The following is a 72,089-nucleotide window of genomic DNA, read 5'->3' on the forward strand; positions in this document are numbered from 1 at the left end:
ATGCAAGCTGCTAACAGTGGCTGTCAGTTTCGTGTTGACTACTGGTATCGCAGCAGCACTGGCTATTACATGACTGCGATTTCCAGTGCATACTGCTAACAGAGCCATAAAGCGTGCTCTGACTACTGTTATTTCAACATGGGGCCCGTCAAACTCGACGATGGCTGCCTGAATGAGCATTTTGGGCCTGAATAAGCTAATGATGCTTTATATTTATTCTCTTATTCTCATTACTTGTGTGAGCCAGATAACCAAAATAAACAATGCAACCACATGAATGTGCTTTGGCATGCAAGCTGCTAACAGTGGCTGTCAGTTTCGTGTTGACTACTGATATCGCAGCAGCACTGGCTATGACATGACTGCAATTTCCAGTGCATACTGCTAACAGAGCCATAAAGCGTGCTCTGACTACTGTTATTTCAACATGAGGCCCGTCAAACTCGGTGGCTGCCTGGATGAGCATTTTGGGCCTGAATAAGCTAATGATGCTTTATATTTATTCTCTTATTCTCATTACTTGTGTGAGCCAGATAACCAAAATAAACAATGCAACCACATGAATGTGCTTTGGCGTGCAAGCTGCTAACAGTGGCTATCAGTTTTGTGTTGACTACTGGTATCGCAGCAGCACTGGATATGACATGACTGCGATTTCCAGTGCATACTGCTAACAGTGCCATAAAGCGTGCTCTGACTAATGTTATTTCAACATGGGGCCCGTCAAACTCGATGATGGCTGTCTGAATGAGCATTTTGGGCCTCAATAAGCTAATGATGCTTTATATTTATTCTCATTACTTATGTGTGCCAGATAACCGAAATAAACAATGCAACCACATGAATGTGCTTCGGCGTGCAAGCTGCTAACAGTGGCTGTCAGTTTCGTGTTGACTACTGGTATCGCAGCAGCACTGGCTATGACATGACTGCGATTTCCAGTGCATACTGCTAACAGTGCCATAAAGCGTGCTCTGACTACTGTTATTTCAACATGGGGCCCGTCAAACTCAACGATGGCTGCCTGAATGAGCATTTTGGGCCTCAATAAGCTTATGATGCTTTATATTTATTCTCTTATTCTCATTACTTGTGTGAGCCAGATAGCCAAAATAAACAATGCAACCACATGAATGTGCTTTGGCATGCAAGCTGCTAACAGTGGCTGTCAGTTTCGTGTTGACTACTGGTATCGCAGCAGCACTGGCTATGACATGACTGCGATTTCCAGTGCATACTGCTAACAGAGCCATAAAGCGTGCTCTGACTACTGTTATTTCAACATGGGGCCCGTCAAACTCGATGATGGCTGCCTGAATGAGCATTTTGGGCCTGAATAAGCTAATGATGCTTTATATTTATTCTCTTATTCTCATTACTTGTGTGAGCCAGATAACCAAAATAAACAATGCAACCACATGAATGTGCTTTGGCATGCAAGCTGCTAACAGTGGCTGTCAGTTTCGTGTTGACTACTGATATCGCAGCAGCACTGGCTATGACATGACTGCAATTTCCAGTGCATACTGCTAACAGAGCCATAAAGCGTGCTCTGACTACTGTTATTTCAACATGAGGCCCGTCAAACTCGGTGGCTGCCTGGATGAGCATTTTTGGCCTGAATAAGCTAATGATGCTTTATATTTATTCTCTTATTCTCATTACTTGTGTGAGCCAGATAACCAAAATAAACAATGCAACCACATGAATGTGCTTTGGCGTGCAAGCTGCTAACAGTGGCTATCAGTTTTGTGTTGACTACTGGTATCGCAGCAGCACTGGATATGACATGACTGCGATTTCCAGTGCATACTGCTAACAGTGCCATAAAGCGTGCTCTGACTACTGTTATTTCAACATGGGGCCCGCCAAACTCGACGATGGCTGCCTGAATGAGCATTTTGGGCCTCAATAAGCTAATGATGCTTTATATTTATTCTCTTATTCTCATTACTTGTGTGAGCCAGATAACCAAAATAAACAATGCAACCACATGAATGTGCTTTGGCATGCAAGCTGCTAACAGTGGCTGTCAGTTTCGTGTTGACTACTGGTATCGCAGCAGCACTGGCTATGACATGACTGCGATTTCCAGTGCATACTGCTAACAGTGCCATAAAGCGTGCTCTGACTACTGTTATTTCAACATGGGGCCCGTCAAACTCGACGATGGCTGCCTGAATGAGCATTTTGGGCCTCAATAAGCTAATGATGCTTTTTATTTATTCTCATTACTTGTGTGTGCCAGATAACCGAAATAAACAATGCAACCACATGAATGTGCTTCGGCGTGCAAGCTGCTAACAGTGGCTGTCAGTTTCGTGTTGACTACTGGTATCGCAGCAGCACTGACTATGACATGACTGCGATTTCCAGTGCATACTGCTAACAGTGCCATAAAGCGTGCTCTGACTACTGTTATTTCAACATGGGGCCCGTCAAACTCGACGATGGCTGCCTGAATGAGCATTTTGGGCCTCAATAAGCTAATGATGCTTTATATTTATTCTCATTACTTGTGTGTGCCAGATAACCGAAATAAACAATGCAACCACATGAATGTGCTTCAGCGTGCAAGCTGCTAACAGTGGCTGTCAGTTTCGTGTTGACTACTGGTATCGCAGCAGCACTGGATATGACATGACTGCGATTTCCAGTGCATACTGCTAACAGTGCCATAAAGCGTGGTCTGACTACTGTTATTTCAACATGGGGCCCGTCAAACTCGACGATGGCTGCCTGAATGAGCATTTTGGGCCTCAATAAGCTAATGATGCTTTATATTTATTCTCTTATTCCCATTACTTGTGTGAGCCAGATAACCAAAATAAACAATGCAACCACATGAATGTGCTTTGGCATGCAAGCTGCTAACAGTGGCTGTCAGTTTCATGTTGACTACTGGTATCGCAGCAGCACTGGCTATGACATGACTGCGATTTCCAGTGCATACTGCTAACAGAGCCATAAAGCGTGCTCTGACTACTGTTATTTCAACATTAGGCCCGTCAAACTCGATGATGGCTGTCTGAATGAGCATTTTGGGCCTCAATAAGCTAATGATGCTTTATATTTATTCTCTTATGCTCATTACTTGTGTGAGCCAGATAAACAAAATAAACAATGCAACCACATGAATGTGCTTTGGCATGCAAGCTGCTAACAGTGGCTGTCAGTTTCATGTTGACTACTGGTATCGCAGCAGCACTGGCTATGACATGACTGCGATTTCCAGTGCATACTGCTAACAGAGCCATAAAGCGTGCTCTGACTACTGTTATTTCAACATTAGGCCCGTCAAACTCGACGATGGCTGCCTGAATGAGCATTTTGGGCCTCAATAAGCTAATGATGCTTTATATTTATTCTCTTATTCTCATTAATTGTGTGAGCCAGATAGCCAAAATAAACAATGCAACCACATGAATGTGCTTTGGCATGCAAGCTGCTAACAGTGGCTGTCAGTTTCGTGTTGACTACTGGTATCGCAGCAGCACTGGATATGACATGACTGCGATTTCCAGTGCATACTGCTAACAGTGCCATAAAGCGTGCTCTGACTACTGTTATTTCAACATGGGGCCCGTCAAACTCGACGATGGCTGCCTGAATGAGCATTTTGGGCCTCAATAAGCTAATGATGCTTTATATTTATTCTCTTATTCCCATTACTTGTGTGAGCCAGATAACCAAAATAAACAATGCAAACACATGAATGTGCTTTGGCATGCAAGCTGCTAACAGTGGCTGTCAGTTTCGTGTTGACTACTGGTATCGCAGCAGCACTGTCTATGACATGACTGCGATTTCCAGTGCATACTGCTAACAGAGCCATAAAGCGTGCTCTGACTACTGTTATTTCAACATTAGGCCCGTCAAACTCGACGATGGCTGCCTGAATGAGCATTTTGGGCCTCAATAAGCTAATGATGCTTTATATTTATTCTCTTATTCTCATTACTTGTGTGAGCCAGATAACCAAAATAAACAATGCAACCACATGAATGTGCTTTGGCATGCAAGCTGCTAACAGTGGCTGTCAGTTTCGTGTTGACTACTGGTATCGCAGCAGCACTGGCTATGACATGACTGCGATTTCCAGTGCATACTGCTAACAGTGCCATAAAGCGTGCTCTGACTACTGTTATTTCAACATGGGGCCCGTCAAACTCGAAGATGGCTGCCTGAATGAGCATTTTGGGCCTCAATAAGCTAATGATGCTTTATATTTATTCTCATTACTTGTGTGTGCCAGATAACCGAAATAAACAATGCAACCACATGAATGTGCTTCGGCGTGCAAGCTGCTAACAGTGGCTGTCAGTTTCGTGTTGACTACTGGTATCGCAGCAGCACTGGATATGACATGACTGCGATTTCCAGTGCATACTGCTAACAGTGCCATAAAGCGTGCTCTGACTACTGTTATTTCAACATGGGGCCCGTCAAACTCGACGATGGATGCCTGAATGAGCATTTTGGGCCTCAATGAGCTAATGATGCTTTATATTTATTCTCTTATTCCCATTACTTGTGTGAGCCAGATAACCAAAATAAACAATGCAACCACATGAATGTGCTTTGGCATGCAAGCTGCTAACAGTGGCTGTCAGTTTCGTGTTGACTACTGGTATCGCAGCAGCACTGGCTATGACATGACATCGATTTCCAGTGCATACTGCTAACAGAGCCATAAAGCGTGCTCTGACTACTGTTATTTCAACATTAGGCCCGTCAAACTCGACGATGGCTGCCTGAATGAGCATTTTGGGCCTCAATAAGCTAATGATGCTTTATATTTATTCTCTTATTCTCATTACTTGTGTGAGCCAGATAACCAAAATAAACAATGCAACCACATGAATGTGCTTTGGCATGCAAGCTGCTAACAGTGGCTGTCAGTTTCGTGTTGACTACTGGTATCGCAGCAGCACTGGCTATGACATGACTGCGATTTCCAGTGCATACTGCTAACAGAGCCATAAAGCGTGCTCTGACTACTGTTATTTCAACATTAGGCCCGTCAAAGTCGACGATGGCTGCCTGAATGAGCATTTTGGGCCTCAATAAGCTAATGATGCTTTATATTTATTCTCTTATTCTCATTACTTGTGTGAGCCAGATAACCAAAATAAACAATGCAACCACATGAATGTGTTTTGGCATGCAAGCTGCTAACAGTGGCTGTCAGTTTCGTGTTGACTACTGGTATCGCAGCAGCACTGGCTATGACATGACTGCGATTTCCAGTGCATAAAGCTAACAGTGCCATAAAGCGTGCTCTGACTACTGTTATTTCAACAAGGGGCCCGTCAAACTCGACGATGGCTGCCTGAATGAGCATTTTGGGCCTCAATAAGCTAATGATGCTTTATATTTATTCTCATTACTTGTGTGTGCCAGATAACCGAAATAAACAATGCAACCACATGAATGTGCTTCGGCGTGCAAGCTGCTAACAGTGGCTGTCAGTTTCGTGTTGACTACTGGTATCGCAGCAGCACTGTCTATGACATGACTGCGATTTCTATTGCATACTGCTAACAGAGCCATAAAGCGTGCTCTGGCTACTGTTATTTCAACATTAGGCCCGTCAAACTCGACGATGGCTGCCTGAATGAGCATTTTGGGCCTCAATAAGCTAATGATGCTTTATATTTATTCTCTTATTCTCATTACTTGTGTGAGCCAGATAACCAAAATAAACAATGCAACCACATGAATGTGCTTTGGCATGCAAGCTGCTAACAGTTGCTGTCAGTTTCGTGTTGACTACTGGTATCGCAGCAGCACTGGCTATGACATGACTGCGATTTCCAGTGCATACTGCTAACAGTGCCATAAAGCGTGCTCTGACTACTGTTATTTCAACATGGGGCCCGTCAAACTCGACGATGGCTGCCTGAATGAGCATTTTGGGCCTCAATAAGCTAATGATGCTTTATATTTATTCTCTTATTCTCATTACTTGTGTGAGCCAGATAACCAAAATAAACAATGCAACCACATGAATGTGTTTTGGCATGCAAGCTGCTAACAGTGGCTGTCAGTTTCGTGTTGACTACTGGTATCGCAGCAGCACTGGCTATGACATGACTGCGATTTCCAGTGCATACTGCTAACAGTGCCATAAAGCGTGCTCTGACTACTGTTATTTCAACAAGGGGCCCGTCAAACTCGACGATGGCTGCCTGAATGAGCATTTTGGGCCTCAATAAGCTAATGATGCTTTATATTTATTCTCATTACTTGTGTGTGCCAGATAACCGAAATAAACAATGCAACCACATGAATGTGCTTCGGCGTGCAAGCTGCTAACAGTGGCTGTCAGTTTCGTGTTGACTACTGGTATCGCAGCAGCACTGTCTATGACATGACTGCGATTTCTATTGCATACTGCTAACAGAGCCATAAAGCGTGCTCTGGCTACTGTTATTTCAACATTAGGCCCGTCAAACTCGACGATGGCTGCCTGAATGAGCATTTTGGGCCTCAATAAGCTAATGATGCTTTATATTTATTCTCTTATTCTCATTACTTGTGTGAGCCAGATAACCAAAATAAACAATGCAACCACATGAATGTGCTTTGGCATGCAAGCTGCTAACAGTGGCTGTCAGTTTCGTGTTGACTACTGGTATCGTGCAGCACTGGCTATGACATGACTGCGATTTCCAGTGCATACTGCTAACAGTGCCATAAAGCGTGCTCTGACTACTGTTATTTCAACATGGGGCCCGTCAAACTCGACGATGGCTGCCTGAATGAGCATTTTGGGCCTCAATAAGCTAATGATGCTTTATATTTATTCTCATTACTTGTGTGTGCCAGATAACCGAAATAAACAATGCAACCACATGAATGTGCTTCGGCGTGCAAGCTGCTAACAGTGGCTGTCAGTTTCGTGTTGACTACTGGTATCGCAGCAGCACTGGATATGACATGACTGCGATTTCCAGTGCATACTGCTAACAGTGCCATAAAGCGTGCTCTGACTACTGTTATTTCAACATGGGGCCCGTCAAACTCGACGATGGATGCCTGAATGAGCATTTTGGGCCTCAATAAGCTAATGATGCTTTATATTTATTCTCTTATTCCCATTACTTGTGCGAGCCAGATAACCAAAATAAACAATGCAACCACATGAATGTGCTTTGGCATGCAAGCTGCTAACAGTGGCTGTCAGTTTCGTGTTGACTACTGGTATCGCAGCAGCACTGGCTATGACATGACATCGATTTCCAGTGCATACTGCTAACAGAGCCATAAAGCGTGCTCTGACTACTGTTATTTCAACATTAGGCCCGTCAAACTCGACGATGGCTGCCTGAATGAGCATTTTGGGCCTCAATAAGCTAATGATGCTTTATATTTATTCTCTTATTCTCATTACTTGTGTGAGCCAGATAACCAAAATAAACAATGCAACCACATGAATGTGCTTTGGCATGCAAGCTGCTAACAGTGGCTGTCAGTTTCGTGTTGACTACTGGTATCGCAGCAGCACTGTCTATGACATGACTGCGATTTCCAGTGCATACTGCTAACAGAGCCATAAAGCGTGCTCTGACTACTGTTATTTCAACAAGGGGCCCGTCAAACTCGACGATGGCTGCCTGAATGAGCATTTTGGGCCTCAATAAGCTAATGATGCTTTATATTTATTCTCTTATTCTCATTACTTGTGTGAGCCAGATAACCAAAATAAACAATGCAACCACATGAATGTGCTTTGGCATGCAAGCTGCTAACAGTGGCTGTCAGTTTCGTGTTGACTACTGGTATCGCAGCAGCACTGGCTATGACATGACTGCGATTTCCAGTGCATACTGCTAACAGTGCCATAAAGCGTGCTCTGACTACTGTTATTTCAACAAGGGGCCCGTCAAACTCGACGATGGCTGCCTGAATGAGCATTTTGGGCCTCAATAAGCTAATGATGCTTTATATTTATTCTCATTACTTGTGTGTGCCAGATAACCGAAATAAACAATGCAACCACATGAATGTGCTTCGGCGTGCAAGCTGCTAACAGTGGCTGTCAATTTCGTGTTGACTACTGGTATCGCAGCAGCACTGGCTATGACATGACTGCGATTTCCAGTGCATACTGCTAACAGTGCCATAAAGCGTGCTCTGACTACTGTTATTTCAACATGGGGCCCGTCAAACTCGACCATGGCTGCCTGAATGAGCATTTTGGGCCTCAATAAGCTAATGATGCTTTATATTTATTCTCTTATTCTCATTACTTGTGTGAGCCAGATAACCAAAATAAACAATGCAACCACATGAATGTGCTTTGGCATGCAAGCTGCTAACAGTGGCTGTCAGTTTCGTGTTGACTACTGGTATCGCAGCAGCACTGGCTATGACATGACTGCGATTTCTAGTGCATACTGCTAACAGAGCCATAAAGCGTGCTCTGACTACTGTTATTTCAACATGGGGCCCGTCAAACTCGACGATGGCTGTCTGAATGAGCATTTTGGGCCTCAATAAGCTAATGATGCTTTATATTTATTCTCTTATTCTCATTACTTGTGTGAGCCAGATAACCGAAATAAACAATGCAACCATATGAATGTGCTTCGGCGTGCAAGCTGCTAACAGTGGCTGTCAGTTTCGTGTTGACTACTGGTACCGCAGCAGCACTGGCTATGACATGACTGCGATTTCCAGTGCATACTGCTAACAGTGCCATAAAGCGTGCTCTGACTACTGTTATTTCAACATGGGGCCCATCAAACTCGACGATGGCTGCCTGAATGAGCATTTTGGGCCTCAATAAGCTAATGATGCTTTATATTTATTCTCTTATTCTCATTACTTGTGTGAGCCAGATAGCCAAAATAAACAATGCAACCACATGAATGTGCTTTGGCATGCAAGCTGCTAACAGTGGCTGTCAGTTTCGTGTTGACTACTGGTATCGCAGCAGCACTGGCTATGACATGACTGCGATTTCCAGTGCATACTGCTAACAGAGCCATAAAGCGTGCTCTGACTACTGTTATTTCAACATGGGGCCCGTCAAACTCGACGATGGCTGCCTGAATGAGCATTTTGGGCCTGAATAAGCTAATGATGCTTTATATTTATTCTCTTATTCTCATTACTTGTGTGAGCCAGATAACCAAAATAAACAATGCAACCACATGAATGTGCTTTGGCATGCAAGCTGCTAACAGTGGCTGTCAGTTTCGTGTTGACTACTGATATCGCAGCAGCACTGGCTATGACATGACTGCAATTTCCAGTGCATACTGCTAACAGAGCCATAAAGTGTGCTCTGACTACTGTTATTTCAACATTAGGCCCGTCAAAGTCGACGATGGCTGCCTGAATGAGCATTTTGGGCCTCAATAAGCTAATGATGCTTTATATTTATTCTCTTATTCTCATTACTTGTGTGAGCCAGATAACCAAAATAAACAATGCAACCACATGAATGTGCTTTGGCATGCAAGCTGCTAACAGTGGCTGTCAGTTTCCTGTTGACTATTGGTATCGCAGCAGCACTGGCTATGACATGACTGCGATTTCCAGTGCATACTGCTAACAGTGCCATAAAGCGTGCTCTGACTACTGTTATTTCAACAAGGGGCCCGTCAAACTCGACGATGGCTGCCTGAATGAGCATTTTGGGCCTCAATAAGCTAATGATGCTTTATATTTATTCTCATTACTTGTGTGTGCCAGATAACCGAAATAAACAATGCAACCACATGAATGTGCTTCGGCGTGCAAGCTGCTAACAGTGGCTGTCAGTTTCGTGTTGGCTACTGGTATCGCAGCAGCACTGGCTATGACATGACTGCGATTTCCAGTGCATACTGCTAACATTGCCATAAAGCGTGCTCTGACTACTGTTATTTCAACATGGGGCCCGTCAAACTCGACGATGGCGGCCTGAATGAGCATTTTGGGCCTCAATAAGCTAATGATGCTTTATATTTATTCTCTTATTCCCATTACTTGTGTGAGCCAGATAACCAAAATAAACAATGCAACCACATGAATGTGCTTTGGCATGCAAGCTGCTAACAGTGGCTGTCAGTTTCGTGTTGACTACTGGTATCGCAGCAGCACTGGCTATGACATGACTGCGATTTCCAGTGCATACTGCTAACAGAGCCATAAAGCGTGCTCTGACTACTGTTATTTCAACATTAGGCCCGTCAAACTCGACGATGGCTGCCTGAATGAGCATTTTGGGCCTCAATAAGCTAATGATGCTTTATATTTATTCTCTAATTCTCATTACTTGTGTGAGCCAGATAACCAAAATAAACAATGCAACCACATGAATGTGCTTTGGCGTGCAAGCTGCTAACAGTGGCTGTCAGTTTCGTGTTGACTACTGGTTTCGCAGCAGCACTGGCTATGACATGGCTGCGATTTCCAGTGCATACTGCTAACAGTGCCATAAAGCGTGCTCTGACTACTGTTAATTCAACATGGGGCCCGTCAAACTCGACGATGGCTGCCTGAATGAGCATTTTGGGCCTCAATAAGCTAATGATGCTTTATATTTATTCTCATTACTTGTGTGTGCCAGATAACCGAAATAAACAATGCAACCACATGAATGTGCTTCGGCGTGCAAGCTGCTAACAGTGGCTGTCAGTTTCGTGTTGACTACTGGTATCGCAGCAGCACTGGCTATGACATGACTGCGATTTCCAGTGCATACTGCTAACAGTGCCATAAAGCGTGCTCTGACTACTGTTATTTCAACATGGGGCCCGTCAAACTCGACCATGGCTGCCTGAATGAGCATTTTGGGCCTGAATAAGCTAATGATGCTTTATATTTATTCTCTTATGCTCATTACTTGTGTGAGCCAGATAAACAAAATAAACAATGCAACCACATGAATGTGCTTTGGCGTGCAAGCTGCTAACAGTGGCTATCAGTTTTGTGTTGACTACTGGTATCGCAGCAGCACTGGATATGACATGACTGCGATTTCCAGGGCATACTGCTAACAGTGCCATAAAGCGTGCTCTGACTACTGTTATTTCAACAAGGGGCCCGTCAAACTCAATGATGGCTGTCTGAATGAGCATTTTGGGCCTCAATAAGCTAATGATGCTTTATATTTATTCTCTTATTCTCATTACTTGTGTGAGCCAGATAACCGAAATAAACAATGCAACCATATGAATGTGCTTCGGCGTGCAAGCTGCTAACAGTGGCTGTCAGTTTCGTGTTGACTACTGGTACCGCAGCAGCACTGGCTATGACATGACTGCGATTTCCAGTGCATACTGCTAACAGTGCCATAAAGCGTGCTCTGACTACTGTTATTTCAACATGGGGCCCATCAAACGCGACGATGGCTGCCTGAATGAGCATTTTGGGCCTCAATAAGCTAATGATGCTTTATATTTATTCTCTTATTCTCATTACTTGTGTGAGCCAGATAGCCAAAATAAACAATGCAACCACATGAATGTGCTTTGGCATGCAAGCTGCTAACAGTGGCTGTCAGTTTCGTGTTGACTACTGGTATCGCAGCAGCACTGGCTATGACATGACTGCGATTTCCAGTGCATACTGCTAACAGAGCCATAAAGCGTGCTCTGACTACTGTTATTTCAACATGGGGCCCGTCAAACTCGACGATGGCTGCCTGAATGAGCATTTTGGGCCTGAATAAGCTAATGATGCTTTATATTTATTCTCTTATTCTCATTACTTGTGTGAGCCAGATAACCAAAATAAACAATGCAACCACATGAATGTGCTTTGGCATGCAAGCTGCTAACAGTGGCTGTCAGTTTCGTGTTGACTACTGATATCGCAGCAGCACTGGCTATGACATGACTGCAATTTCCAGTGCATACTGCTAACAGAGCCATAAAGTGTGCTCTGACTACTGTTATTTCAACATTAGGCCCGTCAAAGGACGATGGCTGCCTGAATGAGCATTTTGGGCCTCAATAAGCTAATGATGCTTTATATTTATTCTCTTATTCTCATTACTTGTGTGAGCCAGATAACCAAAATAAACAATGCAACCACATGAATGTGCTTTGGCATGCAAGCTGCTAACAGTGGCTGTCAGTTTCGTGTTGACTACTGGTATCGCAGCAGCACTGGCTATGACATGACTGCGATTTCCAGTGCATACTGCTAACAGTGCCATAAAGCGTGCTCTGACTACTGTTATTTCAACAAGGGGCCCGTCAAACTCGACGATGGCTGCCTGAATGAGCATTTTGGGCCTCAATAAGCTAATGATGCTTTATATTTATTATCATTACTTGTGTGTGCCAGATAACCGAAATAAACAATGCAACCACATGAATGTGCTTCGGCGTGCAAGCTGCTAACAGTGGCTGTCAGTTTCGTGTTGGCTACTGGTATCGCAGCAGCACTGGCTATGACATGACTGCGATTTCCAGTGCATACTGCTAACATTGCCATAAAGCGTGCTCTGACTACTGTTATTTCAACATTAGGCCCGTCAAACTCGACGATGGCTGCCTGAATGAGCATTTTGGGCCTCAATAAGCTAATGATGCTTTATATTTATTCTCTAATTCTCATTACTTGTGTGAGCCAGATAACCAAAATAAACAATGCAACCACATGAATGTGCTTTGGCGTGCAAGCTGCTAACAGTGGCTGTCAGTTTCGTGTTGACTACTGGTTTCGCAGCAGCACTGGCTATGACATGGCTGCGATTTCCAGTGTATACTGCTAACAGTGCCATAAAGCGTGCTCTGACTACTGTTATTTCAACATGGGGCCCGTCAAACTCGACGATGGCTGCCTGAATGAGCATTTTGGGCCTCAATAAGCTAATGATGCTTTATATTTATTCTAATTACTTGTGTGTGCCAGATAACCGAAATAAACAATGCAACCACATGAATGTGCTTCGGCGTGCAAGCTGCTAACAGTGGCTGTCAGTTTCGTGTTGACTACTGGTATCGCAGCAGCACTGGTTATGACATGACTGCGATTTCCAGTGCATACTGCTAACAGAGCCATAAAGCGTGCTCTGACTACTGTTATTTCAACATGGGGCCCGTCAAACTCGACGATGGCTGCCTGAATGAGCATTTTGGACTTGAATAAGCTAATGATGCTTTATATTTATTCTCTTATTCTCATTACTTGTGTGAGCCAGATAACCAAAATAAACAATGCAACCACATGAATGTGCTTTGGCATGCAAGCTGCTAACAGTGGCTGTCAGTTTCGTTTTGACTACTGATATCGCAGCAGCACTGGCTATGACATGACTGCAATTTCCAGTGCATACTGCTAACAGAGCCATAAAGCGTGCTCTGACTACTGTTATTTCAACATGAGGCCCGTCAAACTCGGTGGCTGCCTGAATGAGCATTTTGGGCCTGAATAAGCTAATGATGCTTTATATTTATTCTCTTATTCTCATTACTTGTGTGAGCCAGATAACCAAAATAAACAATGCAACCACATGAATGTGCTTTGGCGTGCAAGCTGCTAACAGTGGCTATCAGTTTTGTGTTGACTACTGGTATCGCAGCAGCACTGGATATGACATGACTGCGATTTCCAGTGCATACTGCTAACAGTGCCATAAAGCGTGCTCTGACTAATGTTATTTCAACATGGGGCCCGTCAAACTCGATGATGGCAGTCTGAATGAGCATTTTGGGCCTCAATAAGCTAATGATGCTTTATATTTATTCTCATTACTTGTGTGTGCCAGATAACCGAAATAAACAATGCAACCACATGAATGTGCTTCGGCGTGCAAGCTGCTAACAGTGGCTGTCAGTTTCGTGTTGGCTACTGGTATCGCAGCAGCACTGGCTATGACATGACTGCGATTTCCAGTGCATGCTTCTAACAGTGCCATAATGCGTGCTCTGACTACTGTTATTTCAACATGGGGCCCGTCAAACTCGATGATGGCTGCCTGAATGAGCATTTTGGGCCTCAATAAGCTAATGATGCTTTATATTTATTCTTTTACTCTCATTACTTGTGTGAGCCAGATAACCGAAATAAACAATGCAACCATATGAATGTGCTTCGGCGTGCAAGCTGCTAACAGTGGCTTTCAGTTTCGTGTTGACTACTGGTATCGCAGCAGCACTGGCTATGACATGACTGCGATTTCCAGTGCATACTGCTAACAGTGCCATAAAGCGTGCTCTGACTACTGTTATTTCAACATGGGGCCCGTCAAACTCGACGATGGCTGCCTGAATGAGCATTTTGGGCCTCAATAAGCTAATGATGCTTTATATTTATTCTCTTATTCTCATTACTTGTGTGAGCCAGATGGCGAAAATAAACAATGCAACCACATGAATGTGCTTTGGAATGCAAGCTGCTAACAGTGGCTGTCAGTTTCGTGTTGACTACTGGTATCGCAGCAGCACTGGCTATGACATGACTGCGATTTCCAGTGCATACTGCTAACAGAGCCATAAAGCGTGCTCTGACTACTGTTATTTCAACATGGGGCCCGTCAAACTCGACGATGGCTGCCTGAATGAGCATTTTGGGCTTGAATAAGGTAATGATGCTTTATATTTATTCTCCTATTCTCATTACTTGTGTGAGCCAGATAACCAAAATAAACAATGCAACCACATGAATGTGCTTTGGCATGCAAGCTGCTAACAGTGGCTGTCAGTTTCGTGTTGACTACTGATATCGCAGCAGCACTGGCTATGACATGACTGCAATTTCCAGTGCATACGAACAGAGCCATAAAGCATGCTCTGACTACTGTTATTTCAACATGAGGCCCGTCAAACTCGGTGGCTGCCTGAATGAGCATTTTGGGCCTGAATAAGCTAATGATGCTTTATATTTATTCTCATTACTTGTGTGTGCCAGATAACCGAAATAAACAATGCAACCACATGACTGTGCTTCGGCGTGCAAGCTGCTAACAGTGGCTGTCAGTTTCGTGTTGGCTACTGGTATCGCAGCAGCACTGGCTATGACATGACTGCGATTTCCAGTGCATACTGCTAACAGAGCCATAAAGCGTGCTCTGACTACTGTTATTTCAACATGGGGCCCGTCAAACTCGGTGGCTGCCTGAATGAGCATTTTGGGCCTCAATAAGCTAATGATGCTTTATATTTATTCTCTTATTCTCATTACTTGTGTGAGCCAGATAACCAAAATAAACAATGCAACCACATGAATGTGCTTTGGCATACAAGCTGCTAACAGTGGCTGTCAGTTTCGTGTTGACTACTGATATCGCAGCAGCACTGGCTATGACATGACTGCGATTTCCAGTGCATACTGCTAACAGTGCCATAAAGCGTGCTCTGACTACGGTTATTTCAACATGGGGCCCGTCAAACTCGACGATGGCTGCCTGAATGAGCATTTTGGGCCTCAATAAGCTAATGATGCTTTATATTTATTCTCTTATTCTCATTACTTGTGTGAGCCAGATAGCGAAAATAAACAATGCAACCACATGAATGTGGTTTGGTATGCAAGCTGCTAACAGTGGCTGTCAGTTTCGTGTTGACTACTGGTATCGCAGCAGCACTGGCTATGACATGACTGCGATTTCCAGTGCATACTGCTAACAGAGCCATAAAGCGTGCTCTGACTACTGTTATTTCAACATGGGGCCCGTCAAACTCGACGATGGCTGCCTGAATGAGCATTTTGGGCTTGAATAAGCTAATGATGCTTTATATTTATTCTCTTATTCTCATTACTTGTGTGAGCCAGATAACCAAAATAAACAATGCAACCACATGAATGTGCTTTGGCATGCAAGCTGCTAACAGTGGCTGTCAGTTTCGTGTTGACTACTGATATCGCAGCAGCACTGGCTATGACATGACTGCAATTTCCAGTGCATACTGCTAACAGAGCCATAAAGCGTGCTCTGACTACTGTTATTTCAACATGAGGCCCGTCAAACTCGACGATGGCTGCCTGAATGAGCATTTTGGGCCTGAATAAGCTAATGATGCTTTATTTTTATTCTCTTATTCTCATTACTTGTGTGAGCCAGATAACCAAAATAAACAATGCAACCACATGAATGTGCTTTGGCGTGCAAGCTGCTAACAGTGGCTATCAGTTTTGTGTTGACTACTGGTATCGCAGCAGCACTGGATATGACATGACTGCGATTTCCAGTGCATACTGCTAACAGTGCCATAAAGCGTGCTCTGACTAATGTTATTTCAACATGGGGCCCGTCAAACTCGATGATGGCTCTCTGAATGAGCATTTTGGGCCTCAATAAGCTAATGATGCTTTATATTTATTCTCATTACTTGTGTGTGCCAGATAACCGAAATAAACAATGCAACCACATGAATGTGCTTCGGCGTGCAAGCTGCTAACAGTGGCTGTCAGTTTCGTGTTGGCTACTGGTATCACAGCAGCGCTGGCTATGACATGACTGCGATTTCCAGTGCATACTGCTAACAGAGCCATAAAGCGTGCTCTGACTACTGTTATTTCAACATGGGGCCCGTCAAACTCGACGATGGCTGCCTGAATGAGCATTTTGGGCCTCAATAAGCTAATGATGCTTTATATTTATTCTCTTATTCTCATTACTTGTGTGAGCCAGATAACCAAAATAAACAATGCAACCACATGAATGTGCTTTGGCGTGCAAGCTGCTAACAGTGGCTGTCAGTTTCGTGTTGACTACTGGTATCGCAGCAGCACTGGCTATGACATGACTGCGATTTTCAGTGCAGACTGCTAACAGAGATATAAAGCGTGCCTTGAATACAGTTATTTCAACATGGGGCACGTCAAACTAGATGGTGGCTGCTTGAATGAGCATTTTGAACCCGCCAAAGATAATCAGAGTTAACAGTTGTGTTTCAATTCAGATATACCAGCATTTAAACATGTTTCTATGCCACTTCTTAAATTGAGCACAATGTGTGCTGGACGTTGCTTATCAGAATTGAGCTTCTATTATAAGAAATACGCCATAAATAGAACTGCTTATTTATTTCAGAGGTCACGGAATGGATTGTCGTCTGTTGCGAACCAATGGGAAAAATTTTGGTAGCCCTAATAAAGGCTGTTCTTTCGTTAAAAGAAGCCGTTATGCTTCGTCGAGTGGCTCAATGCCAGACAGCTCGCAGTCGGAGCCGCTTTCTTCAGTGTCATCTTCACCCAGCTTTGTGATGATGGGTTGAATGTGCTCACTCCCAGACGTGTCAAGTCTGAACTTTGCCTCCAAGTCCATCACATGCTGAATGCTCTTCGCCCAGTCTTCCGCCGCTACGTGCTTGATTTTCTCCCTCAAGATGGCGTCGACCGTGGACACCTTGAAGTGTCTGTTGTCCGCAGCGATGCCATTTTTGACCTTGGCCCAAACAAGCTCAATGGGATTAAATTCGCAGTGGTACGGCGGGAGCCTGAGTACAACGCAACCGGCGCTTACAGCTGCATTGTCTACAATTTAGCTCAGAAAGCGTGACTTTACAGATGCCACCAGCTCAAGCAGCTGCTTCTTCATCATCCTTTCAGCGTTGGTGATCTTCTTGCTTGTGAGCCACTCCTGTATCTTCTCCTTCTTCCAGGCTGTCGTTGGCAATTTCTCTTCTCGCCGGCTATGGTAAGGTGCATTGTCTAAAACAATGACGCTACCAGCTGGCAACTTCTGCAGAACGCCATTAAACCAGCCTTCAAAGCGATTGCCGTCCATTTCCTCGAGTCTCCCCGGAGCATTCGAAGAGAGCGGTCTTGGTCGCTCGCCTCTCCGTCCGGTCGGCGCCCGTTCTCGCCGGTCCTCCGAGGAGAGCGCATGCTCCTTGCCTCTCCTCCCGAGACGCGTTCGTTTTTAACGAACTCGACTCGCCTCGGCCGCGCCCGGCCCACCCTCCTGCCAGCCCTTTGGATTCTGGACAGGAATACATCCAAGCAGCCGTCGACGAAGCCATCCTCGCTGCGGATGTGCGTGACGATCAGGCGCTGACCTTTCCCAGAAGGTTGTTTTAGACCCGTCGTTAGGCCATTTGCTCGAGCGAACAGGCGTCCGCGCTTCTGCACCACGGTGTCGGTCCACACGATCTACCGAGTGTGTCCCGCCGTCACCCATGTCTCGTCCAGGTAGATCTTTCGGCCTTCCGCTCGGTAGCGCTCCACGTCACGGAGGTAGCGATTCCGCCAATCGGTGATGTCATTTCGGTCGATAAGCAGCGAGTTGCGGCTTCTCTTTTCGTGCTTGATGCCGATCTCGGCAAACAGGCGACGCGCAGTACACCGCCTTAGTGATGGGAGTTCCATACGTTCCGAGAACTCAGTAGTGATCTTCTCGACCGTCGGTATCTCGTTGCGGCGAAAGAAATCGTGCACACATGACCTCAGCGCGCACAACGTGAAGCTGTCAAACTTCGCGCTGCGTCTTCTCTTCTCCGCATTGCGTGGGCGCTTTCGGGACGGCGTCGTCAGTTTGCCACCCGAAAAATGCGAAGCTTTAACTTCCTTCCTCACCCTGAACACAGTCCTTTCGCTGACACCGAGCATGTCAGCGACAAACTTGCTCGTCTCCTCTACGCTGCGTTCAGGCTCCCTGTTACGCCAAAACGTGTAGCAGTGGAAGATCATGTTGCGTGAATCGCTGTTCAGGATGCGGCCGCTCTTGCTCTTGCCGAGGCTCCTTGGTGGTGTGATCATCGATGCGACACAAGGCTCGTTCGGCAACAAAGGCTCGCGTTCCGATGTCACCTCGCTGGGCTCCATGGCGGGAAAGAGGTACGGAATGCCGTGCGCGAACGTGCGTGAACTCACGTGATTGTATAGGTTCGCAACCGCAAAAAAAAAAGAAACAAGTAGCAATTGAAAAATAAGCCTCACACATTAAAAAAATAAGCTTGTGAAAACACACAAAAAGTACATATGAATCCTATGCTATTGAGCCAGACTGTTTTGTAATTACACGCCCGGTGCCGTCGATCTCGCTCCGTAGCAGACGAAGCACAGCGTTGTAGAAGGCACGAAGTTATTTTTCTCTCGCGATCCGGCATGTGCTGAAGCATTTGCATCATGATAGTTTTACTAAACCACTCATCAAGATACACAAATCTTATTTATACAGAGAAATACGCGTTTTAGAAGCAGTCACAATTTTTTGAGCGGGACTATTTCTTTAGTCGCGGAGGCAATTGGCTGCTGCGCTTCGGTCATCTGGGCGGGGCCTCTCCTGTCTTCTAAAGTTGTACCCGACTATAGTATCTAGCGACGCAATACTAAAACGTACTGCATGCCAGATTTCATTTTAAAAAATTAATGCATGAGAACTTATATTGGCCATTCCCCACATTTAGTTGTGGTGTGTGTGTGTGTGTGTGTGTGTGTGTGTGTGTGTGTGTGTGTGTGTGTGTGTGTGTGTGTGTGTGTGTGTGTGTGTGTGTGTGTGTGTGTGTGTGTGTGTGTGTGTGTGTGTGTGTGTGTGTGTGTGTGTGTGCGCGCGCGCTTGTTTGTTTGTTGTTTGTTTATTGGTTTGCTAGTTTGTTGGCTTGGGAGGCTGCCAACCTGCCCACCGGATTTCTAGCAAAACGCCCACCATGACATGTAGTAGTAGCTCAATTAATGACTGGCCGCCGCGGTGGCTCAGTAGTTATGGTGCTCGGCTGCTGACCCGATCGAAAGACGCGGGTGCGATCCTGGTCGCGGCGGTCGCAATATAATGGAGGTGAAATACTAGAAGCCCGTGTACTGCGCGGTGTCAGTGCACTTTAAATAACCCCCGGCAGTTGTTGAAGTCTGCCTCCATCGAAGGAGGGTCCGTAGCGATTCGAGCACAGCTGGAGAAGGAAATAAAGGGCAGAGAGATGGAAAGCAGCTAGCGGCCTGTTTTACACATCGTTTGAGACAAAGGGAACTGCATACACGCAGAATGAACATTAAAAAAAATAGTGCACACTAGAAACACCATTAATAACCGGGAGGCGGAAAGAGAAAGGAAGAAAAAAATGATTCTGCATAAGGCTTGATGTTGTTTTGGATTTGGGTAAGCTGGAAGTTTTCTTTACTCGTGAATGTTACCGGTGGGATGCTTTGCAATGTGTTTCCCATTTTTAGTAGAAAGCCTTGGAGCTGAGTGGCTGATTCGTGGTGTGAGATCACGGGTTTGCCTTTTTATTCCAGCCTTTGAGTAGTGCTGCCGATGTTCAATTTTTCTCCGTCTGAAGTTTTAGAAAACAGGTTAATGATTCTCGCTAAAAATCACGGTAAAATTTTCTAGACGATATAGAAAAAATGTTTCGACCGCCACTGACAAGAATAAAAAATGATTGCCTGCTTTGGATTCATGCAGTCCCTACCTTCTGGCGTGGTGAAGTCTCAGATTCCTTGTCAGTACTGGTGCGGGACCTGATACCCCCCGGACTTTAAGCACTGACGTTGATCGAATTATCCGGAGTCCTCCAGTTCCTTTTAAAGGTCCCTTCTTGATCTAGGTGATGAACTCTTTCTACTTTACAGAATGGAGTTTCTTAGGTTCTTTAATCTGTCGGCAGATGGCAGGAACTTTCCAGATCATCCATAATCAAGGGAAAAGGTTTAAACAAGGAACAAAAACGTTTTGATTTACATTATGAAGTCCGAATCCCACTTGGAAATTTCGATGAACTTTCCATGGCGCCGGTCGGCCTTGTGTTCGCGAGGAATGCCGCACCAGTGAAGTGACTTAGCCTAAGAGGGACGCCCGATGGGGACTCGGCGACGCCTGTATTGTGATCAGCGCGTCGCCAACAAAGGGACCCCCCGTCCCTGCCTCTCTTTCGTGCAGCGGATGCTCTTTGTGCCGTCATGGGAATAACCCGTCTTGAAGAAGCTTATACCCCTGTTACACGGGCAGGGTTAACCGCGGTTAAGGAAACCACGGTTAAGCGGAACCAGTCCTTTGACTGGTCCCCTGTTTTTGGGCGCAATAAAAGAGTTTACCTACCTACCGCTGTTACACGGTGAAGGAAACTGCGGTTACGCAGCTAACCGCGGTTATCGCTAACCGAGATTGGCAACCTCGGTTATCGTCATTAACCGAGCAGATGGCGGCGCCCACAGAGACAGCATGCAGGCCGGCCTCCGATGCGTGACGTACGAATTGGCCTCCGCCAACAACGGAGAGCCTGATACGAATCTGGGAGAACCATCTGCCCCATCTTCGTGGGAACGTGAGGAACGCCAAAATTTATGCCGCCATCACAGCCCAATTGAACGCGGGACTACCTGCCGACGAGGGACCCTACAGAACAAAACAAGTTCGGATGAAAATTGACAACCTGAATAAAAAGTACCTTTAAGTACAAATGCTATATTCTGTCGCCCGTGTATAATATTATGCGGTTCGCTGTTGCACAGCCGCGTCGAGACGGCTGCGCTCAGTGTGAATGACGCGACTACTCGGAAGGCATGTAGGGCTAGTGTACACACGGCGCTGCGGCCCCATTACCGAGCAGTTCACTAGTTGTTCCTACAAAAGTTATTTACATCTAAAAACACCTCTAGTCATGCGTTCGGCTGGCATGAAATGGTACTCGCACCACTGCTATCGGTGGTGACGAATTACGAGGTTTCCTGTATGCACTAATTGCTTTTATTGAATGAGAACTGCAGATTTTTTTTTTTGCGACGCTGTTGATAGACTCGCGGTGGGTTAATTAAATTAGCACGCGTCCTCTGTGCATTGTCTGACCGCTTTGTTTTCGGTAAACCACCTTTCTAAAGAAGTTTCATTACGATTTAATTATGCATCGTTCAGTATATACATAACAGTGCAGTGTAAATACATTTTCAGTTTGGTGTTTTCGTTACAGTTTCATAGCATTATCCTGAGTTGCTGCTACACACTATTATGTCCTGTAATTATGAAGCATAATTTTACATCAGCACTGTCAGACATTTTACGCAATGCTTAATAGATTGCTTGGAAATGTAAATAGTGCTCTCTTTGTTTAGGAAACTGAGGCGTGATGGCACAACCGCCGGCTCACAAGGAATTGGATGGGAGTACTACCGAATGCTCCACAAATTTTTGGGAACCCTGGCAACTAATGACGATACCTTGGTTGAAGAAAGTATTGAGGTAGTATGTATTTTTGAAGTTGCAAAGTGTTCACGTCTGAAACTTAATTCAATGACATAAATACGTGTAAATGAAAAATATTCGTAAAATTATTTTTATAAGATGCGTTGGCTATGTTAGAATAAAGCTATGAAGGAATACATAAAAGGAGTGTGGACTAAAAAGAAAATTTGTGACAACCATAAATTGTGTACTGCACCACTGCACTCGTAGGATTTTCCTCACCATCACTGCGCTTAAATCTCAGTACATGACTTGTTAAAGTGGTAAGACAAGCTAGTTGGTCTTGGTACGTAGAATGCATATATTTTTCAGCCGAAATACACAGGACCCGGAAGAAAGAAGGTAGACGCAGGACGAACGCTGACTTCAACTGATGCACTTTTGCTGATTTATGTTTTGTATGTCCGACCAATTTTAGAATTTGGATCGGTGCTGTTTTCTGGTACAGCAGCTTACAAAATTCGCCCGCTCCTTCTTTTGGAGCGGGAAGCGCTTTGGTTGTGCCTTGGACTCCCCAAATTTGTGGCCAATAGTGTGCTTTATCTTGAACCCCGTATTCCTCCTTTATTATCTAGATTTCAATTCCTAACTGTTCAGACGTGCCTAAGGATATAGGAATCATATTTACATCGGTCCTTGTCTCTTTTTTGTTGCCAGCCGACTTCCTTTTTTGGAGCCCACTGGCCTAGATTTCATACCCCGCACGTAGTTCTGGTACAAAATTTACTTGATCCTTTAAATGTTCTTTTGTATAACATGCTTCCAACAAAAAACAGTGGGTCCTCTGTAGAAATTGTCTATGATGACATTTTCCTGAAAAATGCTAAGTATTTACCACCCCGCATTTTAAATGGATTATTAGAAGACCATTTACAAAACCTACCTATTAGCTTAACGATAGCTACTGACAAGCAGCTGTGACAAGTTCTGGTACGGCTTCGGTCATCCAATGTAAGAAGCCTTTGTTTGCCTATGCATGAGATGTGTTACGGTCATGGACATGTCCCTCTTGCGTTGGTTACAAATTTGGATTATTGCAATGTAAACAAGGTTTCGTTCGATGCTTTACAGGTGCCAGAGGTGGCAGCTGTTGTTGAAGGGTCTGAGGTGTTGGCTACTTGGGAGGATGCTGGTGAAATTGATGCCAGCCCGAATGATGTCATTGAGCAGCAGGAAAACAGGCTCTACAGCATGCCAGCTCACACAAGTACCAGCATCACCGCAGTTAACCGATGCTCCAGAGATGAGGACAACGTTGCCGCTGCAGATGTCACAACTACCCCCAGCAGCGGAAGGAAACGGGCTGGCAACTCCACAATACAGGAGCTGCTGAGGATACGCGAGGGAATGCAAGATATACGCAGGATCAAGCGACCGTGAAGCGCATTCTTCCCTTGACGACTGTCTCCTTTTTTTTCTGTAAAGAACTTCGAGTGATCGTCTCGTCGGCATACGTTTGTCTCGCATGCACGTGTGCGAAAGAGAAAACAGATGACATGCAATGTTAGGAATGCAATAACTGCTGTGCCATTGGTGCGGTGGGAAATGGTGGTCGTGTATGTACTGTTTGCGAGTTTCGCTGCAACATCTCCTTTCCCCAATGTTTTTCCAGTCGAGGGAATTGCAGAGCTCTTCCTTAACTTTCCCTGACCAATTTTTAATCAAAAATTCTTTCCCCAATATGTGATTAGTTGGCAGAAACATTATTTTCCTTCCTTAACCACTTATTGGTGAGGAGTGTCACTTGTTACCTTATTGGTTGCCGTCCGCGATAAGGGCGGAGACAAAGGGTTTAAAAGTAAGCGCACCGGATTGAACGGGGGCTGAATTCGTCTGATCAACGGTTTAGTCTTGTAAATAGTTTTCTTCTTGCTTTGTTTCTTCTCGTTTTATTAATGTTGTGAATAAATAGCTAACCTTGTCCTTTCTTCGAGTAACGTGAATGTTTGCGAGTCAGAACCACCGGGTCCTCAAGAAACCCCGATTTCATCATCAACAAGGTGTTTCCTCTCATAGCCACCTGAAGGGGATTGCAACTGGCGCAGTCTGAAGGGGAAACTCAACCCCACTCTTCGCACAAACAGCTCGTTAAACGGCCTTGGGCAATGCACTCTGCAATGCATTCTGGAAGTCACAAATGGTGTCGGCGGTTAACGCTCGGAACAGCACCGACCATCCCACGGCATTGCTCTTTCCCAGTATTAGGAATGGCCGCCAGCTGGTATTAGGATTGGCGCCAGCATGTCTGGAGGATTGCCACCAAGACAGAATCTCTCGCCAGGTGTCTGCGGGGTGCATTTACCGCGCTCACCCGGTCGTTGCTGCGTGGGCAAGCGGGGAGCAGGGTTCTCCGAAAATCCCTTTAAGGAGTCGCTGCCACGGGCCGCGAAGTGGTTCCGGCTGTCTTCCGATTTTCCCCGACTAACCCTGGCCTCACGGGCGCAGCACCAGCTTGGGAACGGATCGCCACAGTGGCTTGTCTGCAGGCTTCGCCGGCCATCGCTAACGGCAGAACCACTGGGGATTATCTCCCGACGGGGCTGCTCCTCGGTTTCTTCGAAGTTCACCGACCGGCGGAGAGCAGGCCGACCACCTGACGTCGACAGCCCGACGGGGTCCTGGCCGCACACCCCTCTCCCTCGGGCTCCACTTATGCCAGGGGCGTGTCCATGTGTGCGGAGGTGTCTGTGTGTGATAGCGAAAGTTTTGTCCACACCCACCACGGCGAGGGCGTCCCCTACCTGGGGAATCTAGGGAAGACGCAGTGTATAAAACTGGACTGCAGATGCAGTTGAAGCAGCTCACTTCAGAACTCAAAAGCTTGTAAATATGTAAAATAAACCAAGTCTTCTTCCTCCACTAACGAATCCTTCACTCAGCGGCACTCCTGTCCTGGACGGAGCGGGCGTCATCTTGACCGAGGTTGTGTCGAGAAGCGACCCCGATCCCCACCTTCAACAACTGGTTGGCAGCGCTTGGGATGGACCCGGTGACATCGTTTTGCATATACGGGTGAGCGCTTTGTCTTTGCTCTATGATTAACCAGGCTTTAAACTCTGGGTAAAAAGTTTGAATTGCTGGTAATCGGGTGTCTGTAGCGCAGTGTAGTTTGCACAGAACCATAGAACATTAGCGAGTGGGCAAAGCCACCATTTGGGGCAACGATCATGAACTTCAAGAAGGTTGATAGGGAAGAGCTGTTGCTGGTGTGTGATGAGTTGGATGTGGAAGTGGAGGAAGGAATGAGGAGAGGGGCAATCATAAAAGCAATAAATAATAGCGATGTGGACGAAGAAGTGATGCAAACTGCATGGGAAATGGCAAAGAAAGAGCTAGAACGGCGATGAAAGAAAGCAGAGGATGAAAAAAAGAAAGCAGAGGATGAAAGAAAAGAAAATCAAGCCGCAGATCAGATACAACTGAAAATGATGGAGCTCCAACTCGAAAGCCAGCGTCTGGCAGCCCAAAACGGGGGAGCAAGCATTATTGACAGATTAAACAGGGTAGAGTCTCACCGTACAGACAGTTGGATGTATCCCTACAAGATGGAAAATGAACATACATTCGCAGACACCATGTTCGGTTTCCGCCCGCAGAGGTCCGCTCAAGATGTTCTGCTTCAACTCGACCGAGAAATTCTCAACCCTGTCGAATATCCCTTCAACGATAAGGCAGTACTCGCCCTTTACTTGAAGGGGGCTTTCGACAATGTCACACACGAAATCATCCTGCAACATCTCTCCCAAACGAACTGTGGACATAACACGTTTCAGTACATCAAGCAATTTCTCTCGGATCGACGAAGTTTCATCCGAATACAAGACGAAGAACTCGGCCCATATAAACTGGGAACGAGAGGAACCCCACAGGGTGCGGTCCTCTCGCCCTTACTTTTCAATCTGGCCATGATGAAACTCCCGGCTCAGCTGGCGAAGGTCGAAGGCATCCAGCATGCGCTGTACGCCGACGACATACCCACCTGGGCCAAACACGGATCGGTTGGAGACATTGAGGCCAACCTGCAGCAAGCGGCGGAGATCGCGGACGCTTACGCCCGCCGCTGCGGCCTTCAGTGCTCACCGTCCAAATCCGAATTTGTGCACATTCGCCCGTCGCTTCAGTGCGCCACCAAAATGGAACTATCTCTGGCCAGCGGCCCGATACCCGAACACGATGAGATTAGAGTACTTGGTCTCCTTATCCACAAACATCGACGGGCTGATACCACACTAGCAAAACTGCGCAAGGTGATGGACCAGGTGGGCCGGATGGTCCGCCGGGTTTCCAACAAACGCGGGGGGTTACGGTGTAGAGACGCTTTGCGGCTGGCGCATGCATTCGTGACCAGTCGAGTCTTCTACTCGACTCCTTACCTCCCCCTGCGCAAGTTTGATGAGAACGCCCTGGAAGTGATTCTCAGAAAGACGTACAAGCGTGCCCTCGATCTCCCGATCACCACATCGAACCAGCGTCTCATGGGCCTGGGGATGGTTAACACATTCGCGGAGCTCCGGGAGGCGCACTTGACAAATCAATACACAAGGCTTTCAAAAACGCCGTCGGGTCACCGCCTATTAGCCCGACTACACATCCACCACCCAACACTTACGGAAGAGCGCGTTCGCATTCCTGAAATCTGGAGATACGCCCTGCACGTACGCCCTCTTCCGGCCAACATTACACGTGACGACCACAGTGGCAGGCGCCTTGCGCGGGCGGAGGCACTGGCCCGTCACTATGGGAACAAACATGGCATCTTCTACGTGGACGCCTCAGGCCCTCACCGTGGGGGGGGGGGGGGGGGGTACACGGCCGCAATCGTCCACCAAAAAATCGTGGTGAATGGCCTAACGTTCCGAGCTCAAGGCATAACACATGCGGAAGAAGTTGCCATCGCGTTAGCCGCCGCAGACCAGGAGTCGCGAGTGATCGTCACCGACTCGAGAGGGGCCTGCAGAAATATTAAACAGGGGTACATTCCTCTCTTTGCGCATCGCATCCTTCAAAACAGTAACTACCTCGGGGCCTCCGCGTCTCGAACGATTGTATGGGCTCCAGCTCATATGGGCCTCGAAGGCAATGAAACGGCAGACGCCGCCGCCCGCGCGCTTACTCTCCGGGCAACGCCTTCAGACATTTTGGATACGGATCCCGAACCCAATCCGGCCCCCACTTTTCGAGAAATTACTGAATTATTCCAATTCGGCCATGCAATTTATCACAAGCCTTGTAAGGGCCTCACAAAGGTGGAGGAACGCACACTCCTCTGCCTTTACACCAAAACGCTGCTGTGCCCGGCAGTTTTAAAACACTTTGATCCTGCCTGTACAAGAGAATGCCCACACTGTGCGGAGAAGTCTTCGGACATCTTTCACATGGTGTGGGCATGCCAGTCAACCCCGAACCTCGCCCCCAAACCCAACCCCACCCGGGAGTACTGGGAGGCAGCCCTGCTCGGCTGCTCGGACCTGGCAAGCCAGAAGGCCCTGGTCCACCGAGCCCGAGTCGCGGCGGTCGCCAATGGGCTCCTGTAATGAGGAGCCCACCTAGCGATTGCGAGAGGTTGCTCCGGCTACCTCAAGCTTCCTCCCTGAAATAAAGTTTTTCACACACACACACCTACAAGATGGGCGAAGACATCGGTCTGTATCTAATCGACTATGAAAGGGCGTGTCAAAAGAGAAAAATCGCAGAAAATTTGTGGTCACAACGCCTGCTAGGTCTTTCACCATGGGAGGCAGCTAATGTGATCGCCAGGCTCAGCGAACATGATGCGGAAAATTATGAAAAGGTGAAATCTGCTCTACTGAAGAAATACCGCCTTTCAGATGAGGCATTTCGGCAGCGTTTTAGGGAGGCAACAAAAAAAAAGCAATGAGGAATATGCGGAGTTTGCGTACACATTGAAAAGCAACCTTGTAGAGTGGCTTAAGGGGGCAGGCGTGTACGAAAGCAGGGACAAGGTAGTTGAGTGCGTCTGTCTGGAGCAGTTTTTCCGCAGCATTCCACCGTCCGTAAAACTATGGGTGCTGGACAAAGAAAAGGTAGAGACAGTAGAGCGAGCAGCTCAACTCGCAGAAGGATTCTCGACGCGGAGAAAGGCGACTGCGGAGGAAGGCCAGTCAGAAAGAGGAACTACCTCAAGAAAGTATTTTTCTTCTAGACGGCCGGCTCTAAATGGAAACGTGGGGCATGGTGTAACACAAAAAAATGTCACCGAAAAGGCTCCAGAGAAGAGCGGCAGTCAAACGAAGGACGAATGGGTAGAAAAGGCGGGGAAAAAGGAGTTCGAGGCCAGGCAACCGTTGCGGTGTTATAACTGCCAAGAAACAGGGCACATCGCTGCAAGATGTAGAAACCAGCGATTGGTGTTCTCGTACGTAAACGGTAGTGATGAAAGCCTAGAACTGCTTCGCCCCTACCTTCATGAGTTAGAGGTAAATGACAAGCCTTTTATGGTGCTCAGGGACAGTGCGGCTACGATGGATGTAGTGCACCCATCCTATGTTACGTCTGAGGATTTCACGGGAGGAGTAACGTGGATTAAACAGGTGTTGGAGGAGCACAGTGTTTGCTTGCCTATGGCAAGTGTTGAAATTTCAGGTCCGTTTGGAAAACTGGTGACGGAGGCAGCCGTCTCGAAAACAGTTCCGCTGGAATATCCTTATCTGTTCTCAAACCGGTCTGACCGGCGGTTGCGTGAGCGAGGGAAGATATTTGGAGAAGGAAAAGTGCAGGCACTAACGCGCTCTAAAACCCGCCAGCTCGCCGCTCAGTTAACACAGGACCTGGGACAGGGAGAAGCAGAAATCGGAGCAGAACCTGAAATCATGGAGCCAAACCTAGTGGCTGAACAAGTTGTCGCTAGATCAGGCGACATCGACGCAGCTGCGGCGCCAAGCGAACCGCAGGAAATAGAGTCCGTCGGAGCGTCAATATTGGCCCCGATTTCGCGCAGTTTTGAGCGGCTATTGGAAATAGACAGGGATATGCTGAAAGCAGAGCAAAAGAATGACCCTAGTTTGAGGCGCCTGCATGCTACCGCGGAGAAGGGCATATCGAGGCGTAACATCACGTTACTCGAAAAAGGCGAACTGCTGTACAGGCACTACAGAGATCGCAAAGGCAAGACGTTTTGATCAGCTGGTGATTCCGGAAAAATAGCGGGCGGACCTTCTGAGATTGTGTCATGGGAACAGCTGGTCGGGACACTTGGGGGTCAAGAAAACGAAAGAGCGACTTTTAATGGAGTACTACTGGCCAGGGTGCTTCAAAGACGGGGAGCGGTACGTGAAGTCGTGTGACGCATGTCAACGAGTCGGGAAATCAGAAAACAAAATGGAAGGCTCCCCTGAAATTGGTTCCACTGATCACAGAGCCTTTTCGGCGGTTAGTGATTGACACGGTAGGACCCGTACCGCAGTCTAAATCGGGATACAAATATCTCCTTACCATGCTGTGTCCAGCAAAGACATTCCCCGAAGCAGTCAACCTCAAAGAACTAAGCTCTACAGAGATAGTGGACGCTTTGCTCAGCACCTTTGCACGAATCGCTTTTCCCGCGGAGATTCAGGCGGATCAGGGAACCGTGTTCACCAGCGCCTTAACCACCACCTTTTTGAAGAGGTGCGGTATAAAGTTAATACACAGTTCGGTATATCATCCCCAGTCGAACAGTGTCGAGAAAATGCGCTCCGTGCTCAAAAGGGTTCTGCGCGCGTTGTGCTATGAACGGAAAAAAGACTGGGAGAGCTGTTTGCCGGCAACGCTGTTGGCGCTCAGAACAGTTCCCCATGAAGCGACCGGATTCACCCGGCTGAACTTGTGTATGGGAGAGCCCTACGTTCTCCTCTCCGGATTTTGCGAGAATTCTGGGAGGGAACAGGAGAAAGCCAAACTGTCGTGAGTTACGTGTTAGAATTGCTCGACTGACTAAGTTCTACGCGTACCCTAGTAGAAGAAAACTTGAAAGCGGCACAGCAGGTGGCAAAAGTCTATTACGATCGAAACGCAAGGCAACGAACATTTCAGACGGGCGATAAGGTTATGATTTTGCGACCTTCCAGGAAAAACAAAATGGAAGTGCAGTGGGAGGGTCCGGTGGAACTTCAGCACAGGCTGTCAGAAACAAACTACATCCTGAAAAAACCCGCAAGAGAAATGAGGTTACCATCTACCACTGCAATTTGATGAAACCTTATGTAGGCATGGAGGAGGTGGTAAATATGATGTTAAACGCACCCGAGGAAGTACAGGCTGATCTACCTGAGTTAGCAACAGACCGCGATGCGGATTGCAGCGTCCAAGACATTCTTGCGCGCTCTGCGAGGGCTGATGTTCTGAAAGAGGAGCAGGTAGATGAACTTAAGGGTCTTTTGGGGGAATTCAAAGCGATGTTTAGCAGTCGGCCAGGGAAAACTGACCTGATCACTCACGAGATCGAGCTGACCTCCTCAGAACCAATCAGGTGAAAAGCTTATCGAGTGTCACCACGTCAATGGCAGATATTGGAGGCGGAGATTAAGCGAATGCTCGAAATCGGGGTAATCGAACCACCTGAAAGTGATTACATTTCCCCTATGGTTCTCTTCGAAGTGCCAGGTAAAGAGCCTCGTCCATGCGTGGACTATCGAAAACTGAATGCAATCACCAGAGACCAGCTATATCCGATCACAAATATTGAAGAGAGAGTGGAGCGGGTAAGTGGGGCACAGTTCATCTCTACGTTAGATTTGGTGAAGGAATATTGGCAGGTCCCTCTCTCAGACGCCTCGGGCCGTTGGGATCTGTTGGGATAAGCCTGGTGGATCAGGGGCACAGGCTGGGTGCTTTCGCGTCGTGTGGAGCCTTGTTGCTGGGGCCGAACCGGCCGCTGTTTGCCATTGTGGGAGGTTTGGGGGTTGTTTTGGAGCTCGCAGAAGATAACCGGTCATCCCATTCCCAAGACCAGTCCATCTCTCATAAGCAAGGGATTGCTACCACTGGCCGAACGAGATTTTCCTGGCCGCGGAGGGGTTATTAGGAATGGCCGCCAGCTGGTATTAGGATTGGCGCCAGCATGTCTCGAGGATTGCCACCAAGACAGAATCTCTCGCCCGGTGTCTGCGGGGTGCATTTACCGCGCTCACCCGGTCATTGCTGCGTGGGACAAGCGGGGAGCAGGGTTCTGCGAAAATCCCTTTAAGGAGTCGCTGCCACAGGCCGCGAAGTGATTCCGGCTGTCTTCCGATTTTCCCCGATGTCTCCACCAACCCGACTACCCCTGGCCTCACGGGCGCAGCACCAGCGTGGGAACGGATCGCCACAGTGGCTTGTCTGCAGGCTTCGCCGGCCATCGCTAATGGCAGAACCACTGGGGATTATCTCCCGACGGGGCTGCGCCTCGGTTTCTTCGAAGTTCACCGACCGGCGGAGAGCGGGCCGACCACCTGACGTCTCCTGCCAGCCCGACGGGGTCCTGGCCGCATACCCCTTTCCCTCAAGCTCAACTTATGCCAGGGGCGTGTCCATGTGTGCGGAGGTGTCTGTGTGTGATAGTGAAAGTTTTGTCCACACCCACCACGGCGAGGGCGTCCCCTACCTGGGGAATCTATAGAAGACGCAGTGTATAAAACTGGACTGCAGATGCAGTTGAAGCAGCTCACTTCAGAACTCAAAAGCTTGTAAATATGTAAAATAAACCAAGTCTTCTTCCTCCACTAACGAATCCTTCACTCAGCGGCACTCCTGTCCTGAACGGAGCGGCGGTCATCTTGACCGAGGTTGTGTCGAGAAGCGACCCCGGTCTCCACCTTCAACACCAGGTAGCACCGAACATTAGAATAGTGTTATAAAAATGTGATGTAATGTTGCATTAGCTTTAAATATTAACATATAACGTTTTGCGTTATATATAAAACGCTACTTTAACGCTCCAAACAAACATTGTTTTAATATATTCCTAGAAACGTTGTTATAATGCTGGAGTCATAACTATATAGAACAACGTTACAAATTTAGAGCACTGATTTCCGGAACATTTTCCACGGTGTTTTTACTGTAAAGTTGTTTTTTAACTAGCAGTACTTTTGCAACCACATCTCCTAGATAGTACTCGCTATGGATTGCATGCACAGCCGCTTTGTTTGTCAGAAAAGTTTGGTTATTTCCCATTCGCCACTATCATTCATGGGGAATCCCTCAGTAATGGGTATAAAAGCTTGACTACATGCCCCCGTTGCATGATTCTTGCAAAGCGTTGTAAGTTGTTTGCCAGCACAACTGGCAGGCCTGCATGCTTGTGCAGGGATGCTTCACAATTTTCGAGAATGTTACATTTATGTTGTTCACGTGTTTCATTAATGTCCGGGAAAGATTATTTTAACGTTATTTAGCTACGTTAAATAACGTTAAAAAAAGAACATTGAACTAACATTTGGCCAAAATAAAAATGTAAAATTATCGTAGTGTTTTGGTGTTACCTGGGTTCTTGCAAGCGTTGATGGCCACGAGTCACAAGCGTTTGCGGGTCGGTAGGCTGGAAACGCTGATTGGTAAAAAAATGTGACGTCACGCTTGTAACGTCATAGTCACGTGACTTTTAATGACGTCATGTCCGGTTGGGGACATACATTTTCGCAAGATTTTTCTCGGAATTCCCCACGTTTTGACAACGCGCGCGGGATAAAAAAAGCGCATCTTGCACGTGTGCACGTGTCCCTAGTTAAGCTAACTGCGCCGCTGATTCCGCATTGACTATTCCTGCCGAAGAGGATTCAGGGAAGTCTGCCCTGTCTGCGATTTATTTGTTTACTCGTTTTGGCCAGCGGCACGCGAGTACATGCATCTATAATTCTTATCTGTTCCGCGAATCCGCCACCGTCTGTTTCTGTACTAGCCGCCGCTCTGCCTTGAGGGACGCCTATTCTACACTCCTGGTCCTTGTTTTTCCTTTTTTTATTTCTCTTTTTTTTCTGCTCGCTCTCCGCGGCTGCTCGGTGGACAGGGGGCGACAGCGCGTTTATCTTTTTCTTTTTATTTCTCTTGCTCCTTTAAATTCAAAACGATCTCCTTCGAGCAAACAAACAGATCACACAAGAGACAAACAGCGAGCGGCCAGATCCTCTCTTCGAGGAAAAGGAGGAGGGTGGTCAAAGAAACAGACGAAAAAAAAAGAGGGGGGAAGAGAAAGCAGAGGTTAGAGACAGCGGGGGCGGAGAGGGGTGAGTTGTCCGCAAGAAAAAAAAAGGGGGGGGGGCGCCGACAAGAATTATTATTGGGGGAAGCTTCTTTCGGCGGAAGCGAGAGGTTCGAACACGAGGAAAGAAAATATCAACCATGAAAACAGCAAGAAAAGAACAAAGAAACGGAAAACAACACAGCGTGCATATGCCTCAGAGCTCGATGCGCTCCCCGCGGGAGCGGCTGTTAACACTTAGAATGTAAGTTACGGTGGCGGTGCGGCCGGCCAAACGCCCCGCAGAAACCCGATCCCGCAGCCGGGCGCCGCAAAGCGCAAATGTCTCCGCGCTGCCTCGCCTCAGAAGGGCGCCTCCACCCCGCGTTCTGTATGCGGAGACAAAAAGAGGGCTTCTTCCTAGAAACTGAGAGAGAGAGGAGAGTAACAGAAAGAAAATGGGGAAGGAAGGCGCGAAATCACCCAAGTGTCTGTTATTGCAATGGGTTACTGTCCTATATGGAGCATCACGCTCTACTATCTGCAAAGGAGGAAAAAGTTATGAAAAATAAAAATATATAAAAAGTTGAGGGGGGAATAGGCAATATGCTTTGCTGTCACAACTCTTTTCTCTGGTCATGAGCAAGAAAGACTGGCAGGGTGAGGAGAAGGGCGGCATGTGGAAGCAAGCAGGCAAATTGGCATGACCTCAGGCGATGCAGTCGGGGTGCTGTGAATTCCAGTAGGGCTAGGACTCTGACCTCTGAAGTGTGAAGATCGAGAGTACCAGGGTTCTCATTCATACCGGCCTGCACAGTAGTAAACTTATAAAGTATTATTCTGTTTGCTCACGCTCACGGGTATTTTGGAAGCCGCTCTGTAGCAGCGTAACTTTTAGTTTGTGGAACTCGGTGACCTTCCTGGGAAAGGTGTTTCGACACGGGGAGGAGAAGATTATATATATATATATATATATATATATATATATATATATATATATATATATATATATATATATATATATATATATATATATATATGCAAAGTTGAGAAACGCTTCATTTAGACAGATTTATTTTGAGTCTACGTTTCGGACAGAGCCTGTCCTTTCTCAACCCTGAAGTTACAGCGATCTTCCTTCCCTTCTTAAGGAGTTGGAATTGGCACACATGTCCGCCGCATGAACAGAGCAACAAGCAATCGGCTTCTGTAAAGAAGATGAGCACAAAAGAAAAAATACTAGAAAAGGGAGAAAGAGAAATAAAGAGAACAAGAAAAACGCGCTGTCACCCCCTGTCCGCCGAGCAGCAGCGGGGAGCGGACAGGAATTTTCGAAGTCGCAATTCTTCGCAAGATCGCGTAACTGAGCAATATAAACCTCTGACAGATCTAGGCTCACTAGGGTTCTGTAAACATATCTTGAACCACGGTGGCGTTCCGTCGTGGCTGAGAACAGACGGTCGCAAGTGCTGAGCGCGGTTAGAAACGCATCTTCGCCTTTCGTAACTTCATTTAATTGAGGTCCCTCCTCCTTCGTTTTAAAATTGCGCCCGTGGCGGGAGGCGTTCCACAACGACGCTGACCATCGACGCCGCGCGAATGCAGAAGCATAGCTTTGTGCCGGGATGCAGCAAACTCAGGCGCCAGACGCCTCTAAGTAGGAAGAAAACAGTGCCTTCCACTGGTTCCATGGTATTGGTGGCTGGCCCGGGGATTCTAGGAATATACGAGGGGGCGTAAGATGGCGTGAAACTCATACTAAAGGTTTATATCGTCGGCACGTTGTTGTATTGTAGATGCAAGATCGAACGACACACCGGAGCGAGCGATGTCATGCCGACGCCAAGTTTCCGCCGACCCCCCCTTACTTTTCCTGCGTCACGTATACGTGGTGTCAAGCAACATGCATGTGACTGAAACTGAAACTCTGAAGAAGCGGAACTGAAAGTAAGAGAACCAAAACTGAAAATAAGTGGAGAGAAACTGAAACTGCCGCATAGTTCATTACCTGATGGACACAACAGTATCACGTATTACTTAAGGTGTTCATAAAACCGCTGTTTGTTCTTCTATAAGATTAGTAGCATTAGTATATGTTTTCTATTAGAGACACCAAGGTAATGAACATGATTTACCAACTTAAGTAGTGTTGGATCTGGTGTAACACGAATAATTTCTATGCATGCATTTCTGTATACGTCAGAAATCAAATTGTGAAGCAAGCCTTGAAACTGCCTGTGCATTTCTCATAAAAAAAGGAAATTATGGTATTGCTTTCATAGCATGTGTGTCATCTATATCAGATGTGATTGTAATCGTGAGCTATAACATGAAACGACCCATGCTGGCTGCCATCAAAAATCACTTTTTTAATTATTCAACAAACCTCACAGCTCATTTCTGTCACGAAAGGAATGAAATGCTTCATTTATATCTCATTCCTTTGGTACAGTCATGGTTCAATATGCAATGTAAAATTTGATTTAGGAAGATTTTTGTTACTTGTTGCACGGTTTTTTCCTGAAATTCAGCACATCCACTGGTGTTGCCTTCCCGAGTGGTTTTCTTTCTTTTTAACTGAATACAGGTGAGTTACCACCGGATTCTTGGCCGATCGCCCAGTGTGGGTATGTTTCATCTTTTGATAGGCTAACAAGATCAACATTCGTCTTTCACTTCCACTCATACATGTGCTGCACTATACTTGTTCTTCTACATTGTATTGATTCCATCCACATTGATGTCAGAGTTTAAATACACATCCTCAGTGCTTGCAGATCTTTACTATGTGCCCAGTTTTCGTTATTGCGAAAATGATGACACGATAAGTATTGAAGAAGGTAATATAGTTCACCACTTCAGTTCGCAAAAGGACTATGAGAGAGAAAGGCCAAAGCACTCACAGCCAAACAGTTGCTACTTTTCTAGCCGGCAGCAGACCACGTGGTGCAGGTCAGAGGGGCCAGGTGAAATGCTGTGATGACGTGGTATCGCTCTCCGCTGGAATCCCGGAAGTCAATCAGTTGCCCACGTGTGGTAACGCAGATGACCGGAAACACAGAATTGTACGTAACTCTGATGCAAGTAAACCGGCGGCAAAGAGCGGAGAAAAGTGATTAGTGCGATTAAAGCTGTTTTCGCCGCTGCTGCTAAGTGAGGGTAGAGGGGGAACAGATTCTCCTTTTCTAGCCGGAGCAGACCACGAGGTGCATTTCAGAGGGGCCAGTTGATATGCTTTAATGACGTGGTATCGCTCTCCGCTGGAATCCCGGCAGTCAATCGGTTGTCCAGCTGTGGTAACGCAGATGACCGGAAGCTCATCCTGGTACGTAGCTCTGATGCAAGTAAACCTGCGGCAAAGAGCGCAGCAAAGTGTTTTGTGCGATGGAAGCAGTTTTCGCCGCTGCTGCTAAGTGAGGGTAGACGGGGAACAGATGCTCCTTTTCTTGCTGGCAGCAGATCACGTGGGGCAGGTCACAGGGGCCAGTCGATATGCTGTAATGACGTTGTATCGCTGTCCGTTGGAATCCCGGCAGTCAATCAGTTGCCCACGTATGGTAACGGAGATGACCGGAAGCTCAGCCTGGTACGTAGCTCTGATGCAGTAAACCAGCGGCAAATTGCGCAGAAAAGTGATTTGTGCGATGGAAGCAGTTTTCGCCGCTGCTGCTAAGTGAGGGTAGACGGGGAACAGATGCTCCTTTTCTTGCTGGCAGCAGATCACGTGGGGCAGGTCACAGGGGCCAGTCGATATGCTGTAATGACAAGGTATCGCTGTCCGCTGGAATCCCGGCAGTCAATCAGTTGTCCAAGTGTGGTAACGCAGATGACCGGAAGCTCAGCCTTGTACGTAGCTCTGATGCAAGTAAACCTGCGGCAAAGAGCGCAGCAAAGTGAGTAGTGCGATGAAAGTTGTTTTCGCCGCTGCTGCTAAGTGAGGGTAGACGGGGAACAGATGCTTCTTTTCTTGCTGGCAGCAGATCAGGTGGGGCACGTCACAGGGGCCAGTCGATATGCTGAAATGACATGGTATCGCTGTCCGCTGGAATCCCGGCAGTCAGTCAGTTGTCCAAGTGTGGTAACGCAGATGACCGGAAGCTCAGCCTTGTACGTAGCTCTGATGCAAGTAAACCTGCGGCAAAGAGCGCAGCAAAGTGAGTAGTGCGATGAAAGTTGTTTTCGCCGCTGCTGCTAAGTGAGGGTAGACGGGGAACAGATGCTTCTTTTCTTGCTGGCAGCAGATCAGGTGGGGCACGTCACAGGGGCCAGTCGATATGCTGAAATGACATGGTATCGCTGTCCGCTGGAATCCCGGCAGTCAGTCAGTTGTCCAAGTGTGGTAACGCAGATGACCGGAAGCTCAGCCTTGTACGTAGCTCTGATGCAAGTAAACCTGCGGCAAAGAGCGCAGCAAAGTGAGTAGTGCGATGAAAGTTGTTTTCGCCGCTGCTGCTAAGTGAGGGTAGACGGGGAACAGATGCTTCTTTTCTTGCTGGCAGCAGATCAGGTGGGGCACGTCACAGGGGCCAGTCGATATGCTGAAATGACATGGTATCGCTGTCCGCTGGAATCCCGGCAGTCAATCGGTTGTCCAGCTGTGGTAACGCAGATGACCGGAAGCTCATCCTGGTACGTAGCTCTGATGCAAGTAAACCTGCGGCAAAGAGCGCAGCAAAGTGTTTTGTGCGATGGAAGCAGTTTTCGCCGCTGCTGCTAAGTGAGGGTAGACGGGGAACAGATGCTCCTTTTCTTGCTGGCAGCAGATCACGTGGGGCAGGTCACAGGGGCCAATCGATATGCTGTAATGACGTTGTATCGCTGTCCGTTGGAATCCCGGCAGTCAATCAGTTGCCCACGTATGGTAACGGAGATGACAGGAAGCACAGCCTGGTATGTAGCTCTGATGCAAGTAAACCTGCGGCAAAGAGCGCAGCAAAGTGAGTAGTGCGATGAAAGTTGTTTTCGCCGCTGCTGCTAAGTGAGGGTAGACGGGGAACAGATGCTTCTTTTCTTGCTGGCAGCAGATCAGGTGGGGCACGTCACAGGGGCCAGTCGATATGCTGAAATGACATGGTATCGCTGTCCGCTGGAATCCCGGCAGTCAGTCAGTTGTCCAAGTGTGGTAACGCAGATGACCGGAAGCTCAGCCTTGTACGTAGCTCTGATGCAAGTAAACCTGCGGCAAAGAGCGCAGCAAAGTGAGTAGTGCGATGAAAGTTGTTTTCGCCGCTGCTGCTAAGTGAGGGTAGACGGGGAACAGATGCTTCTTTTCTTGCTGGCAGCAGATCAGGTGGGGCACGTCACAGGGGCCAGTCGATATGCTGAAATGACATGGTATCGCTGTCCGCTGGAATCCCGGCAGTCAGTCAGTTGTCCAAGTGTGGTAACGCAGATGACCGGAAGCTCAGCCTTGTACGTAGCTCTGATGCAAGTAAACCTGCGGCAAAGAGCGCAGCAAAGTGAGTAGTGCGATGAAAGTTGTTTTCGCCGCTGCTGCTAAGTGAGGGTAGACGGGGAACAGATGCTTCTTTTCTTGCTGGCAGCAGATCAGGTGGGGCACGTCACAGGGGCCAGTCGATATGCTGAAATGACATGGTATCGCTGTCCGCTGGAATCCCGGCAGTCAGTCAGTTGTCCAAGTGTGGTAACGCAGATGACCGGAAGCTCAGCCTTGTGCGTAGCTCTGATGCAAGTAAACCTGCGGCAAAGAGCGCAGCAAAGTGAGTAGTGCGATGAAAGTTGTTTTCGCCGCTGCTGCTAAGTGAGGGTAGACGGGGAACAGATGCTTCTTTTCTTGCTGGCAGCAGATCAGGTGGGGCACGTCACAGGGGCCAGTCGATATGCTGAAATGACATGGTATCGCTGTCCGCTGGAATCCCGGCAGTCAGTCAGTTGTCCAAGTGTGGTAACGCAGATGACCGGAAGCTCAGCCTTGTACGTAGCTCTGATGCAAGTAAACCTGCGGCAAAGAGCGCAGCAAAGTGAGTAGTGCGATGAAAGTTGTTTTCGCCGCTGCTGCTAAGTGAGGGTAGACGGGGAACAGATGCTTCTTTTCTTGCTGGCAGCAGATCAGGTGGGGCACGTCACAGGGGCCAGTCGATATGCTGAAATGACATGGTATCGCTGTCCGCTGGAATCCCGGCAGTCAGTCAGTTGTCCAAGTGTGGTAACGCAGATGACCGGAAGCTCAGCCTTGTACGTAGCTCTGATGCAAGTAAACCTGCGGCAAAGAGCGCAGCAAAGTGAGTAGTGCGATGAAAGTTGTTTTCGCCGCTGCTGCTAAGTGAGGGTAGACGGGGAACAGATGCTTCTTTTCTTGCTGGCAGCAGATCAGGTGGGGCACGTCACAGGGGCCAGTCGATATGCTGAAATGACATGGTATCGCTGTCCGCTGGAATCCCGGCAGTCAGTCAGTTGTCCAAGTGTGGTAACGCAGATGACCGGAAGCTCAGCCTTGTACGTAGCTCTGATGCAAGTAAACCTGCGGCAAAGAGCGCAGCAAAGTGAGTAGTGCGATGAAAGTTGTTTTCGCCGCTGCTGCTAAGTGAGGGTAGACGGGGAACAGATGCTTCTTTTCTTGCTGGCAGCAGATCAGGTGGGGCACGTCACAGGGGCCAGTCGATATGCTGAAATGACATGGTATCGCTGTCCGCTGGAATCCCGGCAGTCAGTCAGTTGTCCAAGTGTGGTAACGCAGATGACCGGAAGCTCAGCCTTGTACGTAGCTCTGATGCAAGTAAACCTGCGGCAAAGAGCGCAGCAAAGTGAGTAGTGCGATGAAAGTTGTTTTCGCCGCTGCTGCTAAGTGAGGGTAGACGGGGAACAGATGCTTCTTTTCTTGCTGGCAGCAGATCAGGTGGGGCACGTCACAGGGGCCAGTCGATATGCTGAAATGACATGGTATCGCTGTCCGCTGGAATCCCGGCAGTCAGTCAGTTGTCCAAGTGTGGTAACGCAGATGACCGGAAGCTCAGCCTTGTACGTAGCTCTGATGCAAGTAAACCTGCGGCAAAGAGCGCAGCAAAGTGAGTAGTGCGATGAAAGTTGTTTTCGCCGCTGCTGCTAAGTGAGGGTAGACGGGGAACAGATGCTTCTTTTCTTGCTGGCAGCAGATCAGGTGGGGCACGTCACAGGGGCCAGTCGATATGCTGAAATGACATGGTATCGCTGTCCGCTGGAATCCCGGCAGTCAGTCAGTTGTCCAAGTGTGGTAACGCAGATGACCGGAAGCTCAGCCTTGTACGTAGCTCTGATGCAAGTAAACCTGCGGCAAAGAGCGCAGCAAAGTGAGTAGTGCGATGAAAGTTGTTTTCGCCGCTGCTGCTAAGTGAGGGTAGACGGGGAACAGATGCTTCTTTTCTTGCTGGCAGCAGATCAGGTGGGGCACGTCACAGGGGCCAGTCTATATGCTGAAATGACATGGTATCGCTCTCCGCTGAAATACCGGCAGTCAGTCAGTTGTCCAAGTGTTGTAACGCAGATGACCGGAAGCATAACCTGGTACATTCAATTCAATGCATTTATTTCAACTCGAGGTTGAAGGCCCCCAGGCGTAAAAGCTGTTCTACTACAGCTTGAAAGGTGCCTGGGGGCCCATACAAGGCAGCAATGGTTACAAACTAAATTACATTGTAAGTACATATCTTCAAACAATCATTCGAACAACTATACAGTACAATTATTAACAAAACAAACGTTGTTAATGAGAATTTCAGGTGATCGGCGTTCGGCCTCAATTCTTCCTGAACATCAGAAAACATAGCGGAATTGACTTACAATAAAAAGTTAGCATGATTATTGTAGACAGGTTGTTTAGTGGGTTACAAAATACTGTCGCAGTTGTTTTTTACTGTAGGTCTCGAAATATACATCCTTCTTTTCATAATCGTTCAGAAGAAATGGAAGTAGGTACTGTAGGGACTGACAGAGATAATCGGTACGGCGGTGTGGTACAAACCATCTGTCACAACTGCGTGCACGACCATCGCTTTTTTGTTTACGTAAACTTGCGGTGTTCTTTAAAAACGTTTGAAGGGCATTATTTGCGTAAAAGAAAGTGTGCAGTAAACGAAATTCTAGATAATGTTTTGCTTTTATTATTTTATACCTCTCAAACAATTCTTCTGTCGGATGGTAGTACGATACATTAGCAATATTACGAAGAGTTTTTTCTGTAGAAGAAAAATTGCGTTAATGTTACTAATCGTTGTTGTTCCCCAAACAAGCGAGCAATAGTTTAAATATGACGTGAATAATGCGTGGTAAATGTGAACCTTTATTTTTTCCGGGAGATAATGTCGGCATCTGGCAAGTGCTCCCGCTGCCGATGATAGTAATTTGCGCAAGAAATTCAGGTAAACCTGCGTCAAAGAGCGCAGCAAAGTGATTAGAACGATGAAAGCTGTTTGCGCTGCTGCTGCTAAGTGAGGGTAGACGGGGAACAGATGCTCTTTTTCTAGCTGGCGACAGACCACGTGGGGCAGGTCACAGGGGCCAGTTGATATGCTGTAATGACGTGGTATCGCTCTCCGCCGGAATCCCGGCAGTCAGTCAGTTGCCTACGTGTGGTAACACGCAGATGACCGGAAAGACAGCCTTGTACGTAGCTCTGATGCAAGTAAACCTGCGGCGAACAGCGCAGAAAAGTTATTTGTGCGATGACAGCTGTTTTCGCCGCTGCTGCTAAGTGAGGGTAGACGGGGAACAGATGCTCCTTTTCTAGCTGGCAGCAGACCACGGGGTGCAGGTTAGAGGGGCCAGGTGAAATGCTGTGATGACGTGGTATCGCTCTTCGCCTGAATCCCGGCATTCAATCAGTTGCCCACGTGTGGAAACGCAGATGACCGGAAGCGCAGCCTGGTACGTAGGTCTGATGTAAGTAAACCTGCGGCGAACAGCGCAGCAAAGTGATTAGTGCGATGAAAGTTGTTTTCGCCGCTCCTGCTAAGTAAGGGTAGACGCCGAACAGATGCTCTTTTTCTAGCTGGCGACAGACCACGTGGGGCAGGTCACAGGGGCCAGTTGATATACTGTAATGACGTGGCATCGCTCTCCGCTGGGATCCCGGCAGTCAGTCATTTGCCTTCTTGTGGTAACGCAGATGACCGGAAGCATAGCCTGGTACGTAGCTCTGATGCAAGTAAACCTGCGGCAAAGAGCGCAGCAAAGTGATTAGTACGATGAAAGTTGTTTGCGCTGCTGCTGCTAATTGAGGGCAGACGGGGAACTGATGCTCTTTTTCTAGCTGGCGGCAGACCATGTGGGGCAGGTCACAGGGGCCAGTTGATATGCTCTAATGACGTGCTATCGCTCTCCGCTGAAATACTGGCAGTCAGTCAGTTGTCCACGTGTGGTAACGCAGATGACTGGAAGCAAAGCCTTGTACGCAGCTCTGATGCAAGTAAACCTGCGGCAAAGAGCGCAGCAAAGTGATTAGTACGATGAAAGCTGTTTGCGCTGCTGCTGCTAATTGAGGGTAGACGGGGAAGAGATGCTCTTTTTATAGCTGGTGGCATACCACGTGGGGCAGGTCACAGGGGCCAGTTGATATTCTGTAATGAGGTGGTATCGCTCTCCGCCGGAATCCCGGCAGTCAATCTGTTGCCCACGTGTTAACGCAGATGACCGGAAGCTGAACCTGGTACGTAGCTCTGATGCAAGTAAACCTGCGGCAAAGAGCGCTGCGAAGTGATTAGTGCGATGAATGCTGTCCTCGCTGCTGCTGCTAAGTGAGAGTTGACGGGGAACAGATGCTCCTTTTCTAGCCGGCAGACCATGTGGTGCAGGTCCGAGGGGCCAGGTGAAATGCTGTGATGACGTGGTATCGCTCTCCGCCTGAATCCCGGCAGTCAATCAGTTGCGCAGCTGTAGGAACGCAGATGACAGGAAGCACACCCTTGTATGTAGCTCTGATGCAAGTAAACCTGCAGCAAAGAGCGCGGCAAAGTGATTTGTGCGATGGAAGCAGTTTTCGCCGCTGCTGCTAAGTGACGGTAGACGGGGAACAGATGCTCCTTTTCTTTCTGGCAGCAGATCACGTGGGGTAGTTCACAGGGGCCAGTCGATATGCTGTAATGACAAGGTATCGCTGTCCGCTGGAATCCCGGCAGTCAATCAGTAGCCCAGTTGTGGTAACGCAGATGACAGGAAGCACAGCCTGGTATGTAGCTCTGATGCAAGTAAACCTGCAGCAAAGAGCGCGGCAAAGTGATTTGTGCGATGGAAGCAGTTTTCGCCGCTGCTGCTAAGTGAGGGTAGACGGGGAACAGATGCTCCTTTTCTTTCTGGCAGCAGATCACGTGGGGTAGTTCACAGGGGCCAGTCGATATGCTGTAATGACAAGGTATCGCTGTCCGCTGGAATCCCGGCAGTCAATCAGTAGCCCAGTTGTGGTAACGCAGATGACAGGAAGCACAGCCTGGTATGTAGCTCTGATGCAAGTAAACCTGCAGCAAAGAGCGCGGCAAAGTGATTTGTGCGATGGAAGCAGTTTTCGCCGCTGCTGCTAAGTGAGGGTAGACGGGGAACAGATGCTCCTTTTCTTTCTGGCAGCAGATCACGTGGGGTAGTTCACAGGGGCCAGTCGATATGCTGTAATGACAAGGTATCGCTGTCCGCTGGAATCTCGGCAGTCAATCAGTAGCCCAGTTGTGGTAACGCAGATGACAGGAAGCGCAGCCTGGTATGTAGCTCTGATGCAGGTAAACCTGCGGCAAAGAGCGCAGCAAAGTGATTAGTACGACGAAAGCTGTTTGCGCTGCTGCTGCTATGTGAGGGTTGACGGGGAACAGATGCTCTTTTTCTAGCTGGCGACAGACCACGTGGGGCAGGTCACAGGGGCCAGTTGATATACTGTAATGACGTGGCATCGCTCTCCGCTGGGATCCCGGCAGTCAGTCATTTGCCTTCGTGTGGTAACGCAGATGACCTGAAGCATAGCCTGGAACGTAGCTCTGATGCAAGTAAACCGGCGGCAAAGGGCACAGCAAAGTGATTAGTGCGATGAAAGTTGTTTTCGCCGCTGCTGCTAAGTGAGGGTAGACGGGGAACAGATGCTCTTTTTCTAGCTGGCGGCATACCACGTGGGGCAGGTCACAGGGGCCAGTTGATATTCTGTAATGAGGTGGTATCGCTCTCCGCCGGAATCCCAGCAGTCAATCAGTTGCCCACGTGTTAACGCAGATGACAGGAAGCACAGCCTGGTACGTAGCCCTGATGCAATTAAACCTGCGGCAAAGAACGCAGCAAAGTGATTAGTGCCATGAAAGGTGTTCTCGCCTCTGCTGCTAAGTGATAGTAGACGGACAACAGATGCTCCTTTTCTAGCCGGGATTAGACCACGTGGTACAGGTCAGAGGGGCCAGGTGAAATGCTGTAATGACGTGGTATCGCTCTCCGCTGGAGTCCCGGCAGTCAGTTGCCCACGTGTGGTAACGCAGATGACCGGAAGCACAGCCTGGTACGTAGCTCTGATGCAAGTCAACTTGCGGCAAAGAGCGCAGAAAAGTGATTAGTGCGATGAAAGCTGTTTTCGCTGCTGCTGCTACGTTAGGGTAGACGGGGAACAGATGCTTCTTTTCTATCCGGCAGCAGACCACGTGAGGCAGGTCACAGGGGCCAGTTGATAAGATGTAATGACGTGGTATCGATCTCTGACGGAATACCGGCAGTCAGTCAGTTGCCAACGTTTGGTAACGCATATGACCGGAAGCTCAGCCTGGTACGTAGCTCTGATGCAAGTAAACCTGCGGCAAAGTGCGCAGCAAAGTAATTAGTGCGATAAAAGTTGGTTTCGCCGTGTCTGCTAGGTGAGGGTGGACGGGGAACAGATGCTCCTTTTCTTGCTGGCAGCAGATCAGGTGGGGCAGGTCACAGGGGCCAGTCGATATGCTGTAATGACGTGGTATCGTTCTCCGCTGAAATACCGGCAGTCAGTCAGTTGTACACGTGTGGTAACGCAGAAGATAGGAAGCACAGCCTTGTACGTAGCTCTGATGCAATTAAACCTGCGGAAAAGAACGCAGCAAAGTGATTAGTGCAATGAAAGGTGTTTTCGCCTCTGCTGCTAAGTTAGAGTAGACGGGGAACAGATGCTCTTTTTCTAGCTGGCGGCAGACCACGTGGGGCAGGTCACAGGGGCCAGTTGATATGCAGTAATGAGGTGGTTTCGCTCTCCGCTGGAACCTCGCCAGTCAATCAGTTGCCCATTTGTTGTAACACAGATGACAGGAAGCACAGCCTGGTACGTAGCTCTGATGCAATTAAACCTGCGGCAAAGAACGCAGCAAAGTGATTAGTGCGATGAAAGGTGTTTTCGCCTCTGCTGCTAAGTGATAGTAGACGAGGAACAGATGCTCCTTTTCTAGGCGGCATTAGACCACGTGGCGCAGGTCACAGGAGCCAGTTGCTATGCTGTAATGACGTGGTATCGCTCTACGCTGGAGTCCCGGCAGTCAATCAGTTGCCCACGTGTGGTAACGCAGATGACCGGAAGCACAGCCTGGTACGTAGCTCTGATGCAAGTCAACCTGCGGCAAAGAGCGCAGAAAAGTGATTAGTGCGATGAAAGTTGTTTTCGGCGCTCTTGCTAATTGAGGGTAGACGAGGAACAGATGCTCCTTTTCTAGGTGGCAGCAGACCACGTGGGGCAGGTCACAGGGGCAAGTTGATATGCTATAACGACGTGGTATCGCTCTCCGCTGGAATCCCGGCAGTCAATCAGTTGTCAACGTGTGCTTACGTAGATGACCGGAAGCTCAGCCTGGTACGTAGCTCTGATGCAAGTAAACCGGCGGCAAAGGGCAAAGCAAAGTGATTAGTGCGATGAAAGTTGTTTTCGCCGCTGCTGCTAAGTGAGGGTAGACGGGGAACAGATGCTCCTTTTCTTGCTGGCAGCAGATCACGTGGGGCAGGCCACAGGGGCCAGTCGATATGCTGTAATGACGTGGTATCGCTCTCCGCTGGAACCCCGCCTGTCAATCAGTTGCCCACTTGTAAGACAGATGACAGGAAGTACAGCCTGGTACGTAGCTCTGATGCGAGCAAACCTCGGCGAAAAGCGCAGCAAAGTGATTATTGCGATGAAAGCTGTTTCCGCCGCTGCTGCTAAGTGATCTTGTGATTGTCTCTTATAATTTTGCGCTAACATTTGTACATAGAACTATGCACCAACTAGCCCCACAAAAAATGTTACCAGAGTCTGGTACGTAGCTATGATGCAAGTCAACCTGCGGCAAAGAGCGCTGCAATGGGATTAGTGTGATGAAAGCTGTTTTCGCCGCTGCTGCCAAGTGAGGGCAGACGGGGAACAGATGCTGCGTTTCTAGCTGGCAGCAGGCCATGTGGGGCAGTCACAGGGGCCAGTTGATATGCTATAATGACGTGGTATCGCTCTCCGCTGGAATCCCTGCAGTCAATCGGTTGCCCAGCTGTGGTAACGCAGATGACAGGAAGCACAGCCTGGTATGTAGCTCTGATGCAAGTAAAGCTGCAGCAAAGAGAGCAGCAAAGTGATTTGTGCGATGGAACCAGTTTTCGCCACTGCTGCTAAGTGAGGGTAGACGGGGAAAAGATGCTCCTTTTCTTGCTGGCAGCAGATCACGTGGGGTAGTTCACAGGGGCCAGTCGATATGCTGTAATGACAAGGTATTGCTGTCCGCTGGAATCCCGGCAGTCAAACAGTTGCCCAGTTGTGGTAACGCAGATGACAGGAAGCACAGCCTGGTATGTAGCTCTGATGCAAGTAAACCTGCAGCAAAGAGCGCAGAAAAGTGATTAGTGCGATGAAAGTTGTTTTCGCCGCTGCTGCAGAGTGAGGGTAGAGGGGGAACAGATGCTTCTTTTCTTGATGGTAGCATGTCAGGTGGGGCAGGTGACCGGGGCCAGTCGATATGTTGTAATGACGTGCTATCGCTCTCCGCTGAAATTCTGGCAGTCAGTCAGTTGCCCACGTGTGGCAACGCAGATGACAGGAAGCACAGCCTGGTACGTAGCTCTGATGCAATAAACCTGCGGCAAAAACGCAGCAAAGTGATTAGTGCGATGAAAGCTGTTTTCGAAGCTGCTGCTAAGTACAGGGGAGACGGGGAACAGATGCTCTTTTTCTAGCTGGCGACAGACCACGTGGGGCAGGTCACAGGGGCCAGTTGATATACTGTAATGACGTGGCATCGCTCTCCGCTGGGATCCCGGCAGTCAGTCATTTGCCTTCGTGTGGTAACGCAGATGACCTGAAGCATAGCCTGGTACGTAGCTCTGATGCAAGTAAACCTGCAGCAAAGAGCGCAGCAAAGTGATTTGTGCGATGGAAGCAGTTTTCGCCGCTGCTGCTAAGTGAGGGTAGACGGGGAACAGTTGCTCCTTTTCTTGCCGGGATTAGACCACGTGGTACAGGTCAGAGGGGCCAGGTGAAATGCTGTAATGACGTGGTATCGCTGTCCGCTGGAATCCCGGCAGTCAATCAGTTGCCCAGTTGTGGAAACGCAGATGACAGGAAGCACAGCCTGGTATGTAGCTCTGATGCAAGTAAACCTGCAGCAAAGAGCGCAGAAAAGTGATTAGTGCGATGAAGGTTGTTTTCGCCACTCCTGCTAATTGAGGGTAGACGGGGAACGGTTGCTCCTTTTCTTGCTGGCGGCATACCACGTGGGGCAGGTCACAGGGGCCAGTTGATATTCTGTAATGAGGTGGTATCGCTCTCCGCCGGAATCCCAGCAGTCAATCAGTTGCCCACGTGTTAACGCAGATGACAGGAAGCACAGCCAGGTACGTAGCCCTGATGCAATTAAACCTGCGGCAAAGAACGCAGCAAAGTGATTAGTGCGATGAAAGGTGTTCTCGCCTCTGCTGCTAAGTGATAGTAGACGGGGAACAGATGCTCCTTTTCTAGCCGGGATTATACCACGTGGTACAGGTCAGAGGGGCCAGGTGAAATGCTGTAATGACGTGGTATCGCTCTCCGCTGGAGTCCCGGCAGTCAATCAGTTGCCCACGTGTGGTAACGCAGATGACCGGAAGCACAGCCTGGTACGTAGCTCTGATGGAGGTCAACCTGCGGCAAAGAGCGCAGAAAAGTGATTAGTGCGATGAAAGCTGTTTTCGCTGCTGCTGCTACGTTACGGTAGACGGGGAACAGGTGCTTCTTTTCCATCCGGCAGCAGACCACGTGAGGCAGGTCACAGGGGCCAGTTGATAAGACGTAATGACGTGGTACGATCTCTGACGGAATACCGGCAGTCATTCAGTTGCCAACGTGTGGTAACGCATATGACCGGAAGCACAGCCTGGTACGTAGCCCTGATGCAAGTAAACCTGCGGCAAAGAGCGCAGCAAAGTAATTAGTGCGATAAAAGTTGGTTTCGCCGTTGCTGCTAGGTGGGGGTAGACGAGGAACAGATGCTCCTTTTCTAGGTGGCAGCAGACCACGTGGGGCAGGTCACAGGGGCCAGTTGATATGCCATAATGACGTGGTATCGCTCTCACTGGAATCCCGGCAGTCAATCAGTTGTCATCGTGTAGTAACGCAGATGACCGGAAACACAGCCTTGTACGTAGCTCTGATGCAAGTAAACCTGCAGCAAAGAGCGCAGAAAAGTGATTTGTGCGATGGCAGCTTTTTTCGCCGCTGCTGCTAAGTGAGAGTAGATGGGGAACAGATGCTCCTTTTCTAGGCGGCAGTAGACCACTGGGTGCAGGTCAGAGGGGCCAGGTGAAATGCTGTGATGACGTGGTATCGCTCTCCACGTGAATCCTGGCAGTCAATCAGTTGCCCACGTGTGGAAACGCAGATGACCGGAAGCGCAGCCTGGTACGTAGCTCTGATGCAAGTAAACCTGCGACGAACAGCGCTGCAAAGTTATTAGTGCGATGAAAGCTGTTCTCGCTGCTGCTGCTAAGTGAGAATTGACGGGGAACAGATGCTCCTTTTCTAGCCGGCAGACGATGTGGTGCAGGTCAGAGGGGCCAGGTGAAATGCTGTAATGACGTGGTATCGCTCTACGCTGGAACCCCGCCAGTCAATAAGTTGCCCACTTGTTACACAGATGACAGGAAGCACAGCCTGGTACGTAGCTCGGATGCAAGTAAACCTCTGCGAAGAGCGCAGCAAAGTGATTATTGCGATGAAAGCTGTTTTTGCCGCTGCTGCTAAGTGATCTTGTGATTGTCTCTTATATTTTTGCGCTAACATTTGTACATAGAACTATGCACCAACTAGCCCCGCAACAAGTGTTACCAGAGTCTGGTACGTAGCTCTGATGCAAGTCAACCTGCGGCAAAGAGCGCTGCAAAGTGATTAGTGCGATGAAAGCTGTTTTCGCCGCTGCTGCGAAGTGAGGGCAGACGGGGAACAGATGCTCCTATTCTAGCTGGCAGCAAGCCATGTGGGGCAGGTCACAGGGGCCAGTTGATATGCTGTAATGAAGTGGTATCGCTCTCCGCCTGAATCCCGGCAGTCAATCATTTGCCCACGTGTGGAAACGCAGATGACCAGAATCGCAGCCTCGTACGTAGCTCTGATGCAAGTAAACCTGCTGTGAACAGCGCAGCAAAGTGATTAGTGCGATGAAAGCTGTTCTCGCTGCTGCTGCTAAGTGATAGTTGACGGGGAACAGATGCTCCTTTTCTAGCCGGCAGTAGACCACGTGGTGCAGGTCAGAGGGGCCAGTTGATATGCTGTAATGACGTGGTATCGCTCTCCGCTGGAATCCAGACAGTCAATCAGTTGCCCACGTTTAGTAACGCAGATGACCGGAAACACAGCCTTGTACTTAGCTCTGATGCAAGTAAACCTGCAGCAAAGAGCGCAGAAAAGTGATTTGTGCGATGAAAGCTGTTTGCGCTGCTGCTGCTAATTGAGGGTAGACGGGGAACAGATGCTCTTTTTCTAGCTGGCGGCATACCACGTGGGGCAGGTCACAGGGGACAGTTGATATTCTGTAATGAGGTGGTATCGCTCTCCGCCTGAATCCCGGCAGTCAATCATTTGCCCACGTGTGGAAACGCAGATGACCAGAATCGCAGCCTCGTACGTAGCTCTGATGCAAGTAAACCTGCTGTGAACAGCGCAGCAAAGTGATTAGTGCGATGAAAGCTGTTCTCGCTGCTGCTGCTAAGTGATAGTTGACGGGGAACAGATGCTCCTTTTCTAGCCGGCAGTAGACCACGTGGTGCAGGTCACAGGGGCCAGTTGATATGCTGTAATGACGTGGTATCGCTCTCCGCTGGAATCCCGGCAGTAAATCAGTTGCCCACGTGTAGTAACGCAGATGACCGGAAACGCAGTCTGGTACGTAGCTCCGATGCAAGTAAACCTCCAGCAAAGAAGGCAGAAAAGTGATTAGTACGACGAAAGCTGTTTGCGCTGCTGCTGCTATGTGAGGGTAGACGGGGAACAGATGCTCTTTTTCTAGCTGGCGACAGACCACGTGGGGCAGGTCACAGGGGCCAGTTGATATACTGTAATGACGTGGCATCGCTCTCCGCTGGGATCCCGGCAGTCAGTCATTTGCCTTCGTGTGGTAACGCAGATGACCTGAAGCATAGCCTGGTACGTAGCTCTGATGCAAGTAAACCTGCAGCAAAGAGCGCAGCAAAGTGATTTGTGCAATGGAAGCAGTTTTCGCCGCTGCTGCTAAGTGAGGGTAGACGGGGAACAGTTGCTCCTTTTCTTGCTGGCAGCAGATCACGTGGGGTAGTTCACAGGGGCCAGTCGATATGCTGTAATGACAAGGTATCGCTGTCCGCTGGAATCCCGGCAGTCAATCAGTTGCCCAGTTGTGGAAACGCAGATGACAGGAAGCACAGCCTGGTATGTAGCTCTGATGCAAGTAAACCTGCAGCAAAGAGCGCAGAAAAGTGAATAGTGCGATGAAAGTTGTTTTCGCCGCTGCTGCTAAGTGAGGGTAGACGGGGAACAGATGCTCCTTTTCTTGCTGGTAGCAGATCAGGTGGGGCAGGTCACAGGAGCCAGTCGATATGCTGTAATGACGTGCTATCGCTCTCCGCTGAAATACTGGCAGTCAGTCACTTGCCCACGTGTGGTAACGCAGATGACCGGAAGCACAGCCTGGTACTTAGCTCTGATGCAAGTCAACCTGCGGCAAAGAGCGCAGAAAAGTGATTAGTGCGATGAAAGCTGTTTTCGCTGCTGCTGCTACGTTAGGGTAGACGGGGAACAGATGCTTCTTTTCCATCCGGCAGCAGACCACGTGAGGCAGGTCACAGGGGCCAGTTGATAAGATGTAATGACGTGGTATCGATCTCTGACGGAATACCGGCAGTCAGTCAGTTGCCAACGTTTGGTAACGCATATGACCGGAAGCTCAGCCTGGTACGTAGCTCTGATGCAAGTAAACCTGCGGCAAAGAGCGCAGAAAAGTGAGTAGTGCGATGAAAGTTGTTTTCGCCGCTGCTGCTAAGTGAGGGTAGACGGGGAACAGATGCTTCTTTTCTTGCTGGCAGCAGATCAGGTGGGGCACGTCACAGGGGCCAGTCGATATGCTGAAATGACATGGTATCGCTGTCCGCTGGAATCCCGGCAGTCAGTCAGTTGTCCAAGTGTGGTAACGCAGATGACCGGAAGCTCAGCCTTGTACGTAGCTCTGATGCAAGTAAACCTGCGGCAAAGAGCGCAGCAAAGTGAGTAGTGCGATGAAAGTTGTTTTCGCCGCTGCTGCTAAGTGAGGGTAGACGGGGAACAGATGCTTCTTTTCTTGCTGGCAGCAGATCAGGTGGGGCACGTCACAGGGGCCAGTCGATATGCTGAAATGACATGGTATCGCTGTCCGCTGGAATCCCGGCAGTCAGTCAGTTGTCCAAGTGTGGTAACGCAGATGACCGGAAGCTCAGCCTTGTACGTAGCTCTGATGCAAGTAAACCTGCGGCAAAGAGCGCAGCAAAGTGAGTAGTGCGATGAAAGTTGTTTTCGCCGCTGCTGCTAAGTGAGGGTAGACGGGGAACAGATGCTTCTTTTCTTGCTGGCAGCAGATCAGGTGGGGCACGTCACAGGGGCCAGTCGATATGCTGAAATGACATGGTATCGCTGTCCGCTGGAATCCCGGCAGTCAGTCAGTTGTCCAAGTGTGGTAACGCAGATGACCGGAAGCTCAGCCTTGTACGTAGCTCTGATGCAAGTAAACCTGCGGCAAAGAGCGCAGCAAAGTGAGTAGTGCGATGAAAGTTGTTTTCGCCGCTGCTGCTAAGTGAGGGTAGACGGGGAACAGATGCTTCTTTTCTTGCTGGCAGCAGATCAGGTGGGGCACGTCACAGGGGCCAGTCGATATGCTGAAATGACATGGTATCGCTGTCCGCTGGAATCCCGGCAGTCAGTCAGTTGTCCAAGTGTGGTAACGCAGATGACCGGAAGCTCAGCCTTGTACGTAGCTCTGATGCAAGTAAACCTGCGGCAAAGAGCGCAGCAAAGTGAGTAGTGCGATGAAAGTTGTTTTCGCCGCTGCTGCTAAGTGAGGGTAGACGGGGAACAGATGCTTCTTTTCTTGCTGGCAGCAGATCAGGTGGGGCACGTCACAGGGGCCAGTCTATATGCTGAAATGACATGGTATCGCTCTCCGCTGAAATACCGGCAGTCAGTCAGTTGTCCAAGTGTTGTAACGCAGATGACCGGAAGCATAACCTGGTACATTCAATTCAATGCATTTATTTCAACTCGAGGTTGAAGGCCCCCAGGCGTAAAAGCTGTTCTACTACAGCTTGAAAGGTGCCTGGGGGCCCATACAAGGCAGCAATGGTTACAAACTAAATTACATTGTAAGTACATATCTTCAAACAATCATTCGAACAACTATACAGTACAATTATTAACAAAACAAACGTTGTTAATGAGAATTTCAGGTGATCGGCGTTCGGCCTCAATTCTTCCTGAACATCAGAAAACATAGCGGAATTGACTTACAATAAAAAGTTAGCATGATTATTGTAGACAGGTTGTTTAGTGGGTTACAAAATACTGTCGCAGTTGTTTTTTACTGTAGGTCTCGAAATATACATCCTTCTTTTCATAATCGTTCAGAAGAAATGGAAGTAGGTACTGTAGGGACTGACAGAGATAATCGGTACGGCGGTGTGGTACAAACCATCTGTCACAACTGCGTGCACGACCATCGCTTTTTTGTTTACGTAAACTTGCGGTGTTCTTTAAAAACGTTTGAAGGGCATTATTTGCGTAAAAGAAAGTGTGCAGTAAACGAAATTCTAGATAATGTTTTGCTTTTATTATTTTATACCTCACAAACAATTCTTCTGTCGGATGGTAGTACGATACATTAGCAATATTACGAAGAGTTTTTTCTGTAGAAGAAAAATTGCGTTAATGTTACTAATCGTTGTTGTTCCCCAAACAAGCGAGCAATAGTTTAAATATGACGTGAATAATGCGTGGTAAATGTGAACCTTTATTTTTTCCGGGAGATAATGTCGGCATCTGGCAAGTGCTCCCGCTGCCGATGATAGTAATTTGCGCAAGAAATTCAGGTAAACCTGCGTCAAAGAGCGCAGCAAAGTGATTAGAACGATGAAAGCTGTTTGCGCTGCTGCTGCTAAGTGAGGGTAGACGGGGAACAGATGCTCTTTTTCTAGCTGGCGACAGACCACGTGGGGCAGGTCACAGGGGCCAGTTGATATGCTGTAATGACGTGGTATCGCTCTCCGCCGGAATCCCGGCAGTCAGTCAGTTGCCTACGTGTGGTAACACGCAGATGACCGGAAAGACAGCCTTGTACGTAGCTCTGATGCAAGTAAACCTGCGGCGAACAGCGCAGAAAAGTTATTTGTGCGATGACAGCTGTTTTCGCCGCTGCTGCTAAGTGAGGGTAGACGGGGAACAGATGCTCCTTTTCTAGCTGGCAGCAGACCACGGGGTGCAGGTTAGAGGGGCCAGGTGAAATGCTGTGATGACGTGGTATCGCTCTTCGCCTGAATCCCGGCATTCAATCAGTTGCCCACGTGTGGAAACGCAGATGACCGGAAGCGCAGCCTGGTACGTAGGTCTGATGTAAGTAAACCTGCGGCGAACAGCGCAGCAAAGTGATTAGTGCGATGAAAGTTGTTTTCGCCGCTCCTGCTAAGTAAGGGTAGACGCCGAACAGATGCTCTTTTTCTAGCTGGCGACAGACCACGTGGGGCAGGTCACAGGGGCCAGTTGATATACTGTAATGACGTGGCATCGCTCTCCGCTGGGATCCCGGCAGTCAGTCATTTGCCTTCTTGTGGTAACGCAGATGACCGGAAGCATAGCCTGGTACGTAGCTCTGATGCAAGTAAACCTGCGGCAAAGAGCGCAGCAAAGTGATTAGTACGATGAAAGTTGTTTGCGCTGCTGCTGCTAATTGAGGGCAGACGGGGAACTGATGCTCTTTTTCTAGCTGGCGGCAGACCATGTGGGGCAGGTCACAGGGGCCAGTTGATATGCTCTAATGACGTGCTATCGCTCTCCGCTGAAATACTGGCAGTCAGTCAGTTGTCCACGTGTGGTAACGCAGATGACTGGAAGCAAAGCCTTGTACGCAGCTCTGATGCAAGTAAACCTGCGGCAAAGAGCGCAGCAAAGTGATTAGTACGATGAAAGCTGTTTGCGCTGCTGCTGCTAATTGAGGGTAGACGGGGAAGAGATGCTCTTTTTCTAGCTGGTGGCATACCACGTGGGGCAGGTCACAGGGGCCAGTTGATATTCTGTAATGAGGTGGTATCGCTCTCCGCCGGAATCCCGGCAGTCAATCTGTTGCCCACGTGTTAACGCAGATGACCGGAAGCTGAACCTGGTACGTAGCTCTGATGCAAGTAAACCTGCGGCAAAGAGCGCTGCGAAGTGATTAGTGCGATGAATGCTGTCCTCGCTGCTGCTGCTAAGTGAGAGTTGACGGGGAACAGATGCTCCTTTTCTAGCCGGCAGACCATGTGGTGCAGGTCCGAGGGGCCAGGTGAAATGCTGTGATGACGTGGTATCGCTCTCCGCCTGAATCCCGGCAGTCAATCAGTTGCCCAGCTGTAGGAACGCAGATGACAGGAAGCACACCCTTGTATGTAGCTCTGATGCAAGTAAACCTGCAGCAAAGAGCGCGGCAAAGTGATTTGTGCGATGGAAGCAGTTTTCGCCGCTGCTGCTAAGTGACGGTAGACGGGGAACAGATGCTCCTTTTCTTTCTGGCAGCAGATCACGTGGGGTAGTTCACAGGGGCCAGTCGATATGCTGTAATGACAAGGTATCGCTGTCCGCTGGAATCCCGGCAGTCAATCAGTAGCCCAGTTGTGGTAACGCAGATGACAGGAAGCACAGCCTGGTATGTAGCTCTGATGCAAGTAAACCTGCAGCAAAGAGCGCGGCAAAGTGATTTGTGCGATGGAAGCAGTTTTCGCCGCTGCTGCTAAGTGAGGGTAGACGGGGAACAGATGCTCCTTTTCTTTCTGGCAGCAGATCACGTGGGGTAGTTCACAGGGGCCAGTCGATATGCTGTAATGACAAGGTATCGCTGTCCGCTGGAATCCCGGCAGTCAATCAGTAGCCCAGTTGTGGTAACGCAGATGACAGGAAGCACAGCCTGGTATGTAGCTCTGATGCAAGTAAACCTGCAGCAAAGAGCGCGGCAAAGTGATTTGTGCGATGGAAGCAGTTTTCGCCGCTGCTGCTAAGTGAGGGTAGACGGGGAACAGATGCTCCTTTTCTTTCTGGCAGCAGATCACGTGGGGTAGTTCACAGGGGCCAGTCGATATGCTGTAATGACAAGGTATCGCTGTCCGCTGGAATCTCGGCAGTCAATCAGTAGCCCAGTTGTGGTAACGCAGATGACAGGAAGCGCAGCCTGGTATGTAGCTCTGATGCAGGTAAACCTGCGGCAAAGAGCGCAGCAAAGTGATTAGTACGACGAAAGCTGTTTGCGCTGCTGCTGCTATGTGAGGGTTGACGGGGAACAGATGCTCTTTTTCTAGCTGGCGACAGACCACGTGGGGCAGGTCACAGGGGCCAGTTGATATACTGTAATGACGTGGCATCGCTCTCCGCTGGGATCCCGGCAGTCAGTCATTTGCCTTCGTGTGGTAACGCAGATGACCTGAAGCATAGCCTGGAACGTAGCTCTGATGCAAGTAAACCGGCGGCAAAGGGCACAGCAAAGTGATTAGTGCGATGAAAGTTGTTTTCGCCGCTGCTGCTAAGTGAGGGTAGACGGGGAACAGATGCTCTTTTTCTAGCTGGCGGCATACCACGTGGGGCAGGTCACAGGGGCCAGTTGATATTCTGTAATGAGGTGGTATCGCTCTCCGCCGGAATCCCAGCAGTCAATCAGTTGCCCACGTGTTAACGCAGATGACAGGAAGCACAGCCTGGTACGTAGCCCTGATGCAATTAAACCTGCGGCAAAGAACGCAGCAAAGTGATTAGTGCCATGAAAGGTGTTCTCGCCTCTGCTGCTAAGTGATAGTAGACGGACAACAGATGCTCCTTTTCTAGCCGGGATTAGACCACGTGGTACACGTCAGAGGGGCCAGGTGAAATGCTGTAATGACGTGGTATCGCTCTCCGCTGGAGTCCCGGCAGTCAGTTGCCCACGTGTGGTAACGCAGATGACCGGAAGCACAGCCTGGTACGTAGCTCTGATGCAAGTCAACTTGCGGCAAAGAGCGCAGAAAAGTGATTAGTGCGATGAAAGCTGTTTTCGCTGCTGCTGCTACGTTAGGGTAGACGGGGAACAGATGCTTCTTTTCCATCCGGCAGCAGACCACGTGAGGCAGGTCACAGGGGCCAGTTGATAAGATGTAATGACGTGGTATCGATCTCTGACGGAATACCGGCAGTCAGTCAGTTGCCAACGTTTGGTAACGCATATGACCGGAAGCTCAGCCTGGTACGTAGCTCTGATGCAAGTAAACCTGCGGCAAAGTGCGCAGCAAAGTGATTTGTGCGATGGAAGCAGTTTTCGCCGCTGCTGCTAAGTGAGGGTAGACGGGGAACAGATGCTCCTTTTCTTTCTGGCAGCAGATCACGTGGGGTAGTTCACAGGGGCCAGTCGATATGCTGTAATGACAAGGTATCGCTGTCCGCTGGAATCTCGGCAGTCAATCAGTAGCCCAGTTGTGGTAACGCAGATGACAGGAAGCGCAGCCTGGTATGTAGCTCTGATGCAGGTAAACCTGCGGCAAAGAGCGCAGCAAAGTGATTAGTACGACGAAAGCTGTTTGCGCTGCTGCTGCTATGTGAGGGTTGACGGGGAACAGATGCTCTTTTTCTAGCTGGCGACAGACCACGTGGCGCAGGTCACAGGAGCCAGTTGCTATGCTGTAATGACGTGGTATCGCTCTACGCTGGAGTCCCGGCAGTCAATCAGTTGCCCACGTGTGGTAACGCAGATGACCGGAAGCACAGCCTGGTACGTAGCTCTGATGCAAGTCAACCTGCGGCAAAGAGCGCAGAAAAGTGATTAGTGCGATGAAAGTTGTTTTCGGCGCTCTTGCTAATTGAGGGTAGACGAGGAACAGATGCTCCTTTTCTAGGTGGCAGCAGACCACGTGGGGCAGGTCACAGGGGCAAGTTGATATGCTATAATGACGTGGTATCGCTCTCCGCTGGAATCCCGGCAGTCAATCAGTTGTCAACGTGTGCTTACGTAGATGACCGGAAGCTCAGCCTGGTACGTAGCTCTGATGCAAGTAAACCGGCGGCAAAGGGCACAGCAAAGTGATTAGTGCGATGAAAGTTGTTTTCGCCGCTGCTGCTAAGTGAGGGTAGACGGGGAACAGATGCTCCTTTTCTTGCTGGCAGCAGATCACGTGGGGCAGGCCACAGGGGCCAGTCGATATGCTGTAATGACGTGGTATCGCTCTCCGCTGGAACCCCGCCTGTCAATCAGTTGCCCACTTGTAAGACAGATGACAGGAAGTACAGCCTGGTACGTAGCTCTGATGCGAGCAAACCTCGGCGAAAAGCGCAGCAAAGTGATTATTGCGATGAAAGCTGTTTCCGCCGCTGCTGCTAAGTGATCTTGTGATTGTCTCTTATAATTTTGCGCTAACATTTGTACATAGAACTATGCACCAACTAGCCCCACAACAAGTGTTACCAGAGTCTGGTACGTAGCTATGATGCAAGTCAACCTGCGGCAAAGAGCGCTGCAATGGGATTAGTGTGATGAAAGCTGTTTTCGCCGCTGCTGCCAAGTGAGGGCAGACGGGGAACAGATGCTGCGTTTCTAGCTGGCAGCAGGCCATGTGGGGCAGTCACAGGGGCCAGTTGATATGCTGTAATGACGTGGTATCGCTCTCCGCTGGAATCCCGGCGGTCAATCACTTTCCCAAGTGTGGTAACGTAGATGACCCGAAGCACAGCCTGGTACGTAGCTCTGATGCAATTCAACCTGCGGCAAAGAGCGCAGAAAAGTGATTAGTGCGATGAAAGTTGTTTTCGCCGCTGCTGCTACGTGAGGGTAGACGGGGAACAGATGCTCCTTTTCTTGCTGGTAGCAGATCAGGTGGGGCAGGTCACAGGGGCCAGTCGATATGCTGTAATGACGTGCTATCGCTCTCCGCTGAAATACTGGCAGTCAGTCAGTTGCCCACATGTGGTAACGCAAATGACAGGAAGCACAGCCTGGTATGTAGCTCTGATGCAAGTAAAGCTGCAGCAAAGAGCGCAGCAAAGTGATTTGTGCGATGGAACCAGTTTTCGCCACTGCTGCTAAGTGAGGGTAGACGGGGAAAAGATGCTCCTTTTCTTGCTGGCAGCAGATCACGTGGGGTAGTTCACAGGGGCCAGTCGATATGCTGTAATGACAAGGTATTGCTGTCCGCTGGAATCCCGGCAGTCAAACAGTTGCCCAGTTGTGGTAACGCAGATGACAGGAAGCACAGCCTGGTATGTAGCTCTGATGCAAGTAAACCTGCAGCAAAGAGCGCAGAAAAGTGATTAGTGCGATGAAAGTTGTTTTCGCCGCTGCTGCAGAGTGAGGGTAGAGGGGGAACAGATGCTTCTTTTCTTGATGGTAGCATGTCAGGTGGGGCAGGTGACCGGGGCCAGTCGATATGTTGTAATGACGTGCTATCGCTCTCCGCTGAAATTCTGGCAGTCAGTCAGTTGCCCACGTGTGGCAACGCAGATGACAGGAAGCACAGCCTGGTACGTAGCTCTGATGCAATAAACCTGCGGCAAAAACGCAGCAAAGTGATTAGTGCGATGAAAGCTGTTTTCGAAGCTGCTGCTAAGTACAGGGGAGACGGGGAACAGATGCTCTTTTTCTAGCTGGCGACAGACCACGTGGGGCAGGTCACAGGGGCCAGTTGATATACTGTAATGACGTGGCATCGCTCTCCGCTGGGATCCCGGCAGTCAGTCATTTGCCTTCGTGTGGTAACGCAGATGACCTGAAGCATAGCCTGGTACGTAGCTCTGATGCAAGTAAACCTGCAGCAAAGAGCGCAGCAAAGTGATTTGTGCGATGGAAGCAGTTTTCGCCGCTGCTGCTAAGTGAGGGTAGACGGGGAACAGTTGCTCCTTTTCTTGCCGGGATTAGACCACGTGGTACAGGTCAGAGGGGCCAGGTGAAATGCTGTAATGACGTGGTATCGCTGTCCGCTGGAATCCCGGCAGTCAATCAGTTGCCCAGTTGTGGAAACGCAGATGACAGGAAGCACAGCCTGGTATGTAGCTCTGATGCAAGTAAACCTGCAGCAAAGAGCGCAGAAAAGTGATTAGTGCGATGAAGGTTGTTTTCGCCACTCCTGCTAATTGAGGGTAGACGGGGAACGGTTGCTCCTTTTCTTGCTGGCGGCATACCACGTGGGGCAGGTCACAGGGGCCAGTTGATATTCTGTAATGAGGTGGTATCGCTCTCCGCCGGAATCCCAGCAGTCAATCAGTTGCCCACGTGTTAACGCAGATGACAGGAAGCACAGCCAGGTACGTAGCCCTGATGCAATTAAACCTGCGGCAAAGAACGCAGCAAAGTGATTAGTGCGATGAAAGGTGTTCTCGCCTCTGCTGCTAAGTGATAGTAGACGGGGAACAGATGCTCCTTTTCTAGCCGGGATTATACCACGTGGTACAGGTCAGAGGGGCCAGGTGAAATGCTGTAATGACGTGGTATCGCTCTCCGCTGGAGTCCCGGCAGTCAATCAGTTGCCCACGTGTGGTAACGCAGATGACCGGAAGCACAGCCTGGTACGTAGCTCTGATGCAGGTCAACCTGCGGCAAAGAGCGCAGAAAAGTGATTAGTGCGATGAAAGCTGTTTTCGCTGCTGCTGCTACGTTACGGTAGACGGGGAACAGGTGCTTCTTTTCCATCCGGCAGCAGACCACGTGAGGCAGGTCACAGGGGCCAGTTGATAAGACGTAATGACGTGGTACGATCTCTGACGGAATACCGGCAGTCATTCAGTTGCCAACGTGTGGTAACGCATATGACCGGAAGCACAGCCTGGTACGTAGCCCTGATGCAAGTAAACCTGCGGCAAAGAGCGCAGCAAAGTAATTAGTGCGATAAAAGTTGGTTTCGCCGTTGCTGCTAGGTGAGGGTAGACGAGGAACAGATGCTCCTTTTCTAGGTGGCAGCAGACCACGTGGGGCAGGTCACAGGGGCCAGTTGATATGCCATAATGACGTGGTATCGCTCTCACTGGAATCCCGGCAGTCAATCAGTTGTCATCGTGTAGTAACGCAGATGACCGGAAACACAGCCTTGTACGTAGCTCTGATGCAAGTAAACCTGCAGCAAAGAGCGCAGAAAAGTGATTTGTGCGATGGCAGCTTTTTTCGCCGCTGCTGCTAAGTGAGAGTAGATGGGGAACAGATGCTCCTTTTCTAGGCGGCAGTAGACCACTGGGTGCAGGTCAGAGGGGCCAGGTGAAATGCTGTGATGACGTGGTATCGCTCTCCACGTGAATCCTGGCAGTCAATCAGTTGCCCACGTGTGGAAACGCAGATGACCGGAAGCGCAGCCTGGTACGTAGCTCTGATGCAAGTAAACCTGCGACGAACAGCGCTGCAAAGTTATTAGTGCGATGAAAGCTGTTCTCGCTGCTGCTGCTAAGTGAGAATTGACGGGGAACAGATGCTCCTTTTCTAGCCGGCAGACGATGTGGTGCAGGTCAGAGGGGCCAGGTGAAATGCTGTAATGACGTGGTATCGCTCTACGCTGGAACCCCGCCAGTCAATAAGTTGCCCACTTGTTACACAGATGACAGGAAGCACAGCCTGGTACGTAGCTCTGATGCAAGTAAACCTCTGCGAAGAGCGCAGCAAAGTGATTATTGCGATGAAAGCTGTTTTTGCCGCTGCTGCTAAGTGATCTTGTGATTGTCTCTTATATTTTTGCGCTAACATTTGTACATAGAACTATGCACCAACTAGCCCCGCAACAAGTGTTACCAGAGTCTGGTACGTAGCTCTGATGCAAGTCAACCTGCGGCAAAGAGCGCTGCAAAGTGATTAGTGCGATGAAAGCTGTTTTCGCCGCTGCTGCGAAGTGAGGGCAGACGGGGAACAGATGCTCCTATTCTAGCTGGCAGCAAGCCATGTGGGGCAGGTCACAGGGGCCAGTTGATATGCTGTAATGAAGTGGTATCGCTCTCCGCCTGAATCCCGGCAGTCAATCATTTGCCCACGTGTGGAAACGCAGATGACCAGAATCGCAGCCTCGTACGTAGCTCTGATGCAAGTAAACCTGCTGTGAACAGCGCAGCAAAGTGATTAGTGCGATGAAAGCTGTTCTCGCTGCTGCTGCTAAGTGATAGTTGACGGGGAACAGATGCTCCTTTTCTAGCCGGCAGTAGACCACGTGGTGCAGGTCAGAGGGGCCAGTTGATATGCTGTAATGACGTGGTATCGCTCTCCGCTGGAATCCAGACAGTCAATCAGTTGCCCACGTTTAGTAACGCAGATGACCGGAAACACAGCCTTGTACTTAGCTCTGATGCAAGTAAACCTGCAGCAAAGAGCGCAGAAAAGTGATTTGTGCGATGAAAGCTGTTTGCGCTGCTGCTGCTAATTGAGGGTAGACGGGGAACAGATGCTCTTTTTCTAGCTGGCGGCATACCACGTGGGGCAGGTCACAGGGGACAGTTGATATTCTGTAATGAGGTGGTATCGCTCTCCGCCTGAATCCCGGCAGTCAATCATTTGCCCACGTGTGGAAACGCAGATGACCAGAATCGCAGCCTCGTACGTAGCTCTGATGCAAGTAAACCTGCTGTGAACAGCGCAGCAAAGTGATTAGTGCGATGAAAGCTGTTCTCGCTGCTGCTAAGTGATAGTTGACGGGGAACAGATGCTCCTTTTCTAGCCGGCAGTAGACCACGTGGTGCAGGTCACAGGGGCCAGTTGATATGCTGTAATGACGTGGTATCGCTCTCCGCTGGAATCCCGGCAGTAAATCAGTTGCCCACGTGTAGTAACGCAGATGACCGGAAACGCAGTCTGGTACGTAGCTCCGATGCAAGTAAACCTCCAGCAAAGAAGGCAGAAAAGTGATTAGTACGACGAAAGCTGTTTGCGCTGCTGCTGCTATGTGAGGGTAGACGGGGAACAGATGCTCTTTTTCTAGCTGGCGACAGACCACGTGGGGCAGGTCACAGGGGCCAGTTGATATACTGTAATGACGTGGCATCGCTCTCCGCTGGGATCCCGGCAGTCAGTCATTTGCCTTCGTGTGGTAACGCAGATGACCTGAAGCATAGCCTGGTACGTAGCTCTGATGCAAGTAAACCTGCAGCAAAGAGCGCAGCAAAGTGATTTGTGCAATGGAAGCAGTTTTCGCCGCTGCTGCTAAGTGAGGGTAGACGGGGAACAGTTGCTCCTTTTCTTGCTGGCAGCAGATCACGTGGGGTAGTTCACAGGGGCCAGTCGATATGCTGTAATGACAAGGTATCGCTGTCCGCTGGAATCCCGGCAGTCAATCAGTTGCCCAGTTGTGGAAACGCAGATGACAGGAAGCACAGCCTGGTATGTAGCTCTGATGCAAGTAAACCTGCAGCAATGAGCGCAGAAAAGTGAATAGTGCGATGAAAGTTGTTTTCGCCGCTGCTGCTAAGTGAGGGTAGACGGGGAACAGATGCTCCTTTTCTTGCTGGTAGCAGATCAGGTGGGGCAGGTCACAGGAGCCAGTCGATATGCTGTAATGACGTGCTATCGCTCTCCGCTGAAATACTGGCAGTCAGTCACTTGCCCACGTGTGGTAACGCAGATGACCGGAAGCACAGCCTGGTACTTAGCTCTGATGCAAGTCAACCTGCGGCAAAGAGCGCAGAAAAGTGATTAGTGCGATGAAAGCTGTTTTCGCTGCTGCTGCTACGTTAGGGTAGACGGGGAACAGATGCTTCTTTTCCATCCGGCAGCAGACCACGTGAGGCAGGTCACAGGGGCCAGTTGATAAGATGTAATGACGTGGTATCGATCTCTGACGGAATACCGGCAGTCAGTCAGTTGCCAACGTTTGGTAACGCATATGACCGGAAGCTCAGCCTGGTACGTAGCTCTGATGCAAGTAAACCTGCGGCAAAGAGCGCAGCAAAGTAATTATTGCGATAAAAGTTGGTTTCGCCGTTGCTGCTAGGTGAGGGTAGACGGGGAACAGATGCTCCTTTTGTTGCTGGCAGCAGATCAGGTGGGGCAGGTCACAGGGGCCAGTCGATATGCTGTAATGACGTGGTATCGTTCTCCGCTGAAATACCGGCAGTCAGTCAGTTGCACACGTGTGGTAACGCAGATGACCGGAAACACAGCCTTGTACGTAGCTCTGATGCAAGTAAACCTGCAGCAAAGAGCACAGAAAAGTGATTTGTGCGATGGCAGCTCTTTTCGCCGCTGCTGCTAAGTGATAGTTGACGGGGAACAGATGCTCCTTTTCTAGCCGGCAGTAGACCACGTGGTGCAGGTCAGAGGATCCAGTTGATATGCTGTAATGACGTGGTATCGCTCTCCGCCTGAATCCCGGCAGTCAATCAGTTGCCCACGTGTGGAAACGCAGATGACCGGAAGCGCAGCCTGGTACGTAGCTCTGATGCAAGTAAACCTGCGGCGAACAGCGCAGCGAAGTGATTAGTGCGATGAAAGTTGTTTTCGCCGCTCCTGCTAAGTAAGGGTAGACGCGGAACAGATGCTCCTTTTCTAGGTGGCATCAGACCACGTGGGGCCGGTCACAGGGGCCAGTTGATATGCTGTAATGATGTGGTATCGCTCTCCGCTGGAATCCAGGCAGTCAATCAGTTGCCCACGATTAGTAACGCAGATGACCGGAAACACAGCCTTGTACTTAGCTCTGATGCAAGTAAACCTGCAGCAAAGAGCGCAGAAAAGTGATTTGTGCGATGAAAGTTGTTTGCGCTGCTTCTGCTAATTGAGGGTAGACGGGGAACAGATGCTCTTTTTCTAGCTGGCGGCATACCACGTGGGGCAGGTCACAGGGGCCAGTTGATATTCTGTAATGAGGTGGTATCGCTCTCCGCCGGAATCATGGCAGTCAATCAGTTGCCCACGTGTTAACGCAGATGACCGGAAGCTGAACCTGGTACGTAGCTCTGATGCAAGTAAACCTGCGGCAAAGACCGCAGCGAAGTGATTAGTGCGATGAATGCTGTCCTCGCTGCTGCTGCTAAGTGATAGTTGACGGGGAACAGATGCTCCTTTTCTAGCCGGCAGACCATGTGGTGCAGGTCAGAGGGGCCAGGTGAAATGCTGTGATGACGTGGTATCGCTCTCCGCCTGAATCCCGGCAGTCAATCAGTTGCCCACGTGTGGAAACGCAGGTGACCGGAAGCGCAGCCTGGTACGTAGATCTGATGCAAGTAAACCTGCGGCGAACAGCGCAGCAAAGTGATTAGTGCGATGAAAGTTGTTTTCGCCGCTCCTGCTAAGTAAGGGTAGACGCGGAACAGATGCTCCTTTTCTAGGTGGCAGCAGACCACGTGGGGCCGGTCACAGGGGCCAGTTGATATTGTCACGGTGTTGGTGACAAGAGAGGACCTGTTAGAAGGCAGGGCTCGGCAGCACGTCCTTCAGTTGGCGAGACGGCGAACTTCAACGTCTTTCAAAACGAGAGCACCACGAGCGTCGTCTTCTTTCCGAGCGCCACGAACGCCACCTGGCATTCCTCCCCTCTTAAAAAAAAAAAACACGCGCAGAAGAGCGCGCGAACACAAGCACACACACAAGCACACACAAGCACAATTAATCACACAAGAGAGGCACGAAGATTCTGGGTGGGTCCCCGTGCCAAATACGGCTTCAGGCGCAAAACATGGACGATCTCTGGACGGGGCTTTCGACGGGTTCTCTGCTGGGAAAGTTCAGTGTCCGGTTCTACCTCGTAATTAACGTCGCTGACGCGCCGCAAGACTTTGTAGGGACCGAAATAGCGGCAAATGAGTTTTTCGGACAAGCCGCGTCGTCGAACAGGTATCCATACCCAAACCTGGTCGCCGGGATGGTAGGAGACTTGTCTGTGCCGGAGGTTGTATCGCCGCGAGTCTTTGTCTTGTTGCTGGGTGATGTGAATACGGGCTAGCTGACGAGCCTGCTCGGCTTCGTGGGTAAACTCCTCAGCGTCAGCAGAAAGATGGTCATCGGTTGCGCAAGGGAGCATTGCGTCGAGCATCGTCTGAACCTCCCTGCCGTAGAGGAGGCGGAACGGTGTGAAACGGGTCGTCTCTTGAACTGCTGTGTTGTAGGCGAATGTCACGTACGGTATGATCGTATCCCAATTCCTGTGTTGTACATCGACGTACATCGCCAGCATGTCCGCCATAGTCTTATTAAGCCGCTCTGTCAGCCCATTTGCCTGCGTGTGGTAAGCAGTAGTTTTCCGGTGGGTCGTCCCGCTTAGCTGAAAAATTTCGGCCATCATCTGGGAAGTAAATGAGGTTCCTCGGTCGGTAATGACGTAGGTCGGGGCGCCGTGCCGAAGTACGATCTGATGCACGAAGAAATCCGCAACCTCGGACGCTGTGCCACGGGGTAAGGCTTTGGCCTCGGCGTATCGAGTGAGGTAGTCTGTGGCAATGATGATGTACCGGTTGCCAGCCGAGGACAAAGGGAACGGACCGAGAAGGTCAATGCCGACCTGATCGAATGGGGCGCGTGGTGGTGCAATAGGTTGGAGGAGTCCCGGAGGCTTGGCGGTCGGGGCCTTACGGCGCTGACATTGCCGACAGCTCTGCACATAGCGTTTGACAACAGTGGCGAGTTTGGGCCAGTAGAACAGCTGGGGGATTCTGGAAAGCGTGCGAGAGTATCCTAAATGGCCAGAGGTTGGTTCGTCATGGCACGCAGAAAGTATTTACTTCTGAAGTGTTGTCGGCACGACGAGGAGATACGCGCGCGAACTGGAACCAGGGTTCTTCTTATAGAGCACGCCTCGTTGCAGGGAAAACGACGACAGGTGTCGAGAAAAACATTTAGGAACGGTGGCTGGCTGGCCTTCCAAATAATCGATGAGGGGTCGTAGCACTGGATCGGCGCGTTGTTGGGTTGAGAAATCAGAAGAATTGATAGCCCCAAGGAAACTGATGTCGTCGTCCGTGTCGGGGGTTGCGAGTTCGACAGGCGCACGAGAGAGGGTGTCGGCGTCTTCATGCTTATGTCCGGACTTATAAACAATGGTGAGGTCAAACTCCTGCAGGCGAAGGCTCCATCGCGCCAGGCGTCCAGACGGGTCACGCAGGTTGGTCAACCAACACAAGGAGTGGTGGTCAGTGACCACTTTGAAAGGGCGTCCATAAAGATAGGGGCGAAATTTCGCAGCAGCCCAAATAATGGCGAGGCATTCTTTTTCTGTCGTCGAATAGTTCATCTCTGCGCGTGACAGAGCGCGGCTTGCATAAGCGATGACTCGTTCAACGCCATCCTGGCGTTGCACGAGAACCGCGCCGAGGCCGATGTTGCTGGCGTCGGTGTGTATCTCAGTGTCACCTCGCTCATCAAAATGGGCAAGAACGGGCGGCGTTTGAAGTCGCAGGCGGAGCTCGGCGAAAGCCATTTCTTGCTCGTGGGACCAAACAAAAGGTGTGGTGTCACGGGTGAGGCGAGTCAGCGGTTCTGCGAGGTCAGCGAAATTTTCGATAAAACGCCGATAGTAACTGCAGAGCCCTAGGAAGCGCCGAACAGCTTTCTTGTCACGTGGCAGTGGAAATTCCGCAACCGCGGCCAGCTTGTCGGGGTCGGGCTTCACGCCGGCGGCGCTGACGACATGGCCGAGAAATTTCAGCTCCTGGTAACCGAAGTGGCATTTTTGGGGCTTCAATGTCAGGTTAGCTGAACGAAGGGCTTCGAGGACCGTCCGCAGGCGATCAAGGTGTTGACTAAATGAGTCGGCGAAAACCACCACGTCGTCGAGATAGACTAGGCAACACTGCCATTTAAGACCAGAAAGGACAGTGTCCATCATCCGCTGAAATGTGGCAGGCGCAGAACAAAGACCGAAAGGTAGAACTCTAAATTCATAAAGGCCGTCGGGAGTGACAAAGGCCGTCTTCTCACGATCCCGCTCATCGACCTCAATTTGCCAGTAGCCACTTTTTAGGTCGATGGACGAAAAATAACGAGCGCGCCGAAGGCGGTCGAGAGAGTCGTCAATACGTGGCAATCGGTAAACGTCCTTCTTCGTGACTGCATTCAGCTTCCGCGATGGAGCCTTCGCCTGCAGGAGTTTGACCTCACCATTGTTTATAAGTCCGGACATAAGCATGAAGACGCCGACACCCTCTCTCGTGCGCCTGTCGAACTCGCAACCCCCGACACGGACGACGACAATATGCTATAATGACGTGGCATCGCTCTCCGCTGGAATCCCGGCAGTCAATCAGTTGCCCAGATGTGGTAACACAGATGACAGGAAGCACAGCCTTGTATGTAGCTCTGATGCAAGTAAACCTGCAGCAAAGAGCGCAGCAAAGTGATTTGTGCGATGGAAGCAGTTTTCGCCGCTGCTGCCAAGTGAGGGAAGACGGGGAACAGATGCTCCTTTTCTAGCTGGCAGCAGGCCATGTGGGGCAGCTTACAGGGGCCAGTTGATACGCTGTAATGACGTGGTATCGCTCTCCGCTGGAATCCCGGCAGTCAATCAGTTTCCCAAGTGTGGTAACGCAGATGACAGGAAGCACAGCCTGGTACGTAGCTCTGATGCAAGTAAACCTGCGGCGAACAGCGCAGCAAAGTGATTAGTGCGATGAAAGTTGTTTTCGCCGCTCCTGCTAAGTAAGGGTAGACGCGGAACAGATGCTCCTTTTCTAGGTGGCAGCAGACCACGTGGGGCAGGTCACAGGGGCCAGTTGATATGGCATAAAGACGTGGTATCGCTCTCCGCTGGAATCCCGGCAGTCAATCAGTTGCCCAGCTGTGGTAACGCAGATGACAGGAAGCACAGCCTTGTATGTAGCTCTGATGCAAGTAAACCTGCAGCAAAGAGCGCAGCAAAGTGATTTGTGCGATGGATGCAGTTTTCGCCGCTGCTGCTAAGTGAGGGTAGACGGGGAACAGATGCTCCGTTTCTTGCTGGCAGCAGATCACGTGGGGCAGTTCACAGGGGCCAGTCGATATGCTGTAATGACAAGGTATCGCTGTCCGCTAGAATCCCGGAAGTCAATCAGTAGCCCAGTTGTGGTAACGCAGATGACAGGAAGCACAGCCTGGTACGTAGCTCTGATGGAAGTAAACCTGCTGCAAAGAGCGTAGCAAAGTGATTAGTGCCATGAAAGCTGTTTTCGAAGCAGCTGCTAAGTGAGGGTAGACGGGGAACAGATGCTCCTTTTCTTGCTGGTAGCAGATCAGGTGGGGCCGGTCACAGGGGCCAGTCGATATGCTGTAATGACGTGCTATCGCTCTCCGCTGAAATACTGGCAGTCAGTCACTTTCCCACGTGTGGTAACACAGATGACAGGAAGCACAGCCTTGTACGTAGCTCTGATGGAAGTAAACCTGCGGCAAAGAGCGCTGCAAAGTGATTGGTACGATGAAAGGTGTTTGCGCTGCTGCTGCTAATTGAGGGTAGACGGGGAACAGATGCTCTTTTTCTAGCTGGCGGCATACCACGTGGGGCAGGTCACAGGGGCCAGTTGATATTCTGTAATGAGGTGGTATTGCTCTCCGCCGGAATCCCAGCAGTCAATCAGTTGCCAACGTGTTAACGCAGATGACAGGAAGCACAGCCTGGTACGTAGCCCTGATGCAATTAAACCTGCGGCAAAGAACGCAGCAAAGTGATTAGAGCGATGAAAGGTGTTCTCGCCATTGCTGCTAAGTGATAGTAGACGGGGAACAGATGCTCCTTTTCTAGCCGGGATTAGACCACGTGGTACAGGTCAGAGGGGCCAGGTGAAATGCTGTAATGACGTGGTATCGCTCTCCGCTGGAGTCCCGGCAGTCAATCAGTTGCCCACGTGTGGTACCGCATATGACCGGAAGCTCAGCCTGGTACGTAGCTCTGATGCAGGTAAACCTGCGGGAAAGAGCGCAGCAAAGTGATTGGTACGATGAAAGGTGTTTGCGCTGCTGGTGCTAGGTGAGGGTAGACGGGGAACAGATGCTCCTTTTCTTGCTGGCAGCAGATTACGTGGGGCAGGTCACAGGGGCCAGTTGATATGCTGTAATGAAGTGGTATCGCTCTCCGCCGGAATCCCGGCAGTCAATCAGTTGCCCACGTGTTAACGCAGATGACCGGAAGCGAAGCCTGGTACGTAGCTCTGATGCAAGTAAACCTGCGGGGAACAGCGCAGCAAAGTAATTAGTGCGATAAAAGTTGGTTTCGCCGTTGCTGCTAGGTGAGGGTAGACGGGGAACAGATGCTCCTTTTCTTGCTGGCAGCAGATCAGGTGGGGCAGGTCACAGGGGCCAGTCGATATGCTCTAATGACGTGGTATCGTTCTCCGCTGAAATACCGGCAGTCAGTCAGTTGCACACGTGTGGTAACGCAGATGATAGGAAGCACAGCCTTGTACGTAGCTCTGATGCAATTAAACCTGCGGAAAAGAACGCAGCAAAGTGATTAGTGCGATGAAAGGTGTTTTCGCCTCTGCTGCTAAGTTAGAGTAGACGGGGAACAGATGCTCTTTTTCTAGCTGGCGACAGACCACGTGGGGCAGGTCACAGGGGCCAGTTGATATGCTGTAATGAGGTGGTTTCGCTCTCCGCTGGAACCCCGCCAGTCAATCAGTTGCCCACTTGTTGTAACACAGATGACAGGAAGCACTGCCTGGTACGTAGCTCTGATGCAATTAAACCTGCGGCAAAGAACGCAGCAAAGTGATTAGTGCGATGAAAGGTGTTTTCGCCTCTGCTGCTAAGTGATAGTAGACGGGGAACAGATGCTCCTTTTCTAGCCGGCATTAGACCACGTGGCGCAGGTCATAGGGGCCAGTTGATATGCTGTAATGACGTGGTATCGCTCTCCGCTGGAGTACCGGCAGTCAATCAGTTGCCCACGTGTGGTGACGCAGATGACCGGAATCACAGCCTGGTACGTAGCTCTGATGCAAGTCAACCTGCAGCAAAGAGCGCAGCAAAGTGATTTGTGCGATGGAACCAGTTTTCGCCACTGCTGCTAAGTGAGGGTAGACGGGGAACAGATGCTCCTTTTCTTGCTGGCAGCAGATCACGTGGGGTAGTTCACAGGGGCCAGTCGATAGGCTGTAATGACAAGGTATTGCTGTCCGCTGGAGTACCGGCAGTCAATCAGTTGCCCAGTTGTGGTAACGCAGATGACCGGAATCACAGCCTGGCACGTAGCTCTGATGCAAGTAAACCTGCGGCGAACAGCGCAGCAAAGTGATTAGTGCGATGAAAGTTGTTTTCGCCGCTCCTGCTAAGTAAGGGTAGACGCGGAACAGATGCTCCTTTTCTAGGTGGCAGCAGACCACGTGGGGCAGGTCACAGGGGCCAGTTGATATGCTCTTATGACGTGGTATCGCTCTCCGCTGGAATCCCGGCAGTCAATCAGTTGCCCAGCTGTGGTAACGCAGATTACCGGAAACACAGCCTTTTATGTAGCTCTGATGCAAGTAAACCTGCAGCAAAGTGCGCAGAAAAGTGATTTTGGCGATGACAGCTGTTTTCGCCGCTGCTGCTAAGTGAGAGTAGACGGGGAACAGATGCTCCTTTTCTAGCCGGGCGTAGACCACGTGGTGCAGGTTAGAGGGGCCAGGTGAAATTCTGTGATGACGTTGTATAGCTCTCCGCCTGAATCCCGGCAGTCAATCAGTTGCCCACGTGTGGAAGCGCAGATGACCGGAAGCGCAGCCTGGTACGTAGCTCTGATGCAAGTAAACCTGCGGCGAACAGCGCAGCAAAGTGATTTTGGCGATGAAAGCTGTTCTAGCTGCTGCTGCTAAGTGAGATTTGACGGGGAACAGATGCTCATTTTCTAGCCGGCAGACGTGGTGGTGCAGGTCCGATTGGCCAGGTGAAATGCTGTAATGACGTGGTATCGCTCTCCGCTGGAACCCCGCCTGTCAATCAGTTGCCCACTTGTAAGACAGATGACAGGAAGCACAGCCTGGTACGTAGCTCCGATGCAAGCAAACCTCGGCGAAAAGCGCAGCAAAGTGATTATTGCGATGAAAGCTGTTTTCGCCGCTGCTGCTAAGTGATCTTGTGATTGTCTCTTATAATTTTGCGCTAACATTTGTACATAGAACTATGCACCAACTAGCCCCGCAACAAGTGTTACCAGAGTCTGGTACGTAGCTATGATGCAAGTCAACCTGCGGCAAAGAGCGCTGCAATGTGATTAGTGTGATGAAAGCTGTTTTCGCCGCTGCTGCCAAGTGAGGGCAGACGGGGAACAGATGCTGCGTTTCTAGCTGGCAGCAGGCCATGTGGGGCAGGTCACAGGGGCCAGTTGATATGCTGTAATGACGTGGTATCGCTCTCCGCTGGAATCCCGGCGGTC

The sequence above is a fragment of the Amblyomma americanum genome, unplaced genomic scaffold, assembly GCF_052857255.1.
Source record: "Amblyomma americanum isolate KBUSLIRL-KWMA unplaced genomic scaffold, ASM5285725v1 scaffold_40, whole genome shotgun sequence".
Taxonomy (NCBI): domain Eukaryota; kingdom Metazoa; phylum Arthropoda; class Arachnida; order Ixodida; family Ixodidae; genus Amblyomma; species Amblyomma americanum.